Source organism: Sprattus sprattus (assembly GCF_963457725.1).
Source record: "Sprattus sprattus genome assembly, chromosome: 1".
NCBI classification, from domain to species: Eukaryota; Metazoa; Chordata; class Actinopteri; order Clupeiformes; family Clupeidae; genus Sprattus; species Sprattus sprattus.
The window spans coordinates 16,493,490-16,563,489 of record NC_137920.1 but is presented as its reverse complement, the minus strand read 5'-3'; the positions used below and the strand labels follow the sequence as shown (position 1 = coordinate 16,563,489).

Below are 70,000 nucleotides of genomic sequence, written 5' to 3'. Positions count from 1 at the left end.
CAAGTATTACCAGTAGCTATATCTGCATTCTTTATCAAAATGGCACAGCCTAGACATTAAGAGAAAACCCATGCGTGAGTACTTTTACTTTTAATACTTAAAGTAAAAGTACTTTTTTACTTTAACTTAAGTAGGTTTGTTGATATAGTACTCCTACTTTTACTTAAATATATTTTATGCTGGGTATTTATACTTTTACATAAGTACTAAATTTCAGTGCTTCCTCCACCACTGATTACAACACACTCAATGGTCAGAAAGCTGCTATCAGGATTCTGGGTGAATGGACTGGCTGGATGTGAATATCCTTTTTCTTCTTAATTTCGTACAAAAGTTGTCACTTATGCTGGTAATTTGTTAACATTTTATTAAATATTTTATTTTATTTAATATTATAAAAATATATATACAGATATAGCCTATTTATGGGTTTCTTGCACTTTCTTTCTTTTTTGCCTTGCCTTGCCTCCATGGTCCGGACGAAAGGCTTTGGCGGGCCGTCCGTACGTTCCCCACCCCTGATATACATGATGGTCTATAGGCTACCCAAAATATACCCAAAAATCTATCCAAATCTATTTAGAAGTACATTATCACATTATCATGAATGTCTTTGTGGTTTTGTACTAATTTGAAGTGAGCCTGTCCTGATGTTTGTTGCAGAGGTCTCAGTGTTTCATAAAATAAAATCAAAATGGAAAAAAATCAACACCAGAGCCCCGTTAGCCAGAACTATTACAAATGCCTCACATTTAATGTTGCTTTTACTGACAACAGGTCATGTGTTTTCAGGGAAAAGGGGGCCTCTGAAAAGACGAAACAATAAAACATGTGAAACTGCTGTGGTTCTTTCAGTGTAGATTATGGGCTGAATACTAATGTCATTAATGTGGTCACAACCTAACCAAGTCCCTTCTGCTGTTTCATTCTGACCCTGTGAAAAGGAACTTTAAAAAAAAAACATTCCCAAACCTTGTACACACATGTTCTAACAGTAGGGACCACAAAAGTAAACAACACAATGGAAACTCATTGTACATCATGCAATTGATTGAGCCATTGACATTGTAATGACCACCAACACACCTAATTACGAATTACACCATAGAAATGAAGGAATAAGGTTACATATTGTTGCTCTTGGTTTTTGGTTTACCCATGCAAAATTTCCACACTAACCTTATACAGTGCACAAACAAAATGTCATGAAAAAATGTTAGCACTGACAGCCAAAGTTCCATGTTAAGGGTAGTACAAAATGTATTAGAAGGGTTAGTTACTGTATGTAATTAATGGAACTCACAGGCAAACGCTACTGAAAAGACCCTACAAGCTTTTTAAATTACCCTTAGAATTCCTTAGGGGGTTCAGGATGGTACACTTTTTCACTCAGGATGGCACACATACACACACACACACACACACACACACACACACAAACACACACACACACACACACAATTGTAAGAGTGTGAGCAGTATAACAGACGGGTAAGCACAATAAACAAATGTTGTTTCTTATAACTATTACAAGCAGTGACATCTGTAGATGCACAAGTATTACCAGTAGCTATATCTGCATTCTTTATCAAAATGGCACAGCCTAGACATTAAGAGAAAACCCATGCGTGAGTACTTTTACTTGTAATACTTAAAGTAAAAGTACTTTTTTACTTTAACTTAAGTAGGTTTGTTGATATAGTACTCCTACTTTTACTTAAATATATTTTATGCTGGGTATTTATACTTTTACATAAGTACTACATTTCAGTGCTTCCTCCACCACCACCTCCACCACTGTATATTCTCACAAGAAAATACAGTACAATGCAAATTATTACATTGAAATTAATTCAAATTGCTTTGCTGTAGTACAGAAGGCAAGAAAAAAGTTTGAATGCTGGATATACAGTGACTTTTGTATTTGGTGATTTTGGAGAGGCTATAAGACACTTGGATACGTCTAAAAAGACACCATATGGAAATGATGATATGTAGCACTTGTAAACTTGTACCTTTTGGTTTCAATTTTACACACACTGTCAAGATGCTGCTGAATCAGGAAATAAAGGTTTTGGTTTCCTCTGACATTCAAAACCCAGTTCTATACTGAACAAAAAAAAAAAAAACAATAGGTCGTTATTTTTTCCCCTGACAAATCCTTACTTTTGCTGTTCTGTATTGTAAACTAAAATGATATAATAAACACTACCTAATTCCAGTTGATGGCCCAAGTCATCTTTAATTAAAGCCATGAATGGTTATTATGCAATGTGTAGAACCAGAGATATTCAAGTTTTAAATGAAATAGAGAGAACAGAACAAAATAGGTGGAATTTGTCAAAACACCCTGCTGGGCAGAGGGGTTAAGTAACATTCATTGTTGTGTGCTGATCTCTTAGGAACACGGAGCAGAAGAATTTTTCCACCTTCCTGCAGTGAGTACATTTTTTTTTTTTTATTCATGTTAATTTTGACATTCATGATATAACCTGCTGAGAAAAATTCCCAGTGGGCATGTAGAGGAGTCCTGGGAATGTTTGGCGTCTATGGGAACACACAGTAAATGGTCAGTGGGTGGGCAAGGAACTTCTACATGCCGCTGTATTTCACCAGTCATAATCAAAAATAGTGGCTGTCCAGCATCAGCAACTATGTGTGTTTCTGACTTGCATTTATTGTCAAACACTTTCTCTGATAAAAACCCACTGGAATTGCATTGAGGCGTTTCTTATTCCTTGTTCTGATGCTTCCTGCTCCTAAGGGATGTAGCACTTGGCATGTTTATGTGATGCCTCCAAATGACTAAATCAGTCCTGTCAGCAGGGGGGGCCCATTTCCCTTCTGTGTCGGCTGCTCAGTGTATTGAGTTCATGTGACGTCATAGAAACATGAAGGAGGCCATTCATATGGTACTGCCGCTATTTTAAAGGCTGTTGCAGACAACATAGTCACTCACGACAGGCCTTTGTCTGGCTCTCAGTGTAGCGTTGTGTGATCTCTGTCAAGCAAAGTGAGTGAGCCATTTCTCACGTACAGTATGTCTCTGTGCAGAGCCCATCAACAGGAAGTCACATGAGAAGCCATGGCCACACACGTGTACCTAGATGAAGGCTGTACTGAGAAGTCTGTAATTGGTTTATTTAACTCTGATTGGCCAGTTCTGTATGTGGGAGACAAGGATGTTTCTGTGGTTTTGATGTTCTATTAAAACTTCAGTGGTGTGTAGTTGTGTGCATGTGACAGTTGTACTTCATTAAAACCAAAACTTAATCTCCACTGTTCTCAAAGGTCATTTCTACTCATTTTGGACTAAAACTGGTGGGAGATGTCTGGTGAAAGAGGTGAGTTTTACACACATACTGGATATTTAGTCTTTAATTAACCTCTGAAATGAGAATTCCAACAGGGGTTTTATTTTTTTAATTATCCCACCTATTATGTTTGGAGTCAATTTGACCCCATTCAATGTTTAACGTCGCTAATTTAATGGGGACAACTGGGTAAACACAAAATGAACATGATAATATGTTTTCAATGTCCTGTACACATGCTTTACGCATAGGTGTTGTTTGGGGTCAATTTGAACCCAGGCTGTTTTAATTGTATAAAATATATAAGAAATATCAACTTTTTTCATCTCATTGTTACTATTATTGATAAAATAAATGGTTTTTAGATTTAAAATGTTATAGATAACAACAATATGTACTTAGAAATAATATGATGTCATTAAAACACCAGAAGGTTATCTCTTTTCAATTTTAGGTCAATCAGTGAGATTTTATGGTGATCTGCATATTTCTCCATAGTCACGTAACATGTATTTTGGATGTATAAGGGGGATGGGTGGAGGTATTGTTTTCTTGTTAAGGGCTATTTAGGTAGTCAACAAACAACCCTAAAGTACCTGACACATAAACTTGGGTAAAACTAAAATAATTAGAGTATAATCATTTTCTGAAGGTTTAAATTGCTGGGGTCAAATTGACCCCAAGGATAATAGATGTGAGTAAAATTTGAACATAATAGGAGGGTTATTCAAAAGATCACTATTATAGACCGTGAGCCAGAGCCTCAAAATATTGAAACCGTTACCGAAAAAGTGGCAAAGGCTAGCTGAAAATCTATATTGGACATATTGGAATATTTTATTTTGTTATGTTGGGTAGCATTTTAAAGGCACCCAGTGCAAGTTTATGTAAACATTCAATGAAAAATAAACATTCAATTTCTAGTCTTTTTTACACGTAGTAAGTTTCAATAACTCCATACCATTACATATCGACATTCAAGGAGCAAAGATGAGACGTCGTTGTGTGGTGAGTACGGATAGAAAATCGTAAACAACAACAATCGCCGGTGGGGAGAAGCAATTTTTCCATTGACTGGAAGCCTGCTGTATTTATTGTAGGTTACAAAAAATAAAGAAAATGGCGGCGATTGTTGTTGTTATCGTTTTTTTATCAGTTCTCACCACACAACGACGTCTCATCTTTGCTGCTTGAATGTCGGTATGTAATGGTATGGGGTTATTGAAACTTACTACGTGTAAAAAAGACTAGAAATTGAATGTTTATTTTTAAGCCTCGAAAGTTGCACTGGGTGCCTTTAAAGGGAAGACACTGAGCTTTAACTTAAATCCTTTTGTGAACATTTTGGTACAGCGAACCCTGGAGCTCTTCAAACCTTTAATCACACACATTTTCCTGCCATTTCCGCCTAAGTCATCTTATGTCTTTTAATCCTGTGGCACCAGGGAGCATCAGAGAAACAAAATCCAAACACTGAAATACTGGCATGACCCTAAGGATTCAGAAAATGTCTCATTTACCCATATTATCTGATTTGGAGGGGGTGATTTTCAGTGTTATATCAGACATGGCGTTTTCAAAGACAGAAACAGTAGTGTACTATTACCCCTAATTTGTTGATAGGTGGAGTTGAAAGTCTGAGGTAAATATTGTTTTAGAAAAAGTTGTTATTCAGCATTTTCAGCATTTTAAGATAGTTCAAAGGGTCCTTAATACATATCCACCACATATAATTTATATCAGGTCCCCAATTTTATAATTTACATAAAAAAAAATGAATGCCTTGTTCTCGGGCGAGAAAATACTGGTAAATAGGGTTAAAAAAAAAAGAAAAAAACTTTGATATATCACCACAAAACTTTCCCAGTTTATTACATACATTAAGACAAGTATTGCTTGTATTGCAGGTTTTCTTAAACGTAATGGCTAAATATGCAATTGAGGCTTAATTTACTAAAATAGGTGCTAATTTGGAGAAATGTTCAAACTTCACATGTACAGTATATATTGGATGAGGCCACCTTGTAGAACCTGATAATGTAATAATTTCCCGATAATGTAATAACTCCCGATAATGTAATACAAATTCCTTCATAAGTCCCTAAAACATGTAATAAAACCTGATAATGTAATAATACCCCGATAATGTAATAAAGTGCAGGTTAGCCTTGTAGAACCTGATAATGTAATAATTTCCTGATAACGTAATAACCCTGATAATGTAATAAAAAATCCCTCATAAGTCCCTAAAAGATGTAATAAAACCTGATAATGTAATAATATCCCAATAATGTAATAAAGTGCATTTCCCAATAATGTAACAATCGCCATACCAATAATGTAATAAAATGTTACATTAATTGGAAGTTATTACATTATCAGGTTAGCCTCAATTTTGCAGAACCTGATAATGTAATAAATTCCTGATATTGTAAAAACTTTGGTCAGTGCTGAAATGTTGGGACACCAGTTATTCAGACCAAGTAGTGATGCTGTGTAGACAACCACCCACTATTGTTTTGCTCATATTTTGATCCCAATGGTATAGGCCAGGGGTCTTCAACGTTTTTCAGGCCAGGGACCCCCAAACTGATGGCGGGATGAGCAGGGACCCCCTACTATATAAATTGCATAAAATATTGTTTATAATATACTGGGCCTAGTGCCAAAAAAACAAAGCTACCCTGTTATTGTGTCGATGGCACACATCCTCCCACATTAGTGAGATGTATCTTCTTTTCAATTACTCCTGACTGACACGATCCAACGGATGACGGAGGAGGAGTCTGGCGCATGGAGTTGTGTTGACAACATAGATGTTATAGTGAGATTGACAGGTCAACAAACCAATCACACCGCTAGCAAGTTGTTAAGATTGTAGGTAGTAGCATGCTAACATTAGCTAGGAGGCTCACACACCTCGCAAATCCTCACTTTATTTCAGTTACAATTAACGTTTTTTTACCTTTTACAGTGTCTATTTCTCTTTATTATTATTTTTTTTAAATCTAAGCAAAAAAATGTCAAACTAACAATTTATAGGTACAAACAAGACCAGCTATGGAGTTTGGTCCGCCATCTTTTATTTTTGACCTTCGCGCTCTTTAGACTTGAGCAGAAACGCGATCTGATTGGCTAGTGCCTGTGCATGAAAGGTGCTGTGAGTGAACCGGTGCCCAGCTTGAAAGAGCTCCTGTGGGTAGCTGTGGGTGTCGATTGGACTGAAAGATAACGTCTTCTCGATCAATTTATACGTTCGCTACAATATGTTGGATTTATGTTAATGTAAATTTAAAGGGAATAAATACAATTCTGATTTGGAAGACATTTAAATTTGTGGGAAAAAAAATTGGTTGATTTTTTTTTTTTTTTAGAAATATTAAAAAAAATGATCTTATCAACCAAAGATTTCGCAACCCCCCTGCAGTACCTCCGCGGACCCCCTGTTGAAGACCCCTGGTATAGGCCTTTAGCCTCGCAAGCCAAACCTGTACAGTAAGAAGCTGTACAAGGGTCTGGCACAACACGATTTTCAGTGTGGGCGGGATTAACGGTTGTCTGTTAAGTTGCCTCTGCACGCAATGCCACGCAATAGGAATGGCGCTGCAACCAATCCGAGCGACTGACGAATGACAAAAGACGATTTGATTGGCCTGGTACAGTTTGGATTTTCAGCCGCGCAAAACGACGACAGTTGACCAGCACCAACCAAAGTTATTACAATATCAGGTAATTATTACATTATCAGGTTCTGCAAAATTGAGGCTAACCTGCACTTTATTACATTATCGGGGTATTATTACATTATCAGGTTTTATTACATGTTTTAGGGACTTATGAAGGAATTTGTATTACATTATCGGGAGTTATTACATTATCGGGAAATTATTACATTATCAGGTTCTACAAGCCTCAATTTTGCAGAACCTGATAATGTAATAATTACCTGATATTGTAATAACTTTGGTTGCTGCTGTAGCATCAGGTCTCCAGTTTCAGAGGTCCAAACAGTGAAGCTGTCCAGAGACCTGCTGCTTCACTATTAGCAGATACAGTATATATTTTATATGATTGCATATGCACAATTTTTACAATGGTGAAAGGGATATTCAGTGGTAATCAACTAATAGAGAAAAGAAAAGAACATTTTGGTATGTTATAGATTGGATTGGTTGTAGCGCCATTCCTATTGCGTGGCATTGCGTGCAGAGGCAACTTAACAGACAACCGTTTATCCCGCCCACACTGAAAATCGTGTTGTGCCAGACCCTTGTACAGCTTCTTACTCCAGACCAAGTGAAGCCATATGTGCCCACGGCTCTAGCCTGGGACAATATTGACAGGCTGGAAGAGACACTGACAGGCCTTGGAACATCCCATAGGGTCGATGGTATAGCAGTGCAGCCTCGGATGTTCGGTCCTGAACTGCCTAGACCAGCTTGTGATGTCCCCAAGAGCAAACACTGTCTCTGTATTTTTGCCAGCTCTGCCAGTATATGCTGTGGGAACTAGGTGTGGTCCTCCAACTAGATCCTACGTTGAGGTCAAGACAGATATCTGTGCTGATGCTTTGAAGAAGAACTTCTTATGGTTGCTATGCAGACTGCACTTTGCCACAAATCAAAGCGTCCCTAGCTGGACAGGTTACAACATCTTAGCATCAAACTTATTCCAAGTGTTGTCAGCTATCTGCCAACTATCAATGCCCCGGCCACCCAGATGGCAACTGTTCATGAGATTCTCCTTCAAAGTAAAAAAATCATGACTTCCTTACACATCAGCAACATGTCAGTTACCTTTGATCAGGCTCTCTACTGTAAAGTTACAGAAATTCTGTGGGCACATAGAGACAGGTTTCCCAACATTGTGCCAAGACTTGGAGTCTTTCACACCATCTGTATGTTCTTGGGTGTGATTGGGAAGCGCTTCCAGGCTGCAGGCCTAAGGGACATATGCATTGAATCTGGAGCTGTGGCCGAGGGATCTGTCAGTGGTGTTTTGGATGGCCATAAGCACAATATATCTCTGAGATTCCACAAAATCATGTATGAAGCCCTTCTGAGGCTAGTCTGGAATCAGTTTCCCCAGTGGCTCACAGAAAACCATCCTAATGCTCACGATCTCCTAGATATCCTGCCCCTAGACTTGAGTGTCTTTTCTGAGGGTATATCATCAACCACTGTAGAACAATCACTTGACCGTACAGTCTTCAGAAAGGTCTATCGGTACTTCTGTGAATTCCTGCAGCATCTCAGGTCTTAGCAAGGTCCACTGGCCAGCTATTGGATGTCATATATTGACATGGTGGAGGTTGTACTAAACCTTGTGAGGGCATCACGTGAAGGAAACTGGGCATTGCACATGGCTAGCATTCGATCAATCATCCCCTGGACCTTTGCCTATGATAATCGGAATTATGCAAGGTCACACACTGCTTACTACTCAGCGATGAGCCACATTGAACATAATAAACCAGATCTGTACATGTTTCTCTGTGAAGGTGGCTTTTCGGCCTAGCTGAGTGCAACAAACACATTTGGCAGGGTTCCGATTGACCAGACCCTAGAGGAAACTGTCAATCGGGACACTCAGACAGCTGGAGGCACAAAAGGGTTCAGCTTGAACCCAGCAGCTGTCTCAATATATTACCTTACTGCTGAGTACAAAAGCACTTACCTGTCTATATTGAAAAGCCCCCTGGGAACAAAGTGACTGTTCTCACAAGGACCTTGGAAAAAGTAGAATTACCAAAGACGAAGAACACATCACAAGCACTGTGGATCTGTTGGATTCTAGTTGGATAAATCCATTTGCAGGTGGTGAGTCCCTTGTTTCTCTGTCTACTGGAAGTACAGCACCAGCAGATGTTGCTGAAGACCTTCTGAATGCACACACCATTGGCGAGAATGCTTACAGAACCTTCTCTGCTGAGCGTGTTGAGAGTAATCCTCCTGCAAAGCAGTTCCATGCACCACTCTCCAAGAAGAAACTGAAAACTTTCTCCTCAATGCAGGGAAAGGCAAAGTCATGCAAAACTGGGATAAAGAAGTTATCCTCAAAGCTGATAATCGAATATTTGCCCAGATGGTACTGATTGCACAGAGTAGACAGCTCAACCTGAAGGAGGTGTTATCTCATCCCCTTGGGCCACTTCCGTGGGCTCTTGCTTCACCAGATGGCAATTTGAGGAAGACTTGCAAATCCTCACTTCCCAAGCAACTGCTCAAGTTCCCATGTGTTGCTGAATCATTGCCATTGAATTCCACCTGTGTAATAGATGGCATGGCACTTGTTCAGAAGCTGAACGGTTATGGCAAGACATTTGCTGATATTGCAGGCTATGCCTTGTCCACTGTGCTAGCTGAAGCAAGTCACAGCACCCGTGTTGACATTGGGCCTCATTCTCGACAGCAGTTGGTAAGACTTTCCGAAGGATTTCAGAAGGAACTCCACTTCGGAAACATTTATGAAAACATTTGCATTCTCCATAGTTTTTTCTTCTGTGCTTTCTTCTGAACTTCAGACAACTTTCAGAACTCGAAATAGCAGTCGTTACTCTGCCGGAATCTTCTCAAATGCGATTCCACGGGTCATCTTGTGGTTATTTAAGGAATCGCGTTGAGGCATGACATTTGAAAAAACTCCGTATTACAGTAAAAGGGTTAACGGTTGAATTTGTGAGAACCCGTTGGTGATTGCGTTCACGTCAACTCTACAGACATCCTCGGATTAAAATAATTATGATAATAATAAATACGAGAATATTTGTATCATTAACAATTACGTTTCACATTTATAGTCATAATTCTACGAGGTAGTATTTATTGTTACACTAGGTCTATGTGGCTCGTGGCTTGACTGTTCTCTCCCTTGTACGTCACTTTGGACAAAGGCCGCATCTGCTTAGTGACTGAATGTGAATGACATGAACACTGCAAATGTAAGTGAATAAATAAATAAACACTAAACCAAATCTCTAAGAACCAAGGCATGAATTTATTGCATTTCATACTACTACTCGGGGCCAGTCTTCATCCCCTATGGTGACCATTTTTGATGAAAGGAATGACTGCAATTTATACTCCTACTTGGGACCGGTCTTCACACCTATGGTGACTATTTTTCGATAAAAAAAAGTGACTACTTAAATGTGTTTTACGGACTTCGGACGTTCAACGTAATACAATATCTCCACCTTATTAATGAACACCTGTTACAAGGTGGATTCGGGAGATTGCGACAGCACACGTTTCTAAAATTGCGTCTCCTAATAAGGAGCTGGCAGGGCGTGTATGTATGCAAATCCACTTTCACGAGAACGCGCATCAATCTAAGAAACTAATCGGAAGGAACCCAGCTGAGAAGACTTCGGCTGCTTATGAACACATTTTCAAGCGTGCGGGAATGCAGCGGAAGCGTTTCTCTTACGTTGTTTTGCGAAGTCGTGTAAGAAACATTTCTGAAGAATTACAGAAAAAGGTCGAGAATGAGGCCCATTGTTTTTGATGTATATAATGAGGCTTCCATCAAACACATGGAGAGAGTGGCCAGAGGTGCAGACTCAGGCACAGAGGTCAGACAGATCACTGCAGGGCACAGAGTTCAGCAATGGAAGAAATTCCTACAAAGCAACAACAACAAAACAAATCTTGCTACCTTCTTGCTCAAAGAGTGGGGCAAAGAACAGTCTAGAACAAGACTTGGTGAAAAGGTTCTGTACACTACAACCAAAGATCAGTGTTACAGGCTGACCCAACAGGGAGTGCACAAGATAGCAGACCTGTCGTCCACTCAGGAAGAGGCTGACACCCGTATGCTACTCCATGCTTGCCATGCTTCAAGGACTGGTCACAAATCTGTCATCCTTGTGTCTGATGACACTGATGTCTTGGTGATAAGCCTGGCTACCAGTGACGAACTCACATGTGACCTGTTCCTGAAGACAGGGACAAAGAATCGCACCAGTTACATAAACATCTCACAACTCGCTCGTGGTCTGAGTTCACAGTTGTGTCAGGCTTTGCCTGGTTTACACGCATACACAGGCTGCAACACTGTAAGTGCATTTGCAGGTCATGGTAAAGTGTCAGCCCTAAAACTTCTTCAGAAGAATGAAAACTTCTGTGAGACATTTCAAAAGGTTGGGGCAGACTGGACAATGACACCTGAGTTGTATGCAGCATTACAGAAGTTCACATGTCAAATGTACAGCTCCAAGTCCAGAATCGCCAACATCAATGAAATGAGGTATGCACTTTTTTTGTGCAAAGAAAGGCGTAGAATCCTGGCAGTTACCTCCATGCTCAGATTCTCTCAGGAAGCACTGTCTCAGAGCTAACTATCAAGGTGCTATCTGGAGAAGATGCCTCGAGAACAACCCTGAAGTTCCTTCCCCAGTTGAGCATGGGTGGTATAGAGTGGAGCAAGATAGTGACTTGCAGCTCTCCATAGACTGGTTCAGTGTCTCCATTGGTCCACAAGCAGTACTTGATTTTCTGTCCTGCTCATGCAAGAGGGACTGTGTCACTCCATCATGTCAGTGTGTTGCCAACAACTTGGCCTGCACTGACCTATGCCATTCAAGACAGTGCAAAAACCAGAAGGATGACTTTGCTGATGAGAAACAATTATATTCCTCTGATGAGGATTCTGACGAGGAGTTTGATTAGTGTCGTGGCCTTGAATGATGCAATCTGTGCGAAAATGTCATAAAATGTCATTGACCATGCATAGAGGTCATGCCCTTTACCGTTTACAGTAATGGCAATGTCATAATTGGGTGAACCACACCTTAGGAATCCATGTCTCATTTGTTATTTGTTATACTGTTTTATTTTTATTTTCAGCTACATGTATGTCAGTGTTCTGCTTAATTTATACGCATTATTTTCTCAAACGCCATGTCTGATATAACACTGAAAATCACCCCCTCCAAATCAGATAATATGGGTATATGATACCTGTTCTAAATCCTTAGGGTCATGCCAGTATTTCAGTGTTTGGATTTTGATTCTCTGATGCTCCCTGGTGCCACAGGATTAAAAGACATAAGATGACTTAGGCGGAAATGGCAGGAAAATGTGTGTGATTAAAAGTTTGAAGAGCTCCAGGGTTGGCTGTACTTATCCAAAATGTTTACAAAAGGATTTAAATTAAAGCTCGGTGTCTCCCCTTTAAAATTATACCAAACATAACAAAATAAAATATTCCAAAATGTCCAATATAGATTTTCAGCTATGTCAGTGTTCTGCTTGATTTATATGCATTATTTTCTCAACCTTAGTTTACATTATGTGTGATAACTCAAAACAGCTTGTCAGATGGCCATCATACATCATTGAAAAGCTACGATTCCAGGCTTTCAGAAAAGGTATGGTAGCCTTTGCCACTTTTTCGGTAACGACCAACCCCTCTGGCTCACGGACTATTAGTCATCAGGAGGCTTTATTCACTCTGACACAACAATTGGTGTTGAAATAAGTATGTCCATCTTAAAAAAAAACCCACAATATTGTTATTGACATTTTCTTTCCAGCTCAACTACTAACTGCACATTCCAGTAAGACATTTTCTTTCAAAGTCAAAGTGAGTTTATTTGGCACAAACGACACACAGCAACACACGTGCATTGAGGGCAGCGACACAGGGGACACACACACAGGCATTCTGAGTTCGCAGTGAATTTTTCCTCTGAAATTTCACGTCCTGGACTGTCCTTCCTCCAGGGCAGCCAGGAGCAGTGGGCAGCCTTTATGGCGCCCTGGGACCAAGTCAAGTGATCCGTCGGTTTTGGTCAGAATATGGTATATGAATAGCTGTCATTTGCTAATGTGCAGGTTGTTAGGAGCTGAAACCGCACTTTCTGTTTTTTTTAATGCTTTCTTGTTTGCATGTTTTGTGCCAATGGTGTTCATTTTAGTGTTGCCAATGTAATGTTGCATCAGTCATGGGTCTTTGCATTTCTGCTTAATTTGATAATTTTTTGTGATTTTTAGGGATTGGCTCTATTCGCCTTACAAAGTGCTTATTTATATTTTAGCTTCAAACTGTTTATATTTGAAAAGTGAAGGGTTCAAGTTTTCTGAGGGTGTTCTTTGTATGTCTCTAGGACACAAACTTGCAGAGCTTGAAAGGCGTATTGACAACATGAACACATTTCCCACCAGTGGGAATCTATTCATATCTAAATATCAATGTTATTGTTATTTGCGGCATGTTTTACGCAATGCTGTGTGCTAGATTAATCACAGTAATACTACTACTAATAATAACAATGATTATAATACACATTATTGCATAATAAACATGTTGTGCATTATTGAAACACATAAACAGAAGGTGGTCAAATTCACTGACAGTAGGAATTTAGGACACAAGAAGGACACAAGAAACGTCTACAGTGGTGCAATATATGTTTGTAAAACTGTTTGTCAGATGTTTTTAAAGCACTAAATACTTTGCTACCTCTTTGTTTTCACAGGGCAGGCTACTGGAGGATATGACGTTGACGACGTCGCCGACGCATATCAACAGGGGGCCAAAGAAGCAAAAAAAAAGCATGAAACTGAAAGGAAACAAAGGATTAAAATTAATAAGATTAAAAGGGAGGCCGGTGCAGAGTGTGTAACATCCACATTTCTGGGTACTGCTTTAGGTTTAGGAGTGGGAATGGCAGGTTCTGGAGGAATTGTGTATGGACTCAAAGATCTGGAAACGGCCCCACTAGCGTTGATTGGAGCAGGGGTCGCAATACTAGTGGGATTTGTTGTCTTGTGTTATTTGGCAAATAAATAAAAAAAAACATATATGTATATGTTTTCAAGCAACTGAAAGCAAATAAATTCCAGCATGTTTTTGCATGACTGGGTATACAAAATTGTGTTTCATACTTCCATAAAAGAAAAAAGAAATAAAGGAAATATTATGCTCTAAACAACATAAGACATTTATAAATATGATGAATAGAAAAAGGAATTTGTGTGTTGTTATTTTGGGGTAGTACATAAATAACAACCCAGTTCTCACCACCTTGCACTTGTTATTTTAAGTCTTTGCCTAATGTGACTAGGCCAGGGGTAGGCAAACTTTCGGACTCACGGGCCACAATGGGTTCTAAAATGTGACAGAGGGGCCAGGACAGGAACAGATGGATGGAGTGTTTGTGTGAACTAATATAAATGACATGTAAAAATCATCATATGAAAGGATATGGCCTTTAACAGGTAGCAAAGCATTTATTTGCAAGGCAATTTAACAAATTGCACGAACATGAACAATACAAAAACATGTCGTAACGTGACTGATCAAACATCATGAAAACATCTGATGCCTGCGCCCATACCAATTACCTCACTTGAACTTCTTTATTATTTACATTAACAGGTTAGAGCAGCCACGCAAATCATATATATATATGTATATATATATATATATATATATATATATATATATATTTATTTTTTGGGCCAGACGCTAGCGGAGCTACCGGTAATTTCCATACGGCGTTGCAATGCACTATAGGAATTGCGAAATATTGCTTCTTTACCTAATAATAATTGACCATCATTGAGACAAATGGAACAGAATCTGCAAATAGCCTAGCGCAGAAATTGCTGACAAAAAAGTGAATTATTCTGAGATGGCTCATGTTACCATGGAAACAATAAACAAAGCTAGCTTTAGTGACGGCTGATGTTGTACTCCTTGAAAACCGAGACAGTTTCTCGCCATACTGCTTCGACTGAATACCCACAGTAGGGGCTGTTGTGGGGACAATATGATCAGATTGACTCACTCTGGCATTTGTACACAAGCACACAGACACACACTGTTACTCACACACACACTGTGACTAACACCACAGTCATCCAGAATGTGTTTCAATTAGTTATACCACAGTGGCTCTGACAGCATTAAAATCTCACCTAACTGTTCAATCACCTCTTGTATTGATTTAAATATGTGTAATGTGGCCTGCATCTTTAACAAAAGTGAGGCAAATGTGAGAGAAAAAAATATTCTGAGCAGGGTTCTTCAAAGTCACAATGAAGGCAATGACTTGACAGCTCCACTTGACTGTCCCACATTTACATGATGGGTGTGATTCCTTGTTAAATGTACCTTAAGAGCATTAAATGACTTAAAAGAGCACAAGCAATCTGAATGGAGGCATGGAATAGGTACTGTTCTAGTTTGGCTTCCATGTTTTAAACGGTAATGCTTCAAAAGTTGAGCTCTCTTCTCAGAGGAAAATAAACAATACCTACACTTCCATTGCATTTTAGCATTGCCATCCAAAGCTGAACAACTAAAGTGAGAAACCAAACATGGACGACGCTCAAAACACATAAACGGGAAAAACAGATGGCTGTTACATTTTCAGTGGAGAATGTGGTTCACCCGTCAAATCTGAATCATGCCATTTCGTTTAAGTCAACCTACAAATGATGGTGACATTTCTGGTCAGCTAATGCCACACTGCAAAGGATTCTACAATAATAAATCCACCTTGGCTAAAACTGGGACGTTATGTGCTGCTAAATCGCTATCTGTTCCTCTATTTTGTTAGCTACCTAAAGTTAAACAAAGATATTTCTACCCAGCCACTTTCAACAGCTTGTTTGTCGTTTCATATTACACATATAGGCTAAAGATTTGGAACAATTTCGTCAGGTTAATGAACGTCGATTAATACTTACCTCTAGAATCTTTGCAGCAACCACACTCAACGGACTTCGTAGCTTCGTTCCCGCGTTCTTTCTCACAGTAGCTTCTGAATCATGCCATTTTGTTTAAGTCAACCTACAAATGATAGTAAAATTTCTGGTCGGCTAATGTCACGCTGCAAAGGACACTACAATAATAAATCCACCTTGGCTAAAACTGAGACGTTATGTGCTGCTAAATCCCTATCTGTTCCTCTATTTTGCTAGCTACCTAAAGTTAAACCAATATATTTCTACCCAGCCACTTTCAACAGCTCGTTTCATACAACACATACAGTACCTTGCGTAAGTATTCACCCCCTTGGATGTTTTACCCTTTTATGGCTTTTATAAATCAGTCATGGTCAATATAAGTTGGCTTTTTGGACAAAAAAATTCACAAAATAGCTCTCTTTAATGTCAAAGTGAAAATATATTTCTACACAGTCATGTAAATTAAATACAAATATGTAATGAAAATAAGTGATTGCATAAGTATTCACCCCCTTTATCACCCCCTTTATATAGACTGACCTAATTCAACAGAGGTCCAGCCAATTGGTGCTAGAAGTCTCACAATTAGTGATATGGGGATCAGTGTGCAGTAAATGTGTCTCAAGTGATTGTAGTATAACGACACCTGTGTCTGGAAGGTCTATTCACTGGTCAGTATTCAGTAATCAGTATTCCTGGCTACTGTTACAACATGAAGACCACAGATCACCCTAAGAAACTCAGAGAAAAGGTTATTGAAAAGTACAGGTCAGGGGAAGGATACAAAAAAATGTCCAAGGCACTTAACATCCCCTGAAATTCTGTTCAATCCATCATCAAGAAATGGAAGGAATATGGCACATGTGTAAATCTGCCTAGATCAGGCCGTCCTTGCAAACTGAGTGACCATGCAAGAAGGAAACTAGTAAGAGAGGCCACCAAGACACCTATGACTACTCTGAAGAAGTTTCCAGCTTCAGCAGCTGGTATGGGAGAGACTCTGCATACCACCACTGTTGCCTTGGTTCTTCACCAATCAAAGCTTCATTGAAGAGAGCCACTGTTGAAAAAATGCTCCACTTTGGTCTCATCAAACCACAGAACCTTCTTCCACTTGACCATGGAGACTTCCACATGCCTTTTGGCGAACTGTAGTCGATCCTTTTTTTCAACAGTGGCTCTCTTCCATAAAGCTTAGATTGGTGAAGAACCAAGGCAACAGTGGTGGTATGCAGAGTTTCTCCAATCTCAACTGCTGAAGCTTGAAACTTCTTCAGAGTAGTCATAGGTCTATTGGTGGCCTATCTTACTAGTCTCCTTCTTGAACGGCCCCTCAGTTTGTGAGGACGGCCTGATCTAGGCAGATTTACACTGTCACAAGCCACAATCCATACATTTCTTGATGATGGATTTAACAGAATTCCAGGGGATGTTTAGTGCCTTGGACATTTTTTTGTATCCTTCCCCTGACTTATACTTTTCAACAACCTTTTCTCTGAGTTGCTTAGAGTGATCTTGGGTCTTAATGGTTTAACAATAGCCAGTAATACTGATTACTGAATACTGACCAGTGAATGGACCTTCCAGACACAGGTGTCGTTATACTACAATCACTTGAGACACATTCACTGCACACTGACCCCCATTACACAAATTGTGAGACTTCTAGCACCAATTGGCTGGACCTCTGTTGAATTAGGTCAGTCTATACAAAGGGGGTGATAAAGGGGGTGAATACTTATGCAAGCACTTATTTTCATTACAGATTTGTATTTAATTGACATAACTGTGTAGAAATATATTTTCACTTTGACATTAAAGAGAGCTATTTTGTGAATTTTTTTGTCCAAAAAGCCAACTTATATTGACCATGACTGATTTATAAAAGCCATAAAAGGGTAAAACATCCAAGGGGGTGAATACTTACGCAAGGTACTGTATAGGCTAAAAATGTGGAACAATTTCGTCAAGTTAATGAACGTTGATTAATGCTTACCTCTAGAATCTTTGCAGCAGCCACACTCAACGGACTTCGTAGCTTCGTTCCCGCGTTCTTTCTCACAGTAGCCTCTGCTCTGAATGGGCAACTGCGCATGATCACACGTAGGCTACCTGCTCTCTACTCAGGTTTATAATTGTAGATTACTAAACACGGATGAGTATATCAGATTCAGTTACCAAAAAGTTGTCATTACTAAATTGATCTAAGTAAGCAGAGCAAAATCTGTTTCTGGAGTTGAAATAACTTAGTTTTATAAGTGAGGACATCAGTTTCTTTTTACAGTGCACACACACTCTTATCTCATTGAACATATTGCCCTGGGGGCTACTGAGAACCTCCTGATAAGCTACGGATGGCCTTTAGGCGTGGTTGGGTGACACACACACACACACACACACACACAACTTCAGGCGTGGTTGGGTGACATGGAAGACATGAAAACAAACACTTCGTCCAGGTGTTTGTCCTGAAGCGACATCACAGGGAAATAGACACATTAAAATACATGTATTTTTGTCAGTAGTTTTTTGTACATCAAGATGTCCCAAAATTGACGAGTTGGATTTGAAAGCAGGGGTGAGTTGGGAAACTGTTAAACTTAGTCTATGTCTATGGCTGTGTGTGTGTTTGTTTCATGCATATCTTCACCTATTTTGTGTGCTTTGGTGTGTGTGTGTACATGTGTGTGTGGGTTGGTGTGTGTGTGTGTGTGTGTGTGTAAAATACCGTATTGCACAAATCTGCATTCAAAGTTGCACTCATACTAGGGGTGTCACGATACTGAAAATTCAGTAGTCGGTACCAATACCATTAAATTAACACGATTCTTGATACCAATTTCGATACCACGGTAAAACAAATTAAAGGATTGTCCAAGATTCCATGCACTTGAACTTGAAACATGAACTTCTTTATCAAAATATGTGAAAATAGCTAAATGTCATAAGACATACAAAACATGTGCAATATAGCATAGCACAACATAATAAAGTGCGATTAATGGTTAAAGTGCAACAACTAGTGACCCCAGACACATTCCAGACTTCCAGGCATCTTTTCAAAAGGTTCTGTGCAAAAACAACAACAGTGCAAAACAAAACCGTGGATATAACAGTGCAGCCATTCAGCTAACAAGATGAACATGAGTTTTGAGCTTCTTAAAGGACGTATTTAATACAAAATAATCTAAATGTTCAGTGTGGTCGCGGCAAAATTCCAGCTGGCACTCGCAAATCGTAGTATAAGATATGTTGAGTCTATGGCATCGGAAAAAAATAATAAATTGGGTATTCGTGTTTTATCAAACCAATTGCATATTTATGTGGAACTATATTAAACAAAGACCTTCTGTGAATTTCCCTGGTTAAGTCATGATACTTGCAAGATACATGCTCTCTTTCTCTCTCTATCTCCTTCTAACCAAGGTAGGCTTTAGGCTAACGTTAAAACTACAGCATAGCTTACCTAAACTACGTACATAACATAAGCCATTGTAACACACGTGCCCATCATTTTTAAACATCTTAACGGTTACAGGGCTCTCAAGTGTAACGCATTGAGCGTGACAGTCACTCATTTCGGTCTTTAGTCACGCACTCCCGCCACACATCGTACATCGCTGCCCTCAACATGGAGGAATCAAGCACGTCTCCCTGAATCCACTGGAGGTTCTGCCGTGAGGTGACACCAATCAAAAAAAAAAAGAAATGGGCTATAAAATAACCAATAAAAAAAACGTATCTTTTGTATCTGGGTAAGATTTAATCGAGAAACCAATGACAATAAAGCATCCTGGAATGGCGCGCGATTGATCTTTCGTTCACCTGAGGAAGCTCCGAGCATCAGTCTTTTACATAGAGTAATTAGTCTACTCTTTTATTGTTACAACAAATTCACAAAGGTTTGACACAAACAATGACAACTTGACTGCAGTTAGAGAATATCTCCTAGATAATTAGCATCAGTTTATAATGAGTGTTTTGTAGCCACAGTTTTAGGCTACAACCTGCCTTTTCACCAGTGTTGGGAGTAACGCACTAAGTAACGCGTTACTGTAATTCCACTACTTTGTAACGAGCTTGTAACTAAGTATTCTTTTAAATCAAGTAACGCAGTTACAATTACTGAAATTTAAATTAGTTTGTTACCCGCGTTACTATCCACAAGGCTGTACACAACTGTTTCTCCCATTTTCCAGGACCGCTAACAAACACACACATTGCACTTGCATACAATCACGCACGCACACAAGGATATACAACCGCAATTATCTCCCATTCTCCACGGCCGCTAACACATGTCAATTGCTCTTGTATACAATTGCGCATACATATGGAAAGAAGGCTAGGACACTGATTGTGGTTTCCAACATTTATTGTTTAACCAGAAAATGCGTGGAATGAATTACCACCTGTTTACGGTGTTCGTGTCCTTATCTTGTCGGTCGGTGCAACGGGGAAAGAAGCGCCACCGGGACCAGTGGGACCTTATATACAGTTCCTACCTTAATCAGGGTGGGGATTCCCTGTTGTGGCTATGGGGACAAGATAAATGGTTTGGCCAATCGCATTTGAGTACAATGTCGTATTTTACATGCCAGCGAGTAGGATGTATTAGAAAGATATTATTCTAATTATATATTGAGCATATTGTGAATACGGTGTGGGTGTTTCAGGGTATTTGGTTAACTGAACCACTAATTGATTATTTTGTATCCCCCTACTTTTTATATGGTGTTAATACTGTAAGCCAATCACTTTAACTTCATTGGGCCTAATGTAGTAAAAAAAAAACACTGTTAAATGACTAAGACAGTTATTTTGTATTAAGTTAAGTGTTAAAAGGGACTTTTGTAGGCTACTACTGCTTGATTTTAAGGCATGTTGCACTGTTGTTTAAAATAAATAGGTAAAAAAAATGTGTTTATTGTGTTTGACTGTTCAGTAGTGTTCATATTCATTACATTAAACCCAGATATAAAAGTAACGTAAAAGTTACTTTCCCTAGTAACTAATTACTTTTGATATACAGTAACTGGTGAAGTAATTCAATTACCTTTAAAAAAAGTAACTAGTAACTGTAACTAAGTACTAATTTTCAGTAACTTGCCCAACACTGCTTTTCACTATAGCTCTGACTCCGAACTTCGTTAATAGGCTATAATAAATTTGAGTAGGCCTATTCAAAATATATATATATATCTGGATTGCGAATGAATATTAGAAAGCCCTTAATATTTAATGATGTTATGGGCATTATTTTTTGTAAATGTGTTTGCTTGAACATTCTATTCAGATTTCCGAAGCTACTTCAGGTTTGGTGAAGTTGTGACTCGCAAGCTCATTAGGCATACTAGCATGTTATAAATATCCTGGCCATGGATGCATTCATCATTGCAACTGTCTTTCAAAGATGTCAGCTAAAAAACAAATGAGCATCCTGTCCTTCCCCCAAAGAGGAAAGCCCCCTAAAAAGGCCAGATTAGGCCCAGAGAAGGTACACACATTAGAGGAGGAGATGGTGGAAGAGACGGCTAGAACAAAAGGGAGCAAAGTCCCAGGAGCAGCCACCTACAAGACCTCTTTTAATAGTGAATAGACCTCTAAATGTCCATGTATTACTGTAGGAAGCACAAGCTCATATTACTGGTGCTCTATCTGCCGCCAAGAGAACTCCTGTGCCCATCAAGGTGTACGGGATGTGACAAGGCAAATAGGCAGTAAGGGGCATCAGGCCAAACAGCAGGCACTGAAGTCAACCAGCACAGTCAAAAACTTTTACTTGCCAGTGACTGCAGAGAGGAGTGTGCAAGAGTTCAAGGTACATTTAAATGCATAAGGTTGACTACAATGTTCCAATTCTATGACTATGGCATATACAGTATAGACATTCACCCATGACATGGACATAATACTGCTCAGTAATGTATTTTTTATTGTTACGGGGGACGCAGGGCGGGCGGCATTGGGGCGGGCAGGGCAGAATGGGGCCAGGGTGTGGCCCGGGGTGATATGTCACTCTTGCCGTTCTTCAAAACTTGAGAGCCCTGCTGTAACGTATGACAGATTTAAAAAACTGAAAAACTGCATTATTAGGATGTTGTTAATATGAATCAGAACTATCCTTCTTTAAACAAATACAGATGACTGTCTTTCAGGTGCTTTGCTAAATTGAAAGTACTACCTCCCTTGGTCTGAAGAACACGGTAGCATGTCCTCTTTTCGAGACCTAATAAATGCGTCCGGCAGGGATTCCAAAAGCGTCCAGAAGTTAGCCTCGTTGGATATATGTGTTTCTCTGGGTGTTTCACAACTAATATTACGTCTTTTGGAAAGGGTATCTCCCTTACATTCCACCTTTTTGCACGTGCTCTCATTGGTCGACCGCCTTCCCAGTGTTGCCAGATAAGATAAGTATCCTCCAAAATGATCCTCCAGGTGTGAAGTGTTGCCATTTCCAGTCTGGCAACACTTCACACCTGGCCGCCTCCACTAGATTCATCGTTTACAATAGTAAATAGCAGATCTACATGTGAAAAACATGTCAAAACTTCGACTGGAACGCCGAAGCGTATACTGCCCCCGTCAGTTCCAGAAGAAGCGCAGCACCGATTCTAAAAGCTGGCACCGGCGCTCACGGTACTTACGGTGCTTCAAAAAAATGGGTATCGTCAGTGTTTTGTTATTTTATTACCGAAAGGTATCGTGAGTATCGGTTCTCGTGACATCGCTAACTCATACACCCACAAACACACACACTCACACAAATTTCTGGATTCATGTTTGTCCAACAGGTTGCAATGGCGCCTGGACCTCTTCCAGGACCCGGTGCTTCTCTCCTGCGGTCACAGCTTCTGCCGCTCGTGCCTGGAGGGGAGCTGGAGGGAGCAGGGGGAGAAGGAACAGCGGTGCCCTCTCTGCAGACGCCGGAGCTCCAGAAAGTGCCCACCCCCTGACGTGGCCCTGAGGAACGTGTCTGAGCTAAATGTTTTCCATGAGATAGTGTGTCTATGTTTAGATTTTTTAAAGTATAAGGTATGTACTTTTCAACTAATTTCAGTTAGGTTATAAGAAAGCATATGCTGCCCATATTCATAGTCTCCCATGTGTTTCTAACCATTTCCCTCCTCTAACTTGGTGACAGAACCTAGAAAATGAAAGTTATGCTATAATTTCTCTTTACAGATCCTCTGCTTGACAGGCAAGCCAATGCAAATATGTGAGTTCTAGTAGCCAAACTATGTGAAATTGTCTGGAAGTTCCAGTAGAACTGTAACTGTATCTTAAGAGATGTTGTTTGCACATTGGGAAAGATTTGTTGGGTCTTGTGACAGGGGCGTGGGGAAGGGGTGTGTGTGTGTGTGTATGTTTGTCTGTGGGGGGGATATAACATTGCTTGGAAGCATCTTTGTGTGAAGAAGAAAAGTCCAAACAAGTTGAAAGATCAGAAAAGGATAAAAATGTAAATGTGTCTCCCGATCTCAAAACACTGTCTGCATGAAAGCACCTGAGCACCTCTTCACAGACCACATTAATTAAACACAGGTGAGCATTCATCCTTTTGTTTAAAGTTAAAGGTACTTTTCAACTAATTTAATTTAGGTTATAAGAAAGCATATGAGGTTAATGGAAGGTGATATAACTTGACTATCTACAGTTTTTAAAATCACAAAGTAAATATCAATTATAAGTAGTATATAGGTAATGCATTTATGTTTTATAATTTATTTACCTTTAGCTATATTTTCTCTTTAAAATTCCTCTACTTGAGAGGAAAACCAATGTACGTAATAATAATAATACATTTGTCAGTATTACATTTACAGTAATCAAACAGTAGAAGCTTTAATCCAAAGTGTCTTACCAGTAATATCAGTAGCAGACAAAATGTCACTGAACATAACGGATCAGACCGATATGTTCACCGAAACAAAGTTTAATTATGAAAATTATGAAATATTTCTATGTATCTTAATATTTTAAGAATTAAAACCTTTCCAGATTCAAAGCCAGATAGCTGAATGTTCAGAAGATAAAAATGTTCTCTTTTTTTTTTTAAAGTGGTGAGTTTGGGAAGCATACTTTGTTAAGTAATGTGAGACTTGAGAGACTTGTTCGGGGGGGGGGGGGGGGGGGGGGCACAGAAAAACATCAGGCCACAGAAATATACTCTCTCATGTTCGATTCAATCCTGTCCCATCACCATAATATGCAGTTATCTTCTTTTAAAACGCATTATCAACCTAATCTAAGCAACAGACAAAATTATGGAGTTAAACGTGCAGACCAGTGTTAAGTGTTAAGTATGTGAAATCAGCTCCTTTCCCAAAACTACCATTAATTGATTAACACTTGTAACACAGTTTGAGAGCATTGTCATCAGCATGATATAATTTAAATTCCTCTTGAGATAAAGTTCAGCTATTACTACTAACTATATGTGAGTGCCATGGAATATTATATTTTACAGCTCCTAATTAACAACAACAGTATGTTTTTATAGATTTTACTTGAGTTGATGTCTGCTGGTAACACGAGATCCTCATGCCTCCGATTGTAAGCATACCATAAGCATCTGGAAAAATAGTACATTGTGTGTTTTTATTTCCTGAACTATTCTATGTTGAATTTTTTGGATGGAATTACTTATGACTTTCATCTTCCATTGTTGTTTTGTGTACGAATCCAGCAATAACCACAATAATAGTTTTCCTGAATTCCTGAAGTCAAAACTGATTCCCCTCTTAATGTTTATAGGATTGGTCACCCACATCACTGTTCAGAACATTTGGAAAACTGATATAGGAGATGTGAAGTTAAGCATGATCATATATGGAGACTCAAACCAACTTTTGTTTGCCTGTTTGGTCTTCGTAGGGGTTGGACTCATTTGTGAATACATTTTATAAAGAAGGATATTTCAAACATCAGACCATAATTGTACACACTTTTTGCAGATCACAGTAACCTGACATTTAATTATAATAACATTTTGGTTTAGATGCAGATGAAAATAACAATAACAACCCAACATGTGAGTAAGATCTTAATTTACTCTTTACCTTTTGCATTCATACAACATTTGTTGCCATTCAGATGAGATAATATAATTCAGAGCTGAATTCATAAGAGATTTATTTAGTTTTATGTCATCCAAAGATAATTTGTTATTTAATAATTTAATAACACTTTTATTTAATAATTGAATAACACTTTGATAATAAAAGTGACAACAGACATTCCAAAAACAGTCCCATAGCAAGACAGTTGATTTTGCTGACCAGTCAGAGAGATCTGAAAAAATATATTCAGAGTGGACATGTGTGTCAGGGTGGTCCTGTGGCAGGGTGGAAAGGCAGGACTGCTCCAGAAGTTGGACTGGAGGTCAGTGACGAAGGTGGAACCATTCTGGTGGACAGGTAGGAGAATCAGGAGCCAAAACACCCCCGGCTCAGGACTTGCTTCATGCAAAGCAAGCCAGGGGCTAACCAGACCAGGAGATGATCCATGCTGAGCGCTAGCAGGCAGAGGGCTAGTCAATTCTTGAGCTGAACAAGCCAGGGGGCAAAGGAGCTGACTTAGGTAGGGGCCTAGTCAATTCAGTGGGGAGTCTTTGCTTAAGTGTGTCCTGTGTCGCCTCCATATATAACATGTGTGTGTTGTTGTGAGTCGTTGGTGCAAAAAAAAAACTGACTGCAGTCAGCCTTGTTTGTTGTGAAGGGACCGGTTATTTGATATTCATAGGTATTAATGATATGCCATAGTCAATATTTCCATCTTATTTGTACCTAGTATAAATGTTACTTTTATTAGCATGTAAGCATTCCTGGGTGAGACTCTTTTGATTTGACCTGGGAACGGAGGTGAGAAATCCCTTCCCCCTCCGGGTCAGGACAGAGAGTCTGAAGCCATGGCCTATTTGAATAGATGGTTGCACCCCTAAACATTATGTATATAAGACCGTGTCCTTTAAGAGACAGGCAGATAATCTTGAGGCGAAGCTCTGGGTGAGTGGAGCTCAAGCTCTGTCTCACAATGGTGGTAAACCTGGAAATGACTGACAAATCCATGACTGAGTCTTCCAATATATAGTAGAAAATTAAATACTATCATTTGTTAATACTTACTGGGTCATATTCATACCATAGTCTTTTTTTATGGGACTGCAGGAAAAAATAAACAAACGCATTCGGAGTGCATCCCACACAGATTACATCTGAATCTTGTTCTTGATTCTAATCACCACATGATGGCAGCAAAGGAAAACAAAAGTGAGTATGAACTAAACTAGAGTATGAGCAGAGTACTTATATGTTAAATTATGTATGTTATGCTGTGCGATGTCTTGACTTGAGAGTCCCAGTAAGATCATCATAAGGTTTCTTCCCTCTTTCTTCTCCCTTTCTGCTACTGCCTCTTCTCTGCCTTTCAACTTAACTTAATCATACTCTCTCTGTTTGTCTCTCCTTCACCATGTCCCTCACTCATTCATTTCAGGTTGGGGCTGGGTTCTTTTCTATCTCATGCATTCAGGTTTATTTGAGCATTCATGTATATTTGGTCTAATTGACATCCACCCCCTGCAGTGCAATAGCTGACATTCCACATTCATTAATTCAGTCGGTAGAGGATGGGTGTTAACCAGACATTGGGTGGTAAGTAAGGAAGTAAGTCAGTAATTATGATCTATGATTGGTTAAGACCTGTCAACAGACCAGAACGAAAATACACGATACGTTTGATTGGCTAATAAGAGGATCTTTACTTTTTCGTTGAGAAACGGTGTTGATTGCCTGACTTTTAGACGATAGGTAAAAAAAAATGCATTCCTCGAAGTTATACAGCGTAATACTCAACTGACTTGTATACCGAATTTTTAAGAAGACTCAACACACAATCGTCATGCTAATCTAACTTTTACACCGTGTCAAATAAGATGGTAATAGTTACAAGTAGGGATGCACCGATACCGATACCAGTATCGGGTATGGGGCCGATACTTTGTTAAAATACCTGTACTCATACTCGTTTTTGAATTGCCGATACCAAGTACCGATACCCAGTGTTGCGCCTGAACGTGTTCATTGAACATAGCAGTCCTGTATCCAGCGTGTACAGGGTGTGTGAGAGCGCCGAAATTGCGTAGAGGCTGAGAGCAGTATTGCAGACGGATAGAGATTTTAGAAAAAATATAGCTCGCATATTGAAAATGTTTGGAGCTGTGAAATTGGTTAAAACATTTGAATTATGAACTATAAACTGAACTAATACATTTAAAAAAATGTGTGAACTGTGAACTGAACTAGTTCATGTAGAAAGTGAACTTTCCCAACACTGCACTTTCACAGTATTTCACTACATCAAACTGGTTGGGCTATGCGGACACAAAATGTGATTTGTTGTCCTACCAGTCTCTGCCCTACTAGTAAGTACCTTATTCACCCTCTTGTTTTGTCTTCTGTTGCACTTGCTTGATGTCTGCCTTTGTTAGGAAAGTTTGTCATAGTGTCAAAGTATGTAAATGTCAACAGGTTTCACTACATTTAGCCGCTGGCATCTTGTTATAGACTAGCAATTCCGTTGTGCTGCCTTAACGGCGATTTGGGCTCAGATCAAGGTAAATGAAGACGACAGGAGGCACAGTGGCACAGTGTAAGATCTGCACTGCTACGGTGTTGAGGGGTGGAAAGGTAAGTACTTTGTTTAACACAAGCACTTTTATTAAACATCTAAAGACGCACCATAGTGCTAAGTACACAAAGTTCACTAAAGCTAGTGGCGAAAGACCAAAGAAGCCAATCTTAATCTGACAGCTTGCAAAAGAAAAAAACGCACACGTACGCACACAGTCAGAGAGAGAGGTAGAGAGAAAGACTTATAGTGCCAAGTAGGTTAAGTGATTGTTTGTGTACTTGAGCAGGAGACTCTTTTGATCCTTTTGTAATTGAAATGTGCTTATGTGCTAATCCAGTCATAGTTCTGTTCACTTTTTGTTAAGCAGACTGTGTTGTTAACCTTTATCTGGTTATATTTGCATTTTGTCTAATGTGTTGATACTGCCTCTTTCAATGCTCTTTTTTTGTTAAAACCAGAAAACTTGGCTTGGGATAGCCTTCTGTTAATTGTGTACTATAGGCTTGACATAATCTGCAGAGGATAAAATAAAATCTGCCTCCAAATGAATTGCACTTTCATAGAGACCCAATTTAAGGAGTATCGGTATCGGTACTCGGTATTGGCAAGTAAAAATACTCGTACTCGTATCGGTTTGTAAAATAGTGCGATCGGTGCATCACTAGTTACAAGCTAGCATACATAAGCTAATTGCCATCTTTGCTTGGCCATATAGCAGACCGATGCAGTAGCCAGGAAAATGCTAAGCCCTCTGAACACTTCCTCGTTTGCATCATGCTACATGTTATTGAAATAACTTACATGAAAATGTCATACAAAAAGATGTTTTTCTAAACAAGGAGCAGACAACTGAATCTCATGTTCCAATTCCCTTATTTAAGAAAACTGTTGCGAAGGATAGAGTAATCTTCCGTTCACCTTTATTAACGCTTGACTGTCCACCTCCAAGCAGTCAGCCTGTTAAAAGTAGTACTAACATAGATGTATCAATCATATTAATTACATTCTTCAATACAAATCAGAAGCTCTAAAATGAGATAGAAATGGTTTCAAAATGAAAATGGAATCAGTATCAACAAATGCAGGTAAAGCTTAGTGTGGTATGGGGGGTCGGCAATGTAAAGTCTTGGCTAGGGCAACAACATTGCTGGGGCCAGCCATGCCCCCAGGATTCGTTAAAGCACAGGTTGGCCGAGAGAGAATATCAAAACAGTGAACCATATGAAATATTGTAATGAAAATCAGGATCACAGGGACATGTACCTGATAAACATAGTCTCCGCCATTTACACTACTCAGTGTGGACGATGTTGAGGACACCATAGAACAGTGTACCACCGATATCGCAGCCGTAAACACGCTGTTGCTGAAACAGTATGCATTGTAGTTCCGGACCAGTGATCCAGGGAAAAGAAAAGTACCTCAGTACCAAGGATCCCTTCCTTTACATTTCAGTTTATAGAGGACATGGCCATGTTTGCAGTACACGTGAAAATAATTGCCTGTTCTAAGGGATATGTCAAGGGAAGGTGTGGGCTACAGACAGTACCAGAATGTTGCTATGGTTCCCATTTGTGCCTCTTTTTAGGTAAACTTGAGAGAGAAAGGAAACACACAATAATGAATGAACAAAAAAGGAGAAATTGATATAATGATATTCACAAGAGACCAGATGATGTGGAGGTTAAACAAACAGTTGTGAGAATTGTACTTCTGATCAGAGAAATATACCAAATCGACTGAAAAAAAACTGTAAAAACAAGTACTGACCTTTACGTTTGAATCAAAAGAATGCCAAATGAATTGCCAGTTGCAAAATGCATCATCATATTGCATAACCAATTTGTACACTCAATTGCCAGTTGAAAAATGCATTTTCATTAGAATAATGCATGTGTTCCATTAGTACCTGATGGATTGATAAGCGAGTGGACAGAAGTTAACACACAATTAAATCCAGCATTTATGAATGAACCCTGTTAAATTCCATTACAATTTTAGGGGCTCAACCGTAGTTTTACATACTGACCAGAAGCGTTTGAGAGCAGGCTATGCTATGGTGGGTTCAAATTACTTGTTACTAATGGGAAGACTGTCACAGAATAAAACAAATATAATCATATAATCCATGTGGGGGGATTAAGGGGATAAAATTCACGATTAATGTAAATAAAGTGGTCCTTCCTCTGGCACATGGGCATGAGTAGCATGAGACCCAACAACCTCCGGCACTACACACCTCTTCACCGAAGTTCATTACGCGTTAGCGATTACACCGACTCAAGCGTAATTCAGTTGCCATTAATGTTGAACAGCAGCGTTAAACGTGACACAACACTAAAAGTCAGGCAATCTACATCGTTACTCAATGAAGAAATAAAGGTCCGTTCAGGTGACAGGTCATAACCAATCAGAGACCATAATTGCTCCTTTACTTCCTTACTTACCAACCATTTTCTGATTACCACCCATACTCTACCGACAGATTCCTAAAAACTCCTAGAACATACATGATTTACATTGAATTCCAGGGACTGCATGGCCTCTTGACCTCAGGATTGTGCTGGTGGGGAAGACTGGATCTGTAAAAAGTGCGACAGGAAACACCATCTTGGGAAGAGAAGTGTTTGAAAGCAATAATGTACCCAGCCACGTGACTGACATCTGTGAGAAACATTGTGAGGAAGTGGAGGGTAGAAACATTGCAGTTATTGACACACCAGGAATCTGTGACAGGAACAAGACTGATGACCAAATGAGGAAACTGATGGCCCAGTGCATCAAACTGTCTCTCCCTGGACCCCATGTGTTCCTGCTGGTGATCAGACTGGGAGTGAGATTCACAAGGGAAGAGGAGAAAGCTGTAAAATGGATCCAGGACAACTTTGGAGAAGATGCTTCACGGTACACAATTATACTGTTCACTCATGTAGATCAGCTGAAAGGTAAAACTGTAGAGGACTGCTTAAAGCACGAGAGTATAAATATAATCTATAACAGCTGTGGAGGAAGGTATCTGTCATTCAACAATGATGAAATGAGCAATAAAGAACAGGTCAAACATCTGTTTGAGAAGATTGTAAGCATGCTAAAAATAAACGGGGGAGAGTTTTACACCAATGACATGTACAAGGAGGCACAGCGTAAAATCACAGAAGAGGAGGAGAGAAAGAGACATGAGGAGGAGAGGAAAAAAGAAGTGGAGAGAAGGAAACAGGAAGAAGAATGGAGGCTTCAGGAAGAGACACGAAAAGAGGAACAGAGAGAGAGGCAGTGGCGGCTCGTCCATAAGGGCGATTGGGGCGACGCACTGCCTATGGGAAAAGGAAGAAAATAAAAAAAATAAAAAAATAAAAAATGATAATTCCTGATGTATAAATTCAATTGCACGACTACATGTAAATGTAAATTTCATATTTTTTTTCTGTCGGATTCTACCACTAGACCGTCTGATATGCCTCTGTATGTCTTTGTCGAATCAGGTAACAGTCATTCAGTCAGCCTAGAGTCGTGATTCAAATGGCCCCGCCCCTTCAGGGCGATCTTGGACGAAATGAAAATCGCCCCAGACCTCTCCCATTGACTCCCATGTTAAATGCGTTTTTTTCATAAAACAGAGCTCTCAATGCATTCTCTATGGCTTCCGGGAGGGCTCGCCCCTCCAAGTCTAGTCATAAGTAAGCGACGCAAAAGCCTATGCTAAAATGCAATGAGGACGTCACACAGCTTCGACAAAGGCATGTCAAGATGGCACCTGTTCAGCACAACAACTCATCCGCTCTTTGACAGAAACTTCTTTTTAGTCAGCGTAATATTGAAGATAAATTGACCAAAAAACCCTAGACCAAAAGTATCCATTCAACAGTTTTCTACAAAGGGAGGGAAATTGGAACAAAAGAAAATCGCGGTCGTGAAGTGGCTAAACGCGGTCTGTATCTATACCACTGTCACTTTTCATAGGTTTCACAGTGTGAACTAACTTTAAATAATGATTTATGTGATGACTTATTTTGCTTTTGTAAGCCAATACTTTCAAGATCAGTCAATAAATATCGTTGGTTTTGACGTAAGTTGCCCCCTTCTTTATGTTGTTAGTGGACATATCATGTGTCCTGTTCAGCTAGGTTACATCATACAACATTTGAGACGTGTGGATAATGAAAAAGTGGGATCATTTAATGTGGAGCCACATCATGTTTGCTTATGAAGGCTCCTGAATGTAACTTTCTTCCATAGCGTTCCACTTGTATCTTGCTACTCTAGCTATGTAGAAAGAGGGGAGATATTACTGTTGGTTGCTGCCAATAGTGGACAAAAAGGTTTTGCTGTATGAGTAAATCGGATAACTTAATGTACCTACTGAATAGGTCGCCTTAATCATTATCAAAAAAATTGCCCCCCCTGAGAATTTTTTCAGGAGCCGCCACTGGAGAGAGGTATGAAGATGAGAGAAGAAGAGAAGAAGACAGGAGGAGACAAGAGGAGGAGAGAAGACGACAGGACTAGGACAGGAGAAGGCAAGAAGAGCAAAAGAGAATAGAGGAAGAACATAGAAGAAGGCAGGAGGAGATTAGAAGACAACAGGAAAGCTCATGTTTCAGGAAATGCTTCAGCTGTTGTTGTTGCCCACGCGTGTCAGCTGATCCAGAAGGACAACCACTTCTACAGAGAAATTACACAAATGAATAGAAATGAATTGAAAGAATATTCATTGCACATCAGTGAGTGTGTGCTATAATGATCACAGCAATGTAAACCATGTTTATATTTTTTTGATAGCAAAGAGTCATCTTGCAAAGGAGTGTCAGGTTTAGCTTTTTCTGTGTGAGGGCCCCTTGAACTTTGACATCCAACAAATCAGTTAGGGTGGTCAGTGAGAGCTTTACCATGATCCTCATTTCCAATGGATGCTGTTAGCTGTTGCAAACCCACAAAGTGTCCAAATATTGTGATATTTCCACAGTCCCACCATTGCTTCAGAGAGCAATAGGCACTTTTTTGTTCTCTGAAGAATTCCCAAAAGAAAGTAAAGACATCTGCAAAATGTTTGTCATTTACTGTAAATCCTGTTTTTAGCCTAGAATGAATTTCAGAAAAGAAAACGTTAATGAATGCGTGAAGTGGAGTTAAGACTTTAGTGGAGTTAAGAAGAAAAGATGTACCTTATCATTGAATGTTACCTAACTAACACTAGCTAGACAGTGACTTGTGACGTTACTTGTTATTGCCATTCAGTCTAAACATCAGTTTAAGTTCATCTGTACCGCAATTTGCGTAATTTTTGATGTGTCATGAAAAACAAATTTAAGTAATCATAACAACGTTAGTTTTGGTCAAGCAAGCTAGCCAGTTTAATTAGACATGATTGAACTAATCAAGAGCTATGCATCTTGGAATAGAAAAAGTATGTCAGGCTGTCCAAATACACCAAAATGCTTAATAACTACATAATAGCTACATTTAACAATTATGTTAATACATACTGTAACGTGCCGGCATAGTCACCCCATAATGCCTTGGGCGTGCGCATATTTGTCTATGTGTTATGCACTTTCGCTCAATGATGTTCCCTAACAATGTTCCTAACTGTTCTTATTGCATTGCGTTGTTCTGTGTTGGGACTGAGTTTATACAGGTGTGTGACGTAACACTGTCTGTTCGAGATAACCTGTACCAGGGCATAAAGCCTGTGCCATTTTGACACTGAGTTATGTTTAGTATTTTGTAATAAAAAGCCATAACAAATATTACGCACTTCCGTGATTTGTTACAATACCTTTGCAATATCATTTTAGATTCACTATTAGAAGACTAAGAAAACATTATTTACAGGTGATTGGGAAGATGACGTGGGGGTGTGTGTGAGTGTGTGTCCATAGAACACTCAGTCATGGAGGCTGCGTATGTGTGTATGTTTGTTCATTGTTGCGGTCGTTATTGTGTTTATGTGAAAGAAATGCAGTCGTACAGGGCAAAATAGCGTTTAAAAGTTGCAATTCCGTTTTTGTGGGGAAAAAACAAATATTATTTGGACATTACTTCACCTTACAGTAATGTGTTCCTCCACACACTCACAAACAGGTGTGTGTGTGTGTGTGTGTGGGAAGGGGGAGGGGCGTTGGCCAGTGTCAGCCACTGCACTCAGGTGTGTGTGATGTCATTCAGTGGCCTGGCCCACAATAGTCTTCAGTTCATGTTCATCATAACAGGCAAAGGAGAGAGCAGAACTGCTGGAAGGAAGAGTGGAAGACACACACACCCACCCTCATCACTTACAACACTTCTCTCTCTTACAGACTTATAAACAACAGCAAACTCTAACAAGATACATTTAACACTTCCAACACCAAGGCCTTTCTGCCATGCCCAGTGGCGGTTTTAGGCACGGGCGAACCGGGCAGCCGCCCGGGGCGGCACTTTTTCATGTCACGTAAGGGGCGGCACGAGCACTTAAAACAAATCATCTGGGCCACGAAGCGCTTTTCTATTATCTATCATATCACTGTGTGGGGAATTGGCAAATTAGCGCCCCCTGCAGCTGCAGTTGCCCCTGCTAAGAAGTTGCCGTGCACAGATCCTCGGTGAGAAGGGGGAAGCCGGTGAGGGGGCGCGGCGTACAGTTCTAAAGTCAGTCACACATCGACTTTTTTTCAAATAACGCACATTCATAACATAATAATTACAGGCCTATAATTCCTGCACGTTTTTGTTTTTTTCGGAATTGTATGGAATGGCTAATACAAATAGGTAATACACAACAAATATGTGGTCACCAAGGGAATTGTAAGGAGACCACACTGACAGCAATAACTAATCCAACTGGTGACTGTTCTCTCCCTTGTACGACACTTTGGACAAAAGCGTCTGCTTCATGACTAAATGTTAATGTAAATGTGAAGGTAGTATTGATCTATAGATAGATAGATAGTTTATTTGTTGAGCACTAATACAATTGTTTCCTAGCTAGCGTTAGCGAGATGATTGACCATAGGGTATGAACATGTTCATTCATCTGACACTAGGCTAAAGTGTTAGCGAATGAATGTAACAGCATACAGAGTTGTAGTATAATCTTCATAATTAACAGGTCGATAGCTAGCTGGTTAGACCATAGATATCCTTTTGACACCACTAGACTAGCAAGCGTTAGCGAATGCCCGTTAGCCACGATTAGCTAACTCAACTAACCATAATGCATGTTGAGTACTTGCAGAACATAACTTGCAGAGAGCTGGTAAGCTAACATTAATGTACGTGATGTGTGCATTGATTTTCTTAACACCTTATCTTTACATTTTTTGAACATCCACCGTGTTGCATCAAATAAAACACCAGCATTGGAAGACTATTTTGTGCTGTCCCTGTCTGCAATGTGTAGAGTTCGTTTTGTTAGGAACCATTGCCTAGCACAGCCTTATCCATTATTCGTGTACAAGACGTTCACAGCCACACATACAAGCACTGACAAGAACATTATTAACTCCACTTTGCACAGTGTATCAGCAAACAAACACAACAATGGAGAAGTTTCTGTTCCCTAAAAGTCAGGCGACCGATGCGCCAGTTCAGGCCCGTCGGAACAGGAGAGGCAAGCCTAGCAATTGCTTGGGGCCCCAAGCTGACCAGGGGCCCCCCGAGACACCAACTGGTTATGAATTGAATGCAACGAAACACTGTGCGAGTGTCCCTTTAAATTCTGTGATGGTCAATGCAGGAAAGTGCAGCGACACTGTTATCGGAATCCCCCCTCTAGGGGGCCCCCCACAGTGGGGAATCCCCCCTCAGCAGGCCCCTCCCCCCCTACCCCCACAGCAGGGTTCGTGAATCGTGATTCCTGCCGGAAAAATGTGTTAAGATGAGAAGGAGTTGTGCATCTGGATACCAGAAGCGAAAGCAAAAAAAGCAAGATGAGGAGAAAAAAAAAACAAGACAGTGGTAAGTGATCATTTACATTGGATGAATTAGATGACTTTGACTTTGACTTTATGTGTCTTGTTCAAATTATGGTGTAATTTAGCAGCAGGTACGCTAGCAATGCAATACACTGGTAATGTTTATGTTAGCTACCTGCCTCGCAGTCAATGCTAGTATGACACTCGAAAAAACAACACTAGCTCACGTTAGCTAATATAACGTTACAGCAAGTTCATCGTGTGTCTACAGAAGTCCGATCAGATGCCAAATTTTTTTAGCATAGCTTGGTTGGTTAAACTGTGCATGTAAACAAACTAGCGCCAGCTATTTAAACTATGCATGTAAACGAGTGCACATTAGCGCCAGCTGTTCACTGTCTTTAGACATGGAGGACATTGTGGTTGCCTTTGCTGAAGCCAAGGCTCGCAAACAGCAGATGTAAATATTTTGTACATTTTTTAAAGGTTAATTTTATATGTGTGTGTGTACTTTTATTTATGTTGGATTTTATATTTAATACAGAGTTTGCACTTTATTTATATGTTGTTTGCAAATTTTCAAATAAACATACTATTTGTGCAGTAGCCTATATGCAATGTAAGCAGTTAAGAAATATTTTATTGATATAATGTGTGGTTGCACTTGAACTTGACACACAACAGTGTGTCTATGCTGTGGTTCCTGTAGGCTTTGGGCCGGTGGGGTGGTATGGTTAGGTGTACAACTGTAGTTTCTTTTGCTGTGGTCGTGTAGTGAGGGGTGTCGGCATTGGCGGTGGGGGGGGCCCCCAAATTCCTTGAAAGTCCATTTTGCTTGGGGCCCCCAAATTCCTCAAAATGGCCCTGCGCCAGTTGCTGAGAAGCCAAAGCTTCGCAAATATGACGAAAGCTATTTGCAGTTTGGTTTTACCGTCACTGGCATTGAGCAACGTCCTCAGTGTGTTTTGTTTGTCGAGGTGATAGCAAATGACAGCATGACGCTATGCAAATTAAAAAGGCACCTCGACACCAAACACCCTGATTTGAAAGAGAAGCCTGTGGACTTCTTTAAATGTAAACGTGATGGCCTCGAGCAACAACAAGACACCATCTCCAGGCATAACACTGTCTCCAAGCAGTTTTGGAGGCACCGTATGTAAAGTTGCTCATAGAATTGCTAAGCTTGGCAAACCCCATACAATTGCCATGGGTCCTATTTCAAAGAGGACTACCGTTCATTCGCCTGGGTTCGCGATCCATTCCTCTGCTCAGCAGACGAGCTGTCAATAGACATGCAAGTTCAACTTATTGAGCTGAAGAGTGACAGTAGACTTAATCATCTGTTTAACACCTCCCCTCTTTCGTCATTCTGGGTAGCAATGATAACGGAATACCCTCAGCTTTGCGAGCTAGCCTTAAAAATGCTCTTTTCGTGTCGACATATTTGTGCGAGGCAGGCTTTCCAAGACTGACTGCACTCTTAACTAAATACCACGCCCAGATCGAGGATGACCTGCGGATGTGTTTTCACAAGATAGATAGATAGATAGATGGATACTTTATTGATCCCGAGGGAAATTAAGGTCATCCAGTAGCTTACACTTACAAACAAACATGAATAACAATAAATACAAAAATCACAATAAATACAAAAACAATACACATAGGGAGAACATGTACACATGGGGGTGGGGTGTTTACATATAACATATACATATAACAATGTGCTTTACATGTGACAGGGCTATAAGTAGTGGAAAGTAGTGCAGAAGTGTTCCTGTGCATGTGTGGATAGTGCAAAGAGTCCTGTGCTTGTGTGTGTGTGGGGATAGTTGTGACGGTCGTGGTACGACCGCACATGAACCGCACACTCCTACCCCATCTTTTCAACTACTATTGCACCCAACAGACATGGTTTGCACACACCGCACACACAAACACTCATACTACTGATTACAATTGGATCCACCACATGGACTGCTAATTGCCTAGGCTGGCAGAAGGGACACCTGGAATGGTCTGGGCCAGACCACTTTGATAGAGTGTTTTTATATACTTAGAAAGTGCTTATTGTATTACCTAGTTATTTTCTTTGTTGTGCATAACACTGAAGAATACTATGGTTATGTTTGAGGGTCTGTTTTGTCATTGTGTATTGTTTGTTTTGTTGTGTTTACCCCTGTGTATAGAAATGGTGCTGGCCGCCAGGTATATATGTTCATTGCTCTGTCTGGGTTGAGTTAGTCAAGTTTTGTCAGGTATGTGCATTGATGTGGACCCTTATGTGTGAACTGCTGATTTTTGTCCTCTTCCCCATTTAGAGGCTTAGCAGATATTTTAAATAGAGATTGTACTGCTGCGTGATTGTCCTCTACCCCATTTAGAGGCTTAGCAGATATGTTAAATAGAGATTGTACTGCTGCGTGATTGTCCTCTACCCCATTTAGAGGCTAGCAGATGATATTCCTAAAGACTGCTGCTTTTTGTCCTCTGCCTAGTGAGAGGCCTAGCAGTTCTCCAGAGATTTTGACAAGTAATAAACCTGATGTTTTGAACCCTCACTCTGTCTCTGAGCTTTCGGGCCAAACCCACACATTTTCGACGGCAACCGAGGCTCGGTCCGTCACAATAGTGTAAAGTGATATAAATACTTAAATAAAGGAAAGGCAGTCCAAGGGGCTAGTGTAGCCAGTAAAAAAGTAGGAAAATGTAGAAAAGGATGGAAAAAGGATGGGCAGTGGGATGGAATAAAGTGTGATGAGAAGAGGAGGGCAGACTGAGGTAGACTCATGCAGAGCAGTCCATCCCCCTCCCCCTCCCCTTCTGTGTGGCGTTGTAGAGCCCTGGGGACAAAGGACTTTCTCAGCCTGTCTGATGAGCATGAGTCTGCCACTGAAGATGCTCCTCTGTCGTTTAAAAGTATTGTACAGTGGGTGGTGGTCATTGTCCATGATTGTTAGCAGCCTGCTCAGGGTCCTACTCTCCGCCACTGTTGTTATGCAGTCCAGATCGGTGCCAACAACGGCTCCTGCCTTTCTCATCAGCCTGTCAAGTCGCCCTGCATCCCTCTTCTTTGTGCTGCCTCCCCAGCACACCACAGCATAGAAAAGGACGCTGGCAACAACAGACTGATAAAACATACGCAGGAGTTTGTTGCAGACATTGAAGGACCTCAGCCTCCTCAAGAAGTGGAGTCGACTTTGGCCCTTCTTGTAGATGGCATCTATGTTAGCTGACCAGTCCAGTTTATTGTCCAGGTGAACTCCTAAGTACTTGTAGGTGCTGATCACCTCCACACTGACACCCTCTATGGAGATTGGTAGCAGAGGAGGCTGAGACCTCTTAAAGTCTACCACCATCTCCTTGGTCTTGGAGGTGTTCAGCTGCAGGTGGTTATTCCTACACCACTGCACAAAGTTGTCCACCAGGCTCCTGTACTCACCCTCCTGTCCATCCCTGATATATCCTACAACAGCAGAGTCATCAGAGAACTTCTGGATGTGGCACGACTCTGTGTTGTAAGTGAAGTCTGATGTGTACTGGGTGAACAGCACTGGTGAGAGTACAGTCCCCTGTGGAGCGCCGATGCTGCACAACACAGTCTAAGATACGCAGTCTTTCAGCCTGACAAACTGCGGCCTCTCCGTCAGGTAGTCCGTGACCCAGGATACAAGGTGGGCGTTCACACCCGTCTGCACGAGCTTGTCACTCAGACAGAGGGGCTGGATGGTGTTGAAGGCACTGGAGAAAGAACATGATTCTCACAGCACCCTTCCCCTTGTCCAGATGAGTGTGTGCTCTGTGCATAAGGTAGATGATGGCATCTTCCACGCCCACCTTCTCCTGGTAGGCAAACTGCAGCGGGTCGGGTGCATGGCGTACCTGGGGTCTGATGATGTGCAGTAGCAGTTGTTCCATGGTTTTGCAGATGTGAGATGTTAGGGCGACTGGCCTGTAGTCATTCAGCTCCCTGGGGTGTGGCTTCTTTGGAACAGGGATGAGGCAGGATGTTTTCCACAGAGCAGGGACCTTCCCCTGTTGGAGGCTCAGGTTGAAGAGATGCTGCAGAGGCTCACCCAGTTCCACAGCGCATGCCTTGAGAAGTCTTGGACAGACTCCATCCGGGCCAGCTGCCTTCCTGGGGCGCAGTCTCCTCAGCTCTCCTGTGACTTGTTTAGCCGTGATGGTAGGGGGGGTAGGGTGTTTTGTCAAACACATAGCTGCTAATATTAATAGCCTACTAATAGGCATACTACTACTAAAAATAATAACAATAATACAAACAAACAAAACAAAACAAATAGCCTAACAATAACAATAGCCTAACCTTGACATGTCAGGCCTATCAAAAACAATATGCTATCTATCTATATATGGTGGTGTAGTTGAGGGCGGTGGCGGCTGGTGGTGGGGGGGCCCAACTACCCCTAACCAGCTTTGGGGGGGGGGGGGTACAGTTTGCAAAAGTTTGAGAACCCCTGATTTAAGGTATTGACAACAGACTGCACAATTAGCTACATGAGTTCAGGCAACTGATAACTTTGGTCAGCCAATGGGTTTAAGTGTTTTAGCAATGGTAAAACAACAGTAATTAAAAAGTATATATTATGTAAGGGATAATGTATAGAACGCAGAACATTGTCAGGAAAATAAGCCCCGACAGGGCGAACAGCACCCCGACGCGAAGCGGAGGGGTGTTGCTTCACCGTGAAGGGGCTTATTTTCCCGACAATGACCGGCGTTCTATACATTATCCCGCTTATTATACGGCTAAAACAAAAAAAAATTACTTAAAGCAGCACAACGGATCAATAGCTATTCGCGAACGGCATGCTAGCAGCTTAAACTAACGAAATCTCTTGAAATGTGCTGACTTTGACATTATGACAAACTAGTTACTCAACGACTGTCCTTACACAGTCTAACATCAAGCAAGTGCAATACAAGACAAAGCAAGACGGCAAATAAGCTACTTACTAGATCTGCAGAAAGTCAACAAGTCAGGGTGGCGGGCTGCGGCAGGCAAAACTACAGAACGAAGTTATATGCCAAAGGACCCTTGTATCGCAATGGCACGGAGGCGTTTCTCCATATTAAAAGTCATTGTAGCGACCCAATTTTTTTTAAGCTGTTATTTTAAGGTTAAACTGCTTATCCTAACCCTAATTCTGAAGTATAATTGTTGCATAATGGGGCTTTAACACAGTGTGTTTTTTTACATTGTATTTGTTTTTGTTACTATACGTAGTGCTAAAAAGCAGAGAAATAGTTCGCCAAAGACGTTGAACTTCAAAGACAGCTGAACATTCTTTAGAACACAGCTGCTCAACCGTCCGCTGAAACTCCCTTGATAAGTTACCGTACTACTTGCGGAGTGCTACGAAAGATGTGAATCAGAGGCAAAAATCCCACTTTCCTTGACAGCGGTCATTATTGCAGAGCAACGGTCAGTTATCGGAAAATAGTTGACCGTAGAACGTTGGGAAGCCCCATTCAAGTGAACGGAGCATTCTACAGCATTAAGAAGAGCCGTGTTAAAAATAATATTATTATATGGCAACGACAGTACGAGCATTCTGATTGGCTAATGGGTAGTCATGCCAGCCGCGTATTGACATTCTAGCCAGTCTGCGGTCTGATAAGTATTGTTATTGCACACCCCATCAATCTTAAAAATGAGTGATACCATGTACCAAGTACTAAACATTACATCCTTAAAAATAAGCGATATATCAACAGCCATGAGCATGTATTGATAGAATCAGGACTCCTATTATGAAATTATCTAAGAACAGGAAACCAGTTGAATGTCGTGGTAACATGACAGTTGATGACAGTTGATGAATAAAGACTCAAGAATTCGCGAACATTTTGATACCGGGTAATACTTATAGGACTTAGTACAGGTCAGTACAATTCAGAAGCAGCGAAAATGTGTTATTGAAAGTGATGATGAAGACTTGAATACTATAGTTTGAAAACCTTGTGTTTAACTGTAAATTAAGCCATTTAAGCTGAGCCCTGTTGTCCGTTTTCTATTGATCATTGTAACTTGAAGTTAGCATTGTTTGCTAGGCAACACCTGAAACACTGTGTCGTGAGACGACTTGAGAGCTGAACAAAACGACATGATTTCTATTTACAATTACCATTTATTTTCAAAATGAAAAGAGCTTAAATGCCATATAATAAACAACTTACTAACCTCGACCGTTCGGTCATGCAGGTATATCAGACTGTATACAATACAAGAATAAGAATGATATCAAAACATCCACGGAAGAAGTGGCAGTAAGTGGTTTGAAAGGGTTAATATGACAGTTTACCAAACTCCGCCTTTATGAGTGTAAGCAGCCCAGACACGTCAAAGCCATAACCATAGTTAAAGGAACACAGCCTTTTGAGGAAGGAGGTAAGACAATTACTTTGAAAATGTTTGAAAGTGACAGTTATTAGTTGTAGTATCAGTTCCCGGTAGAACAAATGTCTGCCTCAGGTTGAATTGTCTATTTCGTGGCCTTCAAGTTAGTTGAAGAGGAGGTGTGGTATTCATGTGTGTGTTACGTTGTTATTCCGACTTTTCTCGACCGTGAAGGTTCTTCACGCAACTCAAACGTCACATTCAAATTGAGTTCAATAGTCGTACGATATCTGAATTAGGTTACTTCAGAGTTATCACAGATGTTATCACTATGCTATATATGTGTTGGATGTTAAGCATGCTTGTTGGCTGCACGTTAAGAATCGTTTTTTACAAAGTGAAAGTAAAGCTTTGTCGGCTGCTGTGACGTCGGATGTAAAAAAAAACCCGGAAAGCAGGCTACGGGCACGAACACACCATGTTTCCTATCGCTGCCAAATGTGAGGACCCTGCCTGATGTGAGTCCGCCAATAGGATGTCTAGAGTCCGCCGCTGCCTGATGTGAGTCCGCATGCGCAAACACAAACGGTTTACGGCAGAAGGCTCAGGAGCAAACTATCCAAGACGTGCATTCTCATACATGGTTTAATATCAACGTATCTGGCTTCTCTTAACGCATAATGTAGGTTTATTTAACGTAGTGTTTTATAATTTTGTCAACGGTTTACAGCATATGGCTCAGTGTAAACATATGGGGCTATGTTGTATTACTGTTACTAGTAGGCTAATGAATGCACTGCTTAACTAATAATTCAATAAACATGAAGCTTAACATCATAAACCTTGGTGGATTTCAAACGTAAACAAATGCGCTTGTCATTCCACTTCATGCTGTAGCCTACACCACCGGCATTACCTGGCTCGTTGTACTACAATAGTGTCGCAAAGTTTGCGCATGCGGCCTCACATCAGGCAGGTCCTCACATTTGGCAGCGACAGCGCCTGTCGTGTGTGCCTTTTATCCTCTGCGCGTCGCATCTTTCTATCGTTTTTAAGTGCGCTTTACAGTTGAAATATTCTCAATTGTTCAGCGCAAGGCGCGGAGGGGCACTGCTCATCAATGTCATACTCGGCCCAGACAGGTTGCGCACGCAGCTCCGCTTCATAGGCGCCGGGCAAAACAGCCTGATGCGCACCATTTTAAATGGTTCCACATTTGTGAGGAACATGCAGTTGTGGGATGAGCAGCACAGGTGAGTATGTGGGGTGCGCCCATGGAAAATGTGCCAAAATTCACCTATTCTCCTGTTTGGTAGATTATTTCTTTGTTGTAACAATGCTTCTCGGCAACAGATCTTATACAGTTAGAAAGCCCGTTTAGTTCCCTTTCAAATGGTGCCACATTTGTAAGGAACATGCATTTGTGGCATGAGCAGCACAGCTGAGTATGTGGGTTGCCCCCATGAAAAATGTGCCAAAATTCTCCTATTCTCGTGTTGGTATTCACTCTTGTTTGGAGTTGTTTGTTGGATTGGATGATTTAACTCTCGATCAGTAAAAGGAAACAAACAAGAAATATTGGCAATTTCTAACTTTTATTCATTTTATTTCATTTAATACACCATCAGGGCGAGAATGGAATGGCCTGCCATGAGTCCAGACCTCAACCCAATTGAACACTTTTGGTATCAGCTTGGCCGTGCTGTACGTGTTAGTGACCAACACAACCACACGTTTGTTTTGATTTGTTAAAGCAATTAACATTGTACCTCTGTGCGTCCTACACCAAATATTTGAAGTGATGTCCTATTTTTCAGGTGTTCTTCCTCATTGGCCTGTGTATATGGACTAATAATGTTAACATTTGTGTATGTCATTGTGATGTTACATAAATGCCACAAGCTAACCATTACTTAAAGGAATTTGAATGTTTTAAAAGCTTCTGGGGGCAATTCATAGCTTTATATTACCTGCATTTATTCTCCCTTACCTGCATTTATCTACCTTTTTCTTACGTTTTTTGTTGTCAATAAATTTGACCGGAAAGACATTCAAAAGTCATATTTTGGTCAGACAACCCTAGTTCAAAGTTCAATTTGTATTATGTGTGTGTAGCTAGAATGCATATAGATATGGTATATAGGCCTTTATCCTATGTGTGTGTGTGTGTGTGTAGCTAGTTATATGTAAAGCTGCATCTGAATAGGGTGTATAGTCCTTCATTGTGTGTGTGTGTGTATATATAGCTAGTGATATGTAAAGCTCAATCAATCGCAATCAAATGGAGTTTACTCACGTTGCCCTGCAGGAGTGGGAGAGAGAGACATTGCACACACACACACACCACACACACACACCGAACACACACACACACACACACACACACCATGGAGTGAGTTTAGCGTAAGATCAGGCGCAAAGCCATTGCATGTTTGCAATTTGGTTTTCCATGGTAAGACATAACACAACGTTGTCACTGTTTACCCATTTATTATCCATACCATCCATGTCATATAGTGCAGTACCCACTAGCATGTCCTGTCACATTTCCCCCCGTTTACATACACAATACCACTTAATGTATTCGTTAATAGTATATCCATACTCACACTCTCACCAATACTGCTGCTTGAATGCGGGAGTGCGCAATGCTTATTTCTCCACGTCCCACGGGGGAGGGAGAAGGGAATTGTCTTGGGTGGTGTGTGATGTTATGTTGGTTATGTATGTATGCCTTTTGGCTATAATTGGGTGCATTTACATTTTAATGTTCATGAATGTACACTGTCCCTCTTGATCAAATAGAGATAACACTTTAATTTACTTGCAGAGGCAATGTGGTCAGTGAAAGTCAGTTGGTCATCAATAATGACCCAGAGATTTCTTGCAGTTTTCGAAGGAACAAGAGATAAGGGGCCCTATCTTGCACCCAGCGCAATTTACATTGTCACCGATGCATGTATCATTCCTATCTTGCACCCGGCGCACAGCACGATTTTCCCTCCAGAGGCGCGCTATGAAATGAACTTGCGTCGACATGGGCGGGGGCGGAACAGAGAAGGCGTTTCTCTGGCGCAAGTGGTATTTTGCAGTTTCAAAACAACGCCGTGCGCTGTGCGCCATTGACCTCAAAAAAGCTGGTCTAATGTCAGAGGCCAATGTCTAAAGTCTGTAACGCGTATTCAGAACGCTATTTTAAGGGCGCATGAGCTTGCCCGCACAGAATAGGACCTATAGGCTACACTTTACTTCTGTCGTCTACACGAGAGATTTAGATCAATTTTTTGGCAAGCCATATATAATTACAAGGAAAATAAAGTATTTACCACATGAGGAAATCATTGTGATATCAATATACAAGATATTTTAAAAATAGGCATACATCTAGCGTACACATTGACCCAAATTATTCAGGTTAATTGTGATGGCAGTGTTGTACCCGATTCAGCACCCTCCTCGGCAGATGCACCCCCTCGATATTTAGTCTTGTAAAACGCCGTGTCAAATACATTCAACTTGCTCAAAGGAAAATTAAGTTAATTCATTTTGTAGTCATGGCTGGGGTAGGCTATATATTTCCACAGAACAAAAAGGTGTTCTTTTGCGTTCGCTATTATACGAGGTTTTTGGAAGAAAAACATTGGTTGTTTGTACTCTTTAGAACAGTTCTAAAGACTGTAATCACTTGTGTTTTTCTCTTCCATCTCTTTCACAAATAATGAAATCGTAGTATAGTATTTTTCCCTGCGTTTGTTTAGGCTGTAGGTGTAATGGGTACCATTCTCATATGGGAGTACCAGAGTATGTAGGTATCTTACCAAGTGAGCAGGCGCCGGGTGAATGTGGGTGCAATTGTGTATGAATTGTGATATTGTCTTCACGAGGGCCACCAAGACACACTGGTGCTGTCCTTGCAACAGGAACAATATGTTGGTAATCTCACCCGATTGGACAGGGATCAACCATTCAACACAAAGGCAGATCAATTAAGTTGATAATCCACAAATCAGTCTCATTAAATATATCAGTCTCATAAAATATATTATACTATCAATTTGGAACAATGATTAATAATTAAATTAATAACTACAAACAAAGTTACCTTATTAATGGTATGGTTGAAGGTCATTGGAGTTCTGAATAGAAGAGGTTGACAACGTCCATTCTTGTGTAACATTAAATAAACCAGCTTATATAAATCAAAGTATTTATTTACACAATGATAATAGAATAACACACAATATGTAATCTAGCTAAATGTATCTAACTAATGAATTGAAGGAGTATATGTATGTGTAAGGGAGAGAGGGAGTGTGAGTTTGTTTGCGAGCTTGTACGCTCTGAGTTGCGCTGTTAGGAGCGCGCCTGAAAATATGCGTGTGTGTTCCTTTGTCCTGACCACCGTAGTTCCGCGTGCATGTGTGTGCACGTTCTTGAACATACATGTGTGGTGTTAGAGAGGACTAGCCTATATATGCAGCGCGAATTTTGAGTATGTGCTTCGTGTGTGTGGCTATATGAAGGCCAATGTATTTGTAATCGTATGTGATTTAAGATGCCATGTTAGAAGAGGGAAATGGTTAGTAACGCATGCAAGTCCTGATGTATATGAGAAGCAATCATAACGTTAACCCTTGGTGTGGCGAAGCCAACTACCAACTAACAATGAAAGTATATAACAGTTATGTTCGGTAAACAAAACAGATACAATACATGCACAATGGCATTTGTAAACAGTCCTATGCTTAGCCAGGTTGTGAATAGCTAAATGCCCAGTTAATGTCAGTTTACCAGTCCTTTGGGGAAAGTTGTGCTGACGTAGATGAGGATGTCCGAAGATGAAGAAAGTTGTCCTTGCTTTGATGTCGTTGTTTCACTGCAGTTAAGTTCGGAGGAGTTGATCGCTCGGAATGCTGCAGTATCGCGAATACTGTAGTGCTTCGTTGTCCCGGAGAGTTAGCTAGCAGGTCTAATTGTTAGCTGCTTTGCTAAACTTACTTCATCTCAGTTAGCGGGCAGTGTTTGGCTAACGAGATATCTTAGGCAATTGTTTGCCGTGGACAAAGGTGAGAGCTTAGTCTGTTCCGTTGTGAGAGAACAAAAGAAAGTTGTTTCTTCACCCTTGGAGGTGAGTGGAAGGAGAAGTGAGCCTGGCCAAAGCCAGTGGAGAGAGAGATGAGTGCCTGGCAAAGCCAGTGTTGAAAAGAGATAGAATGTATGTTTAAAACAGCTTATAAGGGAAAAGGTGCGTCACGGTTTTACCACCTTGTTTTCAGCCAATTGCTGTCTCAGTACTGAAAAGCAGATAACAGTTTAGGTGATAAGGGAATTGTGGGTAATGAAGTCTTTTGTGGGACTACCGACAAGGCGAACTGCTTTCCTTTCCGATCAAGCGAGTGGTGCGCGCTCCCTCGAGGGGGTGCATCTGCCGCTGAGGGTGCTGAATCGGGTACAGAAGTATGGGTTCCCTGGCGTCCTTGGCGCTAAAGACTGCACCCATATTCACATACGTGCCCCCCCAGTGTTTTACACAACATTGCCATGAATCATGGATGTGTCAATGACATAAATGAGGATAGATTAGAGGACTTTAGAATACGTGAGGTTGAACTGCATGTGCCGATGGGTGCAATATTATTACCATGCATACATAACCTAGTGATTCAGTGAGGGTGAACCCAAAACATCGGAAAGTATGTTTTTGTGACTTTTATTTCAAATATGTTGCCACCAAAAAACGAATGCTAGTAACTGAAAAAATACAAACGAGAAATGAAAAGTAGAACCATTTCTCCAAACAAGCATGGGAAAATATTGCCGTGATTGTTTCTGGTAACACACGTTCTGGTGGCCTCACAGTCTTCCTCCCGGTAATTCCGCCATTAAGATAACAAGCCGCTTTGCAATATGCGCTCCTCGCTCTTAAAGGGAATGTGAGATGACGCTCTGATTGGTTTATTGCATATTACGCCCAAACCACACCTATGGCTGAGTAACCTCCTTTGGACCAACAGCGCAAGTGTGTTTTTTCCGCCGTTAAAATAGCAACTGATGTGGCGAGAATAGGATCTCACTACATTATTTGTTAACGATGTCACATCTTATAATCAAACTACAGCACTTCGGGCAATGTTAGTCATGATGGCACACAGTACTTTTGCGCAAATAATTGGTCTACACATACACAACACAATTCCTACTTCCACTTTTCCCAATTCAAAGTCTTATGTAATTACACAACTTCCCTGCTAATCAAAAACTATTTCAAGACACAAGGGCTTACATCTATTTCTGATTCAATAATACAACTCCTACTTTACATGTCTTACACATGCTCTACATAAAGATATCTCCTTTTTATCTATGTTTGTCAAAGCATGTATTTTCCAATCAATTGTTCCTTCAAACCATTTCCAAACCTTTTCAATCTCCTAACTTACTTTAACACACAAGAACAACGGTAATCAAGTAATTCACAATTTCACAACTTATGCAATGACACGTTTTGCCAGTCACAACTTATCCAAAAGATAACTTTCCACGTCTGTTTTTCACACACTATGTAAAAATTGAAGAATCAACATGAATGTTTTGAACTGAATGTGTCTTGCATATGTCGGAGATTTCTCATTCATTCATTTACCCATCATCCACATCAAACTAGAAGCATTTAGAATAACTAGAAATCTCAAAATGAAACTTCTTATAATTCACTGAACTTTTAATCAGGAATGTAAACAATCCTTCAGTGAATTTATAATGCTCCTTATTAGTGTGCTTGCCCGAAGGGAAGCACAGTATTGTTATCGTCAAGTTTTCTTTATTTATTTATTCCGTACGTTTTTCTTGCAGCTAACTACTCCTCGCCCGATTGAGCTAGAGACGCCATTCAAACACCAAAACGTCCGGCCCGATCCGGTTCAAGCTGCTATGACTTTTCGTGGCGGTACCCCTTGCCACTCCTTTATTATTCCTCTTTTTCATCCCCTTTTTTCTCCATAGACTTGCATGGCAGAGCGCTCTGCCATTATGACATCATAATAGGGTCATTAAACTGGCTTGCAGCTGTGCTTCTCACTGACACCTCCGCCAAATCCAAGGAACCGCATTTTCTCTGTCCCTCTCAATTCAACTTTGAAAAAGAATAAGAGGAACCGTATTTCTCTGTCCCTCTCAATTCAACTTTGAGAAAGAATAAGAGGACCTACAGTTTCTAACCTAGCTACCGTATTTCCACTTCGTTAAGGTGAGTTGAATGGCAGCATTTTCAGTGTACTGACTGAAATTTTAATGGAAACTGATAGTTAGCCGTAGCAGCTAACATATAAATTAACGTTACGTTAACGTTGGAGACGCCATTTTCCTTAATTCAAGTTGTGAAGTAAACCTTTGAAGTAATTCATGAATTTAGTTGTGTGGTATACACATATAGTGAGCTAAGGCTTGTATTCCCACTACGGTAACGTTAGCTGTGTTAAGCAGAGCTATCCTAGCTGTGTTAAGCAGCTGTAACATCTGAGTACGGGGCTAAAGGCTAACTAACACTACGTAACGGGAGTATCCACTGGCAGTTTCAGCTAGCCGTAACGGGGGATCATTTTCCTTAATTCAAGTTGTTAAGTAAACCGGTGAAGTAATTCATGAATTTAGTTGTGTGGATATAGTGAACTAAGGCTTGTATTCCTACTACGGTAACGTGAGCTATCCTAGCTGTGCGGGGCTATGCAAAAGTTGCTTATACTGAAAGAATGGTTAACTTGTTGTGGCCGATAGCGTGAGTTAACATTAACCCGTGTCCTGGGAGTAATGATTCATGAGAGACCTTGAATCATTAGGTTAACTGAAAAACGTTTGAGGATGTAGCTGTTGTAGTGTGCTCAGTTTTCGAAAACTAGACTGAAACTAAGAAGGATAACTATGACTAAATGTGACTAAAACTAATATGCACTGAATCTAAAATAGCTGCCAAAATGAACACTGAGATGTATTAATTTTGGCAGCTATTTTAGATTCAGTCTTAAGACAAAAATGCATATTAGTTTTAGTCACATTTAGTCATAGTTATCCTTCTTAGTTTCAGAAGAGGTTTTTCATGGTTGCTAGCTCTAATCAGATGTACTATAGGCTTATAAGAGAAGACTAACTTTTTATGCCAACGAACACCAATAACTAGAACTAATTTGACAGACTATAAACCAATGTGATACACGTGCTCTCTAGCTATACAGTAAAAGTGTTGCTTACGTTTGATACTAGACCTACAGTCTAAGGGTGGCTTTACACGACAACGCTCCCGGGTGAAAACGACAAAATATTTTATCAGATGTGCCTTTCGTTTAGACGGCGACAGCGTTTTTGGGGCTTGAAAACGCAAAGAAATGAACCCACCCTCCAGAGTGGAAATCTTAAAAACGCTCCACCGTCACGTTCCCGTCTAAAGGGTTGAAAACGCAAAAGTGTGCTCTGAGCTGCTCACGCTGGCTATCCTTGCCTACGCGTTGACGTCATACCCATGTGCAGTACATCCAAACACCAACAAACGTCAGATTCAACATTATTTTAATGGCCACACATACTGGAAATTAACATGTCGGATTGCTGCCATGCTTTGGTTTTCCGAATTTCGATTTCGCGCTAAGGAGAGAAGTAGAAGGACGTTTCAACGCATGCGCGCGCTCTTGGTGTTGTTGTATGACAGTGCTTCACAGTACCACCTAGCCACCTGGCATGCATACTACATCAAGTTTCACACATTTTTGCGTCCCCGTGTGCATGCAGATTTCCACCCAAAGTCGCTCGTCTTAACGCGAAATAAAAAGTGGAAACGCAACGCCACTTTTGCGGTTTGTGTTCAGATCGTTGTCGTGTAAAGCTAGCCTAACTCTAACTGCATTAAGTCTAACATATAGGCCTATCTTACAATAAACTTTAAGTAAAGCTGGCTATGTAACCGCATTCATTCCAATATTGTTGCAGAGATGTTTCCTTTTACCAAGATAGCAATTTCAACAATTCACTTAGCCCAGTAAGTCAGTATAACGAAACTCTGAGATACCCTCATATGTCTAAACGTCAGTGGAGCCAAAATATAATGGTTGAGCTTGGTTGCTTGCTAAAATATATTGGAAGAAGGCCCCACTACACTGATTGAGTAGATGTAAATACATGTTAATTCATAGGCACTTGTTCTCTCTGTCACAGAGCAAGCACACTCTCGCAGTTCGTTCACGAAACGCATTCTAGTTAATCACTGCAATTATTAGGTACTTTAATTTTCACGACCTGCAGTGATATCACAGAATTTTCAATCAATCACTCTCTTTCACTCCTACACCTTGTGTGTTCTCCACCTCTCATGTAATTAACCTCTTTCAGTTTAAGTGTTTCACAGATCAAATATCACAATACTTCACAAAGCTTATATTTCCTGAAAAATAAAACAAGTTCAGCATATCCCACATCAACCAATGATTTTGACCAACCAATCTACTTTTCTCTAGCTAACACACCCACACAATTACTGATTACAATATCAGTATTTGATAACAGACCAAACATTAATCACAACTCAATGAGTCATTTTACAGGTCCTCTAATGCTTAGGAGAATCTTTCACTCAACAAACTCCACAAGGTTAGACAGAACTCTCCCTTGTACATAAAACAAACTCCACAAGGTTAGACAGAACTCTCCCTTGTACATAAAACAAACTCCACAAGGTTAGACAGAACTCTCCCTTGTACATAAAACAAACTTGCACAAACGAGGTGTACTTCCCCTCTGTGCCTGGACGAACAATCAGACAATTCTCAATTTGTCTACCAATTTCCTATTGGTTTCCGGATGCGCTATTCCACATAAATATAAAACAAAAACCTTCCTGCATAAATAGTTCCTTAACACATGCAAATATAATTCCCATGCAAAAATGATCACCCAACAGTTTCTTACCACAGATCTGCAAACTTGTTCTATTTAACCTGAACAGTTTTACCACAGACCTGCAAACTGGCTCTGTTTTAACCTGAACAGTTTTACCACAGACCTGCAAACTGGCACTATTTTAACCTAAACAGTTTTACCACAGACCTGCAAACTGGCACTATTTTAACCTAAATAAAACCCTTTTTCCTAATACACTCCAGGGGCCGTATTCACAAAGAATCTTAGGGCTAAAAGTAGGTCATAAGTGGCAAATTTAGGAGAAACTCCTAAAAATAATGGGCGTGTCAGTCTTAAATGTAGGACTCCTAATTTTTTTTACTAAGAGCAATTCACAAAATATTTTATCCCTAAAAGTAGCACCTAAGTCTAGGACAGCTTAAAACTCCTCATGAGGACTCCTAAGTCACTAAGACCTATTCACAAAAAATCGTAAGATGGCTGCAGCCGACTTGGAATTGATAAAAGACATTGCTTAAACCGTGAAGGTATTAATATTGTCGTAGAATTAGCGCGGGATGCAATGACGCCTTTAAACAACGATGTGTCCCGAAGTGAAATGTTTGGAAACATAAATATAGCCTATTTGGCTTCGAACTTACCAGCTGGATGCCGCTGGGGTGACGGTGGCTATTGGTCCTGGGACCAGTAGGCTTTCGCTATACGTTTCACGTTCGTTTCGCTTGAAGGGCCGTATGTGCTGATATTTGAAGTGGTCAAGGGCTGGAAATATAATAGCCTAACACTTTGCTGGGTGCTTTAATTATTACTGCCTTGATTACATGCAATTGCCATATTTTATATTGATCGTTTTTTATTTCTCTTAACGTGCAAAGTGTCATTCCCGTTGGATGCACAAACTTGTCATCATGCGTGTGCATTCTGCTAACTGCACTGTCCATAACTATTTAATATGACTTAATGTGAAGCCTAGGTTATTCTCTTATTTTCAGTTGATATAGTGGGATTGTTAGAGGGACGTCACGAATGAGTTTTTAATGAGAGAGCCTGTCAACAACCAATCACCGTCCTCACCCCTTCTAAACTCGTGCATGAGAGTCGACGTCATCCATAGCAACGGTGGTTTTATCTTAAGCTTAGGAGTTGGTATTATCCTTAGTATGAGTAGGTCTCAGAGCCGTTGTGAATCACTTTTAAGAAATTACTCCTACGTAAAAGGTTTTAGCGCGAGTTAGGAGCACTCCTAGTGGTAAGATAAAAGGCTTTGTGAATACGGCCCCAGATCTACACATACAGCCTCTGGCGAGTTCTTGCCTGAAGGACTTTTGTCCGGCTTCTCTCGTGCTGAGTATTCTAATTGACTCATTCAACCAGACTAATATTAAAACTTGCTTACCATTTTTTTTAAGAAAGGTGCCTTCTGGTTGAATTCATCAATCGGTCTACTCGCACCCCGGAGCTCGGTCCTTTTCAGTTCCCTTCTTGGTCGGCCAATTATGATGTGGCGAGAATAGGATCTCACTACACATTTTCTTTCAATCAGAAGACCAGAGGCAGGATGTAGAATCTGGGGCCGTATTCACAAAGAATCTTAGGGCTAAAAGTAGCTCATAAGTGGCGAATTTAGGAGAAACTCCTAAAAAGAATGGGCGTGTCAGTCTTAAATTTAGGACTCCTATTTTTTTTTACTTAGAGCAATTCACAAAATATTTTATCCCTAAAAGTAGCACCTAAGTCTAGGACAGCTTAAAACTCCTCATGAGGACTCCTAAGTCACAAAGACCTATTCACAAAAAGTCTTAAAATGGCTGAAGCCAGACGTAACGTGTTGGAGACAATGAACGACTCTGAATTGTTGAGAAGATATCGTTTAAACCGTGAAGGCATCAACATTTTACTAGAATTAGTGCGGGATGCAATCACGTCTCCAACTATCCGAAACAACCCAATCAGTCCGGAAGTTAAATGTTTGATAACATTACGATTTTTGGCTACGGGGAAAATGCAACTTTGCAACGCAGACGACTTCAGAATATCGCAATCATCAGTAAGCCGATTCATTCATCAAACTATCACCGCACTCTGTAGACCACAGATTGTACAACAGTTTATCCTGTAGCCGCGACGGCTCTTTTAAAGTCCACTCCGCAATCTCCATCCTACATTGTGACTGGAGCGCATACCAACGCTTCTCGCAGTCATCGACAGAGCGACACACGGCAGGGAATGAAGCATTTCTGTTAAGACATATGTCCTCCCATGCCTCACGCATAGTTTGCAGGGTGCTTTAATTATTACTTCTTTGATTTCATGCAATTTCCGTGTTTTTTTCGGCAATTTCTCTTTCTCTTAACGTGCAAAGCGTCATTCTCGTTGGATGCACAAACTTGTCATCATGCGTGTGCATTCTGCTAAGTGCACTGTCCATAACTATTTAATATGACTTCATTTGAAGCCTAGGTTATTCTCTTATTTTCTGTTTATTTAGTGGGATCGTTAGGGGGATGTTAGGACTGAGTTTTTAATGAGAGAGCCTGTCAACAACCAATCACCGTCCTCACCCCTTCTAAACTCGTGCATGAGAAGCGACGTCATCCATAGCAACGGAGTTTTTATCTTAAGCTTAGGAGTTGGTATTATCCTTAGTATGAGTAGGTCTCAGAGCCGTTGTGAATCACTTTTAAGAAATTACTCCTACGTAAAAGGTTTTAGCGCGAGTTAGGAGCACTCCTAGTGGTAAGATAAAAGGCTTTGTGAATACGGCCCCTGGAGGTTTATTATTGTAATCAATAAGCCACAATAAGGAGATGGTCCATGGATAAGCTCGATCTCATTGTATGAATGGTCTGCAGGCCATTTTAAGGCCTGTCAATTGTGGGGTGTGTGCTATCTGGTTGTCTGCCAAAACCAATCAGAAATAACAATTCCCTCTTCTCTAACTCCTCTGAAACCTCCTAGGTGTGTTTGTGTGTGTCGTGACAGGCTCCCCCCGGGACCCCCTCCTTTCTTGGAATGTGCCTGTGTAGTAACTTTATTGCTCCCTCTAACATCAGTGAATCATTTCTATGGCTAGGTCACTGTTTTCCCAACTAGTCTGCCTTCCCTAAGTGAGACTTTCATACAGATGAGTTAATCCATGTTCATCTTAACATAAAATAGATCCCACACAACTGCGCCATAGAGCCGCCCACACAGCTACTTGCGTTTGGCACCGTCCTACTTGCGTTTCTGATCACAAGATAGGGCCCAAGGAGTCAATATTGATATTGACTCTGTGGTGGATGGCCTATTTGGCTGGAAAGACCATAAGTTCTATTTTAACCAGGTTCAGCTGAAGGTGGTGACTTTTCATCCATGTGGATATATCAGCGAGACAGTCTGAGATCGGCGCCGAGACAGTGGTGTCGTCAGGAGGGAAAGACAGTTACAGCTGAGTATCATCGTCAAAGCAGTGATAGGAAAAAACATGCAAGAAATGATAGGGCCCAACGAGGTGGTGTAAATGCCAAAGAGAAGTGGTCCCATCACCGAGCCTTGGGGCACCCCTGTGTTGAGGTGGTGAGCAGGGGCGGAGTTTCCATTTTGTTGTAGGGGGGAACAATACACGATTACATTTCAGAGAGTAATTCCTGCGGGAACACACACAAAAATTGCTGTCTGGCCCTCTCTCTGTGTGCTGTCCTCGTACTGCGTTTGCTACCACCGTAAGTGGGGCAGAGGGTTGTTCAACAAGTTGAACAAGTTGAACATCGAAGAAGTGGTCTGAGAGGTGCAGAGGGGTTACCATTAGGTTGTCCGTGGTGCAGTTCCGAGCAAGATTGAGATCAAGCTCTTTTCCTGCTTTGTGAGGTGGAGGAGTTGGTTTCCCCAGCCAAATAAATCACCATATCTTTTTGTAAGAAAGCTATCATCTCTTCCACTGTGGTTTCTTCCATCTTTACCTCTAAACTCCAGTCGCATACATCCCGTAAAATTGGGGTGACTGTCAGGTGTTTGTCTGTGTGTGTGTGTCGGGGGGGGATGTGTAGTGATATGTAAAGCTGTTAAATAATTTATTTCACTGCTGTTTCTGCAAATTATGTAGTTTATGTAGTTTAAATTTGAGTAAAAAAATGTACGTGTTGGTTTTGAAAGAAGAAGATAGTTGGGAAACTCCCTATCTAACAATTCTATGTCTAGTGTGAGTGTGTAGGTGTGTGTGGGTTTCGTGCATATCTGCACTTCTTTTGTGTTTTGGTGTGTGAGTGTGTGCGTGCGTGTGCCTGTGCATGTGTGTGTCTATATCCACTTGCTGTGTGATGCACTGTACAAGACACCTCACCTGAGCTTGTCCCATATTTCAGGAGGTATTCCTGTGACACACACACACTCACACACACACACACACAAACACACACGCACACACACACACACACACACACACACACACACACACACACACACACACACACACACACACACACACACACACACACACACACACACACACTCACACTCACACTCACACTCACACTCGCAACACACACTCACATACACACTGTAAAAAAACTGTCATCGTTTTTACAGGAAAATTCTGGCAGCTGAGTTGCCAGAGCAATCCTGTAAAGAATACATCCACCTGTAAATCTCTTTACAGAGCAGCATGTACTGTACATTTAAAATTTTAAACCTGTATATTCAACATTGGATTTGAGCAGCACTGGTAATGCATTTAAGAGAGTGTGTAATGCTAGCTAGAGACTTGAAAAGGTAAACGTATCTCCATCATGGTAGGTATTATTTGTGGTAAAAATATTAACAATCTATAACAAAATTATATCTTACATACTCTATAGAAACTATTAAAAAAAGATTCAATGAAATTAACAAGTTCTTATATTCTTTGGTATTTTTGTCATTTAAAGATTAGCAATGATTTCTGGGTAATATGTATGTTGTTGTCCGGTGACGAGACAATACGATATAGCTAGTTTAAGCGCAAAATCTGAACGTCAAGACCGACATGTTGACTGTACATAGCAGGCCTGCAAGCCGAAACGATGCCTTTCAAACATAAAAGTGGTGATGCATGATTGCTTTTTCAATGGACAGGATAGCCAGACCATTCAGCCTCTGCTGCTCCTCAGGTAGGTCTTAATGAGTTTCAATTTGGAAAAGGGTCGCTCTGCTGTTGCCACTGTCAGCATCTTGGCAAATTGAGAGACTAGCTACTATATTGTACCGTCTCGTCACATGAACAAACATAAATATTACCCAGCAATCATTGCAAATCTGAAAATGACAAAAATACCAAAGCAAATAATAACTTTTTCATTTAATTTTTTTTTTTTTAAGTTTCTATAGTGTATGTTAGTTACGCATATCATTTATTTTATAGATTTTTACTATATTTCCCACAAATAATACCCACCATGATCGAGAAAACTTTACCTTTTCAAGGGATTATGGAGTCAGAGACTTCTGTCTGTGATGATGCCGAAGTTTTTGGATGCAAGACTCCACAGTCAAAGTTGTGTTACGAAGCCGGACTGACACCATTTATAAGCCTCCAAGCCTTTGTATGCTCTGAGGGAGTCCCCAGTATAAACTAAGGGAAAATTGAGCAGATAGCTGTGTATGCCAGCGTAGCGCAAGTCAGGTAAATATATTTTTCGTTGTAGGATGTTATGCTCTTGAAAAGCACCCCAGGAGCGTTATATGGGTCACTTATATTTAATCTCTGTAATTTTGGCATCATCACTGCAAGGGTAAGTATTAAATGATCCCAGTTTGATAGACAGTGTCACGTTAGCATTGTTTGTTTATTAGCTTGACTAGGTACGGCAGTGTCACGTTAGCATGTTTGTTTATTATCTTGGGTAGCTACTACAGTGCATCTGTAACTTGCTAGTTTGTGTTTTTGAACGTACCCAACCTAAGTGGCTGTCATTTTCAACCTTAATTTATATTTTATTTATTTATTATTATTAGTTATATACGTATATTCGCTCGGTATGAACTCTTCAAGGCTGGCGCCGGTCGTAATGTTTACTGCCAAAATGGCGTCCGACAATCAAAAGTCACGTGATGCAGGAGCTCTATTGACAAACTGCACTGAAAGTGTTTTCTGGTTTCTCACTCTAACAGGGACATTTGGTACTGAATATAGACTGGTTATGCTACTCCCTGATGAAAGTAAAATCTGCTGTTACCTCAGAAATTGCCTGTTTTAATGATATGATTGTGGCTCAGGATTTTGTGGCCAGTTTTTTTTTCTTTTTCATAACGAACAGGATAACATGTGCACTGTACATTACTTTTGAATTCATTGTCGGATTTTGTGTATACAAATGTGATTAATCAGGGAAATCATGCGATTAATCGCGATTACAAATTGTAATCGTTGCCCAGCCCTAATAGCATTACGGTTATGCAAAATCAGCATAAATCCAATGTTAAATTTACTGGTTTACAATGTTTTTGCATTGCCATATTTTTTACAGAATTATTCTGGCAACTCAGCTGCCAGATTTTTCCTGTAAAAACAACAACAAAGAAATACTTTAAAATTAACAGTTGTATTTCGTTTAGTATTTTAACACCACCATGTTGTAATTCAAACTGCATTGCATTGCTTCTTGTAATACAGTTTTTCATCCTGAAAATTACAGCCATATGTCGTTTCTAAAAAGAAATATGCATATTCTTACTTTAAAATTAACAGTTATATTCCGTTTGTGCACAGTGCACTCACACAAATATCTGCATTCATGTGTGTCCAACAGGTTTCAATGGCGACCCCCCTGGAGGTTGACCTGTCTTGCCCTGTGTGCCTGGGGCTCTTCCAGGACCCGCTGCTTCTCTCCTGTGGTCACAGCTTCTGCCGCTCGTGCCTGGAGGAGAGCTGGAGGGAGCAGGGGGAGGAACAGCGGTGCCCCCTCTGCGGACGCCGGAACTCCAGGGAGCTCCCCCCCGACATGGCTCTGGTAAACGTCTCCCAGGCCAAGGACCTGCAGTCCACTGATGACATGACAGGTTAGATGTTTGTATGAGAGTGTGTGTATGTGTGTGTGTATTTTTTTTTACCATACCATAACCATTTGAATCATAATTCATCATGAAATATAGTCACAGCTGGCAACTAAACTAACAAACTAAACATGAGAATGCACGTGAACAACTGAACACAGGTTAACCTTATTCAGTTAACAGTTGGGACAATCTTTATAGTAAATGTGTCGTTTCAATTAGCATGCAGGGTAAATGAGAGAGAAGGCAGATTTACACACACACTTTATTATCTCAGACCCTAACACCACATATATAATCTACCTGTTTCTTTTATTAAACATTATATCCCACAGACCCAAACACCATACGAGGGATAAAGTGACTTTATCACCTTCACACCCTTTCCCTTGTTTTCACTTCCGTGCGATAGATGGCAATATTTACATTTTAAGATTAACTTTTTTTTCTCCACACCAGTCAGAAACACCTAAATAAAGATTCAGGCGCCAAACAATAGTTAATGTTAGTTATCCTATTGGCTATCCTATTAGAAGACCATAGAGCTGGTGGTGGACTACCGGCGGAGCAGGAAGAGGGCCCCGACCCCTATCATCATCCGAGGGGAGGAGGTGGAGGCGGTGGACAATTACAAGTTCCTGGGTGTATATATTAATAACAAACTGGACTGGACTGACAACACCGAGGCCCTTTACAGGAAGGGGCAGAGCGCCTTGTTCTTCCTGAGGCGGCTCAGGTCCTTTAAAGTTTGCAATAGGCTGCTGCAGATGTTTTACCAGTCTTGAGTAGCCAGTGTCCTTTTTTTTGGCGTGGTGTGTTGGGGGGGATAACATCAATACCAGGGAGGCAAACAAATTAAACAAGCTTGTAAAGAAGGCTGGCTCCGTGGTGGGAGTTAGTCTTGATAAACTGGAGGCAGTTGCGGAGGATAGGACGAGGAGGAAGCTGGACGCTATCCTGAGAAACCCCTCCAATCCCTGGCACGTTCAGCCACAGACGGATCCCTCCTCGGCACACCACAAAGCGCCTTGGCCAGTCCTTCGTGCCAGTAGCCATTAGACTTTACAACCAACACAATCAAACATAAGTTTTATATAATATTTATATAATTTGTCTATAATTTGCTATTTTGTCTATTTATTTTATCTATTTATTTATTTTGTTTCTTATTCAAATTTGTATTCATTTTTTTTGATGATATTGTATATAGATAATTGATTACTTTTCCCACTACCCTGCTGCTTTGGCAATTGAATTTCCCTCACAGGATTAATAAAAGTTTATCCTATCCTATCCTATCCTATCCACATGCCCGTGGACACAGCATAAAGACAATTATAGTTGTGTACCTTTTAACTGATTTAATTAAGGTTATAAGAAAGTGTATAAGGTCAATGTAAGGTGATTTTATAAATGTATAGTTTTAGCTATATCCAGGGGATTAACAAATTCAATTTGGGAACATTGCACCTTGACAAAATATTGACGGTTATTAATAGCTTGCTTTACACAACAATAATAATAATAATAAATATAGCTGCAAGCAGCGATGTGGTGGCCAAGCTGGTCAGATGACCCAGAAGTAGCTTTCGATTCACTCAGAAGAGGCATTTGATTTACTTAGCAGAGGCTGGATTTGAACCGATGAGGCTGCCAAATACAGGACACCTGTTTGGCAGCCACATCAATTCGACAACATCAATTTGATTGACTGTAACTAACAAACAAAAATCAAAACACTAGGGGATAGCTTTTGTGTGGCAATTTTGAAGAATATTCAAAAAGAATTGTAGGAGGAGTAGCTAAAAAACGCTTTTCCCTAACATGCTAAATAGCGGAGAATCTATATAACTGGGTATGATGTGAGAGAGTGTGTTGAACTCGTCTTGATCCAGGGAATCCAATGATACCTCATTTTGGGAAATGCGGCAAATGGGTCAAAAGTAACGTGTGTAAACACATCTTCAACTTTGACCCATTGGTGGCGCTAGAGGGTTTGAATGGGTGACATGAAACTTTGTAAAATTGATAAGGGGATTGGTCCCAAAGAGTGTGCCAAATTTCACAACTTTTGACCACATGTGTAAATACATCCTCAACTTTGAGCCATTGGTGGCGCTAGAGGGTTTAAATGGGAGACATGAAACTTGGTGAAAATGATGAAAGGACTGGTAGCAACGAGTGTGCCAAATTTCACAACTTTTGACCATGCGCTCCAAAAGTAACGTGTGTAAACACATCTTCAACTTTGACCCATTGGTGGCGCTAGAGTGTTCAAAATGGGAGACATGAAACATGGTGACATTGATGAGAGGACTGGTCCCAAAGAGTGTGCCAAATTTGGTGACTATTTGATATTAACCAAAAACTTAATATTCATTCAGCAAAAATAATTCAGCCACATCAATTTGATTGACTGTAACTAACAAACGGTTGCGAGAATCAAAACGCCAGGGGATAGCTTTTGTGAGACCTGGTCTGAAGATGTGTGGCAAAACGAAAAAGTTGCGAAAAAACACTTTTCCTAAACATTCACAATAGCTTGAGAATCTATATAATTGTTAATGAGGTCATAGAGTGTGTTAAACTCGTCTTGATCCAGGGAATCCAAAGATACCTCATTTTAGAAAATGCGGCATATAGTTCAAAAGTAACATCTATAAACACATGTTCAACTTTGACCCATTGGTGGCGCTAGAGGGTATGAGTGGGAGACATGAAACTTGGTGAAATTGATGAGAGGACTGGTCCTAATAAGTGTGCCAAATTTCACAACTTTTGACCATGCGGTTCTAGGGGCTGCCAAAGACTCCGCATGGCAGAAGAAGAAACATAATAATAATAATACATAGAAGAACACTAGGTGGCTTCGCTGCTTGGCCACCAATAACAATACACATCTTAATACACAATAATAGTGTGCACTATTGCAACAAACAAACAGGTAAAATTCACTGGCAGTGGGGATTGAAAAAATATTTTGAAAAGGACACAAGAAATCTGTACAGTGGTGCAATATATATTTGTGAAACTGTTGTCAGATGTTTCCTAAAGCACTCAATTTTTCCAACCTTTGCTTTCACAGTGCATTCATTCCGTGCTGATATGAGGATGTTGCTGGTCGGGAAAACTGGATCAGGGAAGAGTGCAACAGGAAACACCATCCTGGGAAGAAAATACTTCAAATCTGAGATGTCACCTACATTTGTGACGAAAGAGTGTGAGACAGGTCAGGAAATGTTCGATGGCAAGATCATCTCAGTTACTGACACACCAGGTGTGTATGACACAGATTTAAGCGAGTATGCTTTGTGGCTTGAGTTGAAAAGCTGTATTAACATGACAGTTCCTGGACCCCATGTGTTCCTGCTAGTGATCAGAGTTGGGGTGCGATACAACAGGGATGAGAAGGATGAAGTTCAGTGGATCTGTGATAATTTTGGGAAGGAAGCTTTACAGTATGCAATCATACTATTCACCCAGACAGATGTGCTCACAAACATGACCTTAGAGCAATATGTTGATAGGAGCAGTCATCTCCAGAAGCTCATTAGTAACTGTGGGGGCAGATTTCATGGATTTGACAATAATGACAGAAATCCAAATCAGGTAATTGAACTGCTGCAGAAAATTGAACACATGGTGGAGAGCAACAGAGTGAATGGAAAAGAGTACTACACCAATGACATGTACATGAGAGCCCAGGCACAGATAGAGGGAGCCAGGAGACTAAAGAAGGCTAAAAATGCCAGAATGGAAAAGAAGGATAGAGATGACATATACAAAAGAGACCAGAAACAGATTGAAGACGCCAGGAAGAAAGATGTAGTTCTGGGGGTGGCTTCAGGTGCAGGAGTGGCTGCAGCACTAGTTGGAGGATTTGTGCTCGGGGTCACAGGACTGGTGTTCGTCCCAGCAGTGTTGATTGGAGCAGGGGCCGTAGCAGCAGTGGGAGGGGGGGTTGCGCTACTTAGAAAAAAGTTATCAGGAAATCGGAAACATGACGACCACAGAAAAAACAAGTAATATCTATGTATAATTCTTTCAAGGAACTGAAAGAAAAGAAAATGGAATGTTTTTTTTGCCGAATAACCACTTTCTTCTTTCTTTTGTAGCTGATAGGGTTTTTGCTTACTATCCATATGAAAGGTTCTAGGCATGACTGTGTAAACAATACTGTGTTTCATACTTCCATTCATGAAAAATGAATTATTGTCTGTAAGATATTAAAACATATTTTGAATAGAAAAATAATTTGTGTCATTTTATTTTGGGGTACATAAAAACTAACCCAGTTCACACCAACATGCATTTCTTATATTACAGTAAGTCATTGACTTATGTGACAAGGCACATGTTCACTATATGGTTTGGTATCCTACTGGCCACTGAAAGGGACTTGGATGTGGCTGGATAGTAACTCTGTCATCCATCATCCACTAGATAGCTGGCTGCAGTGATCCAGCCTAAAAGACTCCCTTCTTTTCTCTCGTGACTTGGATAATGAAAACATTTCTCTGATATATTTGTACACACACACACACACACACACACACACACACACACAGTGACCTGCAGCACCCTCTGTGCCAGTACAGCAACTTTACACATCTGGTCCTTATTTCAAATTTATTTCTGTACTTGTGATAGAACACTGTGCTACACATATCAGTCACCTGAAATACCTTGAACTGGACCTTAAAAAAAACCCATACACATACATCATGGTTACCTAAGAGGGAGTACATAAACACAAGCAAAAAGCCAGAAGTATCACTCATAATACTTTAAATTCTTGTTTTGTAAAAAATATTGAAGTCCCACAATGAATTTCTAAAATGATGCAGCACATGAGAAGAAAAATGAATATGTGATGCTGAACCAGATCCACCATCTATGAGATCGCCCCCTAGTGGTGTGGAGTCCTGACCACATGCCCATGAAACCCATTGGGAGATCTTTCTATAGCCCTCTAATATAAACATCTCTAAATATGTCACTTGTGGCAGTTGCCGACTAATTGTTGAAAATGAACAAAATGCACAAAAGTTCTGGGGAAAAAAGGAACTGAAACGCTGTACTAAGTTATCTGTGCATGGACCCCATGTTTTTTCTTTGTGATCAGACTGGATGTGAGATTCATGCCCGAGGAGGAGAGAGTTATCGTATTCATCAAAAAGAGTTTCGTAGACGAGGCTTTGGCATGGCAAGCGATTACTGTAGTCAGTGCTGCGAAATTATTGATAAATGTGGGAACAGATATCATGTGTTCATAAACATCATTAACAACAAAGATGAGGTTACAGAGTTACTGGAAATGATACATGAAAGAGAAAGGGAGAGAAAGAGAGGGAGACAGAAAGAGAGAGAGAAAAAGAGGGAGATAGAGAAGGAGGGGGATAGAGAGAGAGAGAACATGCTGACAGCAAATGTCAAATAGTCAGATCTGAAAGTAAACGATTATAATGGTGATGAAACAAACAAAAAAACAACCAGACAAAAATACATGAAGCACTAAAAAAACCAACACATGACTTATCAGAGGCAGGCGTGAGCGAAGACCAGTGTAGGGGCAAGTTACTGATAATTAGTAATTAGGAACAGTTACTTCTTTCAAAGGTAATTGAATTACTTCACCAGTGACTGTATTTCAAAAGTAATTAGTTACTAGGGAAAGTCATTTCTCTCAGTGATTCTTTCTGGTGTAATATCTCTGCGATATCCTCTAGATCAAGGCAAAAGGGACTGCAAAATGCAGTGGAAGGATGTATCCAAAATATTACGATCAACAACGAAGGGGACACAATAATCAAAGCAAAAGCAGAAATTAAATGCATCCAGCAAAACATTGTAGACTAGTCATGTTCTTTCACCACTGGTTAAGATCTGTATAGTTGAGGCTAGCTAATAAGTAATAAACTACAAAGAAATTCTTATTTTGTATTCCGTCTCTGGCGAGAGACTGTGGAGAGGTATCTATTTAGCTAGCTAGGATGGTGACAATCTAGATAACAGTACAGTAACGTAGCAGTGTGGATCAAGACAGCTTCTATCCCAGTAACGTTATTGTTCAAGGGATGTGTACGTGCGTGTTGCTGAAAGTATTTCACTGTAGCGATAACTTGCTTGTAAAATGATGATCCTGATGTAATGTTATGGCTTTTTATCAGATATCCAGGTTTTGTTCAACGTTGATACACACTGTAAACCCAAACAGTTCTACTAACTTATTAACATTATGTATTCAGTACTTAAAAACTGGTATTTAGTTGACCCAACTTTAAATGTATTAGTTTTCTGAGCAAGTGAAGACGTTTTAATTGTATTAGAATGTATGTGTTTGAGTAAACATTGCCTGATAACTCATATTTTTTTAGTATCTGACATCATCAACGTCGTTGAGAACACCATTGCAGAGATCTTGTGTTGAGAGACGGAGACAGCAGACTAAAGGAAGAGGAGTCGTTTAGTAATTCAGAGGTTGGAAGGTTGCTAGTTTGATTCCCCACTCCTCCTTATAAGTGCGAACCCCTTAACTGCTCCTGAACTATAAATGCAAAATTCCTTATAAATTACTTTGGATAAAAGCGTCTGCTAAATCACAGATGTAAATGTACATCTGGCAACACTGGGAAGGCGGTTAACCAATGACAGTTTTCTCTACAGTAAGAGCTTGTGCAAGAAGTTGGAACGTAAGGGAGATACCCTTTCAAAAACTTGTAAGGGCGTAATAAGTAGTTTGTAAAAGACCCTGAAAAACATGAATATCCGACGAGGCAAAATCCTGGACGATTTTGGAATAATATGAGTTCAGAGAACTTAAAAAATTATGAAAATGATAGCAAAAAAAATCAGTATAGCCGATGTATAATTTTTAAGTTAAGTTTACTTTAAAAAAAATATATATATATGTACTCAAATGTGATTATGTAATCGGTTACATCGAAAGTTTTAAGTACTCTGAACTAGTTCAGGTTATGTTAAGCTCCTGGTAACTAGTTGGCGTTTGCTATCCCTAGCTAGTGTGCAATTTTACAGACGGTAACATTAACATTTTGACTGTAACATTAACATTTTGATTTTAGCATTAACACATTTGTAATAATACTAGTTGTCATGAACCATAACTGTTCAGCTGTTCTCTCAACTTGGTAGTTAGTTCGCTAGCAGCTTAATTTAGTTTTTTTTTCAATTGTAAACTTAGGCAAATAAACATTTGCAAACAGTTGCATTCTATACGACCTGATGATGTCATTCTTTAAGATACATAGCCTGTCGTCAGTTTTCTTCAATAGGCTAATTTAGAAGCAGTAAAAGATATTTGACCCGCTTATAATCAAAATGTCCGGAAAATATATTTTATATATACGTATACTGTATTTGACGACATTATTTTTCTAGCGGAACCTCTGGGTTACCTCTGGGTTAAATGCTCATTCATTGCGCCACCAAGGTCCTGCGACGTCAGATCAGAAGCAGCTAAAGAAGGCATCTTGTCTTCTTGTCTGCAAGTGTCCATTTTTCACAAAAGAGAGTAACGCGGGTAAGATAAGATAAACTTTTATTAATTCTGTTAGGGAAATTCAGGTGTCATAGCAGCAAGATTATGAAGTGAATAAAAGGGACAACAGAAATGGGAATCAAACATACACATAAAACATTAATAAATTAAAAACAGTCCAGCTTCCTCCACGTTTCCTCCTCCCAAACCGGCTCCAGACCATCCAGTTAGGGGGCTCCTCCTCCCGCTCCGCCGGTCCACCACGAGCTCCTTGGCAGAGATGGGCAGTATTTCAATTACTTGTATTTGAAATACTAGTTAATTTGCTTTTGAGTATTTTGTAATTTGTATTTGATAGGGCCGATAAAAAATAAAATGTAATTTGTAACAAAATACTTTAGAGTGGAGTAATTTTGTATTTAAAATACTCAAATTACTTTCTCCAGTGTTTAGGCAGAAGGAGATTTTTTTTCTGTCGGATTCTACCACAAGACCATCTGATCTGCCTCTGAATGTCATTGTCGAATCAGTCAATTTGCCAAAGTGTTGCTTCTTATGGCCCACCCCTTTTTGGGGCGAAAAGGAAATCACCCCAGATCTCTCTCATTGACTCTCATGTTAAATCAATTTTTTTCACAAAACAGGGTTGTGGTCGAAAACTTAGAAAGCTGTCTTGATCCTTGTCAATTTATCTTCAGCACATCGACTTAAAGAAGGTTCTTTCAAAGAGCGAATCGAGTTGTTGCACTGAACGTTAGCCATCTTGACACAATGTGACTTGATGAAAGCCGTGTGATGTCCTTATACGCAATTAGAGCTAAGGACTCTCCACTTTGTGAATGAAGCGCAACTCACCTAGGACGCGATCTGGCACTCCGTGCCTGGGCGAGACGCTCCACTTTGTGAATGAGGCGCGCCTCACCTAGGACGCGATCTGGCACTCCGTGCCGCATTGCATAGAGGCAGGGGCCCGGGCGCACATGAGACTCTTATTAAAGATCTTAGCCTACTATAAACGTTGTTGAGACTCGCACTAAAGATCTTACTCATTCTCACAGAGACAAAACAAAATAGCTACACGGTCATTTATCTGTGTGATGTCACATGTGTGCGCCAGTGTTGTCAATCACATGTGGGCGCCAATGTTGTCAAAGATAATCTGTAACTTGTGGAAGTTGTATTGTTAAACGGTGAGTACTTTGGTCGATTAAAGTATAAACTTTGAATACAAATGCTAGTACAACTTCTATACGTAATCTGTAAGGTTGTGAGTGTGCAGTGGTAATGTAAGTTGGATTCGTAAAATGTATTTTAGGAAATAAATGACATTGCTTGACGTGTAGCTATTTGTCTCTGTTTTGTAACCGACTTTCAACTTCATAAAAATCTCAACAACATTTATAGTAGGCTACGTGTATTGTTTTGTCTCTGTGAGACTGAGTTAGATCTTTAGTAAGAGTCTCAACAACGTTTATAGTAGGCTAAGATCTTTAAAAAGAGTCTCATCGGCGCAGAGTGCCAGATCGCGTACTAGGTGAGGCGCACCTCATTTACAAAGTGGAGCGTCTCGCCCAGACAAGGAGTGCCAGATCGCGTCCTAGTCCTTACCTTGCAATTACGTATGACGAAAGCACGGTGGGGATAGCCCTCCCGGAAGCCATAGAGATTGCAATGATAGCACTGTGGCGGCGGTTAAAAACATGAAAAAAAGGATACGGAACCACTGACATGGGCCCGTCATAATAGCCTGCACCTGGCCCTGTGATTACTTCGTTACGACACTGAATAGCCCAAACCTGAATGTTCTGCTATACCAAATTGTGAGAAAACTGAAAATTCAGAAAAAGTATTTCCTGTATTTTAAAAATACAAAATACATGTATTGTATTTTGTTACATTTTCTGGCAACAGTATTTTGTATTTTATTTTGATACATTTATTTGAGGGGTATTTTGTATTTTGTATCAAAATACATTTTGATGTATTTTTGCCCATCTCTGCTCCTTGGTCTCTCCGACGCTGAGCCCACAAAAGTCTCCACCAGCGCTCTGCAGTCTGCCTCGCTACCGATGCAGCTGACAAAGTAAAACGATGGAGTTCCCTGGGGGTGTCGGTGGTGCTCACCACCACATACACCAGGCCAGCCCGCAGTCCCAGGCACTTTGGTCAGCCGGCGAGGCAGTCCGCGATGCAGGCCACCAGGCCATTGTCCACCCGCAGGAGAGCCTCCAAGACAGGCCCACACTTGCGGCGGCACCATGGCAACCAATTAAGTTCTTTTTTAAATAATGCCGGTCGTGTCCGTATCTAGCTGGTCTCAAAAATTACCTCCACCTGACCAAGCAGGAATGTTAATAATATGAAAACTCCTTTTTAACTGGAGAGCTGCCTTTCCGTTTCTTTTAGCAGGAGAGTTTCCCAAACAGGCTGCCCAAACATACCGCCACTTGCTGCGCTATGGCAACGAATTCAATTATGAAATGCCGTCGTGTCCATTGCTTCTGCTGGTCTGAAAAATCACATCTAACTGGTCAAACAAGACTACGAAAAATTATCCACAATTAAGTAAAGCAGCGCACTTCCCAAATACAAACAACAAAGAAAAGTAGAAAAACTAGTCACGAAAAAGTCGCGAAAAGAGGGGGGGAAAAGTAGAGAAACAGAGAGCTGCTAAGACAGGCGGCGCCACGTCCACAAAAAAAAAAAAACAGCGTTACTTGATTTAAAAAAAATACTTCTTTACATGCTCGTTATCGCTTAAAGTAGTGGAATTACAGTAATGCGTTACTTTGTACACAAACAGAATGACAGAGGCCCCTACATGGTCCAACGAGGCATGGCATTCTCCACAAGGACATGCTGATGCTAAAATGTCTTACAAAACACAACACTGATGACGCAGAATGTTTTGAAGTCAGTGAGATGCTTTGAGAATCATAAAACACGGGACGAGATGTTAAAACTGTCCATCGTGCCAATAGATGGTATGCACTCACATGAAATGATGGGAGGTTTATTTCTTAGACTGGGTTAAGATGTCAATTTTGGGACACATCCTCAGTAGTGTGCCTTCGAATCAGTGGGTGTTTCGGCCTTTAATCACTAAACACCCTCATCAAAGGTGGCCAGCTAAAGGGTGATCAAGCCTTAGCTTGTGTCCCATGCCCAATTAAGATTTCCCACGGGACTATGCAAGACAGGGGCGTCCTCTTCCCTAAGCCAGCCCTACAGCTGACTGCATACCTCATATGCCCTTCTCAAGTTGGAGGGATCTGAATTGGGTTCTCTGTTTGATCCAGATCCACTGGCTGCCTCTTTCAGCTGCTTGATAAACTGCTCTGACGGTCTGCCGCAGAGCCTGTCCCTGGATTCCAAGTTATTTCAGCAACCTGATGATGGAAGAAGCCAGTAATTCTCTGCATCCAACTTCAACTGGCCAGACTTTTGCATTCCAACCACTCTGAGTAGTGTCTGCTGCCAACTCTGTCTTACGCAGTGACTTACACTCGTAGGCCTCTTCAATAGAGTTCTCCCACGGGACTGTGAGCTCTTTGATGTACACAGCCTTTCGTGAAGGGGACCAGAGTACCATGTCTGGCCTAAGGTTGGTAGAAGCAATCTCAGGTGGAAAAATGCGTTGCTGGCCAATATCGTCAAGCATCTTCTAGTCCCGGCCCATGGCTGGGTGT

The 70,000-nt window shown here is 40.5% G+C and overlaps 1 protein-coding gene across 1 annotated transcript; it reads left to right on the top strand.

Annotated features, from left to right (window-relative positions):
• Positions 1-22,553: 22,553 nt before the first annotated feature.
• Positions 22,554-37,867, top strand: LOC308367914 (GTPase IMAP family member 9-like; the record flags this gene model as incomplete). The annotated part of the gene is made up of 6 exons (XM_080841917.1): positions 22,554-22,651; positions 22,807-23,014; positions 25,359-25,431; positions 30,178-30,845; positions 37,728-37,746; positions 37,860-37,867. 6 exons carry the CDS (start codon positions 22,554-22,556, stop codon positions 37,865-37,867), a joined length of 1,074 nt encoding a protein of 357 aa, XP_080698043.1.
• Between the last annotated feature and the right edge of the window lie 32,133 nt (positions 37,868-70,000).